General features: G+C 32.8%; 5 protein-coding genes across 5 annotated transcripts; 4 read left to right on the top strand and 1 right to left on the bottom strand.

Moving 5' to 3' along the window:
- Positions 25945-26907, top strand: LOC109344651. The gene has a single exon (XM_019583407.1). It carries the CDS (start codon positions 25945-25947, stop codon positions 26905-26907), a length of 963 nt encoding a protein of 320 aa, XP_019438952.1.
- Positions 26894-28077, top strand: LOC109344650. The gene is made up of 2 exons (XM_019583406.1): positions 26894-27140; positions 27224-28077. Exons 1-2 carry the CDS (start codon positions 27137-27139, stop codon positions 28075-28077), a joined length of 858 nt encoding a protein of 285 aa, XP_019438951.1. The 5' UTR covers positions 26894-27136.
- On the top strand, positions 29834-33146 carry LOC109346003 (eugenol synthase 1-like). Its single transcript, XM_019585341.1, has 5 exons — positions 29834-30099; positions 30277-30408; positions 31485-31713; positions 32300-32503; positions 32939-33146. Exons 1-5 carry the CDS (start codon positions 29911-29913, stop codon positions 33136-33138), a joined length of 954 nt encoding a protein of 317 aa, XP_019440886.1. The 5' UTR covers positions 29834-29910; the 3' UTR covers positions 33139-33146.
- LOC109346001 (8-amino-7-oxononanoate synthase) lies at positions 36318-43134 on the bottom strand. Its single transcript, XM_019585339.1, has 11 exons — positions 42745-43134; positions 41553-41695; positions 41317-41424; positions 40328-40566; positions 40175-40216; positions 38862-38949; positions 38495-38628; positions 38276-38364; positions 37119-37269; positions 36739-36807; positions 36318-36610 (listed from the first exon to the last, which is right to left on the bottom strand). Exons 1-11 carry the CDS (start codon positions 42992-42994, stop codon positions 36481-36483), a joined length of 1443 nt encoding a protein of 480 aa, XP_019440884.1. The 5' UTR covers positions 42995-43134; the 3' UTR covers positions 36318-36480.
- On the top strand, positions 46361-51810 carry LOC109346002 (bifunctional protein FolD 1, mitochondrial-like). Its single transcript, XM_019585340.1, has 5 exons — positions 46361-46631; positions 47277-47596; positions 48387-48623; positions 48694-48861; positions 51399-51810. The coding sequence occupies exons 1-5, from the start codon at positions 46469-46471 to the stop codon at positions 51564-51566; spliced, it is 1056 nt and encodes a 351-aa protein (XP_019440885.1). The 5' UTR covers positions 46361-46468; the 3' UTR covers positions 51567-51810.

Raw genomic sequence — 66114 nt, 5'->3', positions numbered from 1 at the left:
TAAACTACAGTTATCATGTAATCTTTTTGGCCAACCAAAAATTCCTTTCTAGAAATCCAGTTATCATGTAATCTTTTGGTCTTCTCTTTGAGAACTTAGAGTTCTCATAGGCTTCTAAGCGGATCTCATCGAGTTCACTAACTTGGAGCTTTCTTTCTTCACTAGCTTGATCAAGAGCCAAGTTACAAGTTTTCACAGCCCAGTATGTTTGATGCTCTATCTCTACAGAAAGATGACATGCTTTACCAAAGACAACCTGATAAGAGGACATCCATATGGGTTCCTTGTAAGTAGTCCTATGTGCCCAAAGAGCATCCTCAAGCCCGTTGCTCCAATCCTTTCTATTAGGTTGGACCATCTTCTCCAAAATTCTCTTTATTTCTCTGTTTGAAATCTCAGCTTGCCCATTACATTTGGGGTGATAAGGTGTGGAGACTCTATGAACAACCCCATATTTCTTTAGCATAGCTTGCATGGATCTATTGCATAAGTGGGTGCCTTGGTCACTAACAATGGCTTTGGGGTATGCCAAACCAGCAAAAAATGTGAGACCTAACAAAATCCACAACAACCCGAGCATCATTAGTCCTAGTAGCCTTAGCTTCCACCCATTTAGAAACATAATCAACAACAAGCAGAATATAGTAAAAGCCAAAAGAAACAGGAAAGGGACACATGAAATTAATACCCCAGACATCAAACACCTCACAAAATAATATAGGTTGTTAAGGTATCTCTTGTCTCCAAGAAAGAGTATCACCTGCTCTCTAACACTGCTCACAAGTGCTACAAATCATCTTTGAAGATGGTGGGACAATAAAATCCAGAGTCAAGCACCTTTCTGATGTCCTTTGGGTACCAAGATGGCCACCCACTATAAAAGAATGGAAAGACTGAAGGACTGGCTCAATCTCATGATCTAGAATGCATCTTCTAGTAACCTAGTCAGTACAAAATCTCCACAAATAGGGATCATCCCAAACATAATATTTAGTATCACTCTTAAGTTTGTCATTTTGAGTTCTAGATGAAAGTGGAGGAAAACAAGATGCAACCAAATAATTAAAAATGTTAGCAAACCAAGGGGTAGGGAAAGAAACAAAATATTCAAAAGTTGTTCATCAAGAAAATCATCTCTGATAGGTATCACATCAACAAATCCCTCAATCTTGCTCAAGTGGTCAGCCACCAAATTTTGTGCTCTACTCCTATCATGTATCTCCAAATCAAACTCTTGGAGCAAGAGCATCCATCTAATCAACATTGGTTTGGGGTCAGCTTTTTTCAACAAGAACTTCAAATTTGCATGGTCAGTGAAAATAAAAATTCGAGAACCAACCAAATAAGACCTAAACTTATCCAAAACAAATACAATAGCTAAAAGCTCTTTTTCAGTTGTGGTGTAATTTGCTTGTGCAACATCTAAAGTCCTAGAAGCATAATAAATTACCCTATCCAGTTTGTCCACTTTTTGAGCAAGGATAGCATCCAATACATAATTAGAAGCATCACACATCAGCTCAAAAGGGATTATCCAATCAGGTGCCTGGATAATAGGAGTGGTGGTCAAGGTTGTCTTGAGGCAATCAAATGTCTCCATACATCTCTCATCCAAATCAAAAACTACCCCCTTTTGCAACGGGTTAGATAGTGGAAGAGCTTTCTTGCTGAAATCTTTAATGAACCTGCGATAGAAACCTGCATGACCAAGAAAATAACGAACATCTCGCACACAAGAGGGGTAAGGTAATTGTGAAATAACATCTATCTTGGTAGGATCTATCCCAATTCCTTTATTTGAGATCACATGCCCTAAAATTATACCATGTTCTACCATGAAATAACAGTTTTTGTAATTCATAACAAGGTTAGTTTCAATGCATTTATCCAAGACTCTATCCAGACTATCCAAACATAAATCAAATTAAGATCCATAGATAGTGAAATCATCCATAAACACCTCTATCCAACTCTCTAAAAATCATTGAAAATGCTCATCATACACCGCTGGAATATATTAGGTGCGTTGCATATGCCAAAAGGCATCCTCCTATAGGAAAAAGTGCCAAAGGGACAGGTGAATGTGGTCTTCTCTTGATCCTCAAAAGCAATATGAATATGGAAAAAAAATAATGAGATTTACATGTTAAGTGCTCAAGCATCTGATCAATAAATGGCAAAGGAAAATGATTCTTTCTTGTTGATTGGTTGAGCCTCTTATAATCAATGAAGTCTCTCTAACGGTTCTGCACTCCCGTAGGAATCAGGTCATCTCTTTCATTTCTCACCACTGTAATTCATGTCTTCTTTGGAACCACCTGAACCGAGCTTACCCAATGACTATTAGAAATGGGATATATAATCTCAGCTTGTAGAAGCTTTGTGACCTCTTTCTTCGCAACCTCAGGGATGATTGGATTAAATCTCATTTGTTGTTGCCTTACTGGTTTAGCTCCATCTTCCAAGAGTATCATGTGCATGCACATGGATGGGCTAATACCAGGAATATCAGCTAATGTCCAACCAATTGCCTTCTTATGTTTCTTCAACACTTGTAACAACTTCTCCTCTTGATCAAAATCAAGGAGGTGGAAACAATAGCAGGGAGCTTCTCATCATCCTGTAAGTAAGCATACTTGAGGTTTTCATGTAAAGGTTTAGGCTCCAATATAGGTGACTGCAAAACATATGAAACCAAAGTAGTAGATATAGATTCTGCAGCCTGCACATGAACAAGTAAATCAGATTGATGTTTGATATTTGCAGCAATTGGGATATCTCAATCTGATTCTATAAGATTTGGATCAACAGAAATATGCAGAAACTCAACAATAAGAGAATTACACATTTCAGAATCAGTGCATGTTTGATAAGTGTATGAGTCTATCAATGACATAAAATCAAAATCATTAAGAAAATCAGAGAAATGTTCATTATTTAACTCATCAAGTAAATCAATATGAAACACATAATGGTCCTCATATGGATGCTTCATAGCATCAAAAATATTAAATCAGACTACAATATCACGAAACTTCATAGATAATGTTTCAGTATGGACATCTATCTTGGTTTGGGTTGTTATCAAAAATGGCTTCCCCAAAATAATAGGAATTGTGTTAAGGGAGGATCTCTCTTCCAAATCGAGAATATAAAAATCAAAAGGAAAAATAAGTTCACCAGCCCGAACCAAGACATCCTATATCAAACAAGCATGGTAGGCAGTACTCCGGTTTGCTAATTGAATCACTATCCCAGTGGGTTGCACATGTCCGAGTGAAAGAGACATGAAAATAGACATAGGCATAATATTAATCGAAGCACCTAGATCTAGCATGACATTCTCAAATTTGCTATTACCTATTATGCAAGGTACAACAAATGTACCTGGGTCCTTACATTTTTCAGGAATGTGAGGAACATTTTTACCTATTAGTGTGGAAATATTTCTTCCCAAGTTGATCCTCTCATTACCTTTGAGCCTCCTCTTGTGAGTACATAACTCCTTTAAAAAATTTGTATATCTTGGAATTTGTTTGATTGCATGAAGTAAAGGTATGTTAACCTCTACTTTTCTAAATGTGTCCAATATCTCCTTGTCTACCTCTTCCATCTTCTTACTTTGAATGGCTCTTGGAGGAAATGGAAGATGGTTGTGCAGCACTTGTGGAAGGTTTACTAGCAAGAATTTGTTCACTAGTGCTCTCAGTTTCTTGTAATACTGGTTGCTTCATTTTTTATGCAGCTGGATCAATTTCAATCTGTTTGCCTGGCCTTAGAGTGATGACACTCACATTATTCAGGTTGACCACAGTCTAGGAAGGCAACTTATCAGAATTCTGAGAGTGCAATATGTTTAATGAAGTAGCCATATGTCTCATCTACGTGGTCAAATTCTGAATGGAAGCTCTGGTCTCTTGCTATAATTGCATATTCTTCAATGTCATATGCCTCACCAATTCTTCTAATGAAGGTTCACTAGGTACAGGAGCAGAATTACTATTCACTTGTTGTTGCCTCTGCTGTTGGATTGGAGGAGGCACATATGGTCTATTTTGTACAAAATTATTATTCTGAAATGATGATCCTGGATAAGGTTGTGAAGGATTAGACCATCTAAGATTCAGATGATTCCTCCAACCAGGGTTGTATCTACTTGATGAAGGATCATAATGGTCAGTTACGGTGCAAATGCCACAAACTCGTGCTACAAGTGGAGGTTTTTGTTGATTCATGGCAAGTTGAGTAACCAAGGTGGCAAGGGAGTCTATTCTTTTCTCAAGTTTATCTTGCCTCACTGAATTTGTCCCAACATCATGGGCACCTCTGAGCACTATAGCTTCATTACTCCTTGCACTGAACTGTTGAGAGTTGGAAGACATCTTAATCAAACCTCTAGCCTCTAAAGGAGTCATATCTCCAAGTGAACCACCACTAGCAACATCAATGATATTTTTCTCCATGTTTTTCAGACCCTCATAGAAATATTGGAGGAGAAGTTGTTCAGAGATTTGATGATGGGGGCAGCTTGCATGTAGCCTCTTGAATCTCTCCCAATATTCATATAAACATTCTATATGTAGTTTTCTGATTCCAGAATTATCTTTTCTAATTGCAGTGGTTTTAGAGGCAGGAAATAATTTTTCAAGGAAGATTCTCCTCAGGTCATCACAGCTAGTAATGGAATCAGGAGCCAAGTAATACAGCCAATTTTTTGAAGCACTCTCAAGTGAATGTGGGAATGCCTTCAAATATATGTGATCCTCTTGGACATCACGAGGCTTCTTGATGGAACATACAATGTGGAACTCCTTAAGATGCTTATGAGGACATTCATTTGCACGTCCATGAAACTTAGGCAACAAAAAGATTTGTCCAGTTTTGAGCACATATGGCACATCCTCATTGGGATACTGGATACACAAGCTTTCATATATGATACTGGATACACATGGGATTTGAGGTGGTTCAGCCATATTTTTAGAGTACACAACAGAATGCACAGAAATAGCATAATATGTAACACTATCAGGTAGATTAACACTAAGATGAAAAGAATCACTATCCAAATTTAAATTCCTAACTTGTCTAACCAAACTATAAAATGTTATATCAATTTCAGGATTTATTGGATGCAAAGAGTCAGGATTTCCCCTAGTCATACATTAAATATAATAGTAACAATTATGTAGGGTAGTAAGGGAAATACATGTTAAATTTCAGTGATCAACCAAAACTTTGCATCAATAAAATCTTAATACCATAGGAAACATCCACAAAAAGTTTCAAGACAAAACTCAAAGTCTAACTAATTTAAATAAATGCAACAAAATCAAAACAATTGGAAAATAAAACTTGTAAAATAAAAAAAGGAATAGTAAAACGACTCTTTTTGGATTTTCAGGATGGGTTCTACACACATAGTATGTAGAGAAAGATTCGTTGGATTTGCCTACCCTAAATGCATATATAATATGTCAAATTCTGATTAATGGTTCCAAAGTTATGCCCAAAATAGAAAATCAATAGCAAAACTAGTCACTACTTGTTTGTATTTCACAACCAAAAGCAAGGTGATAGACTATGATGCATCCAGTATTCAATATGTGATGAAAGAAGTGTGAAAACAAAGTTTCATGCAAAAATTTCAACCCCAACTATATTAACCAACATACACCTGAATCAACCAACAGTAAATAGCTAAACAAGACAGCAAATAGCAAACAATGAACAAGAAGAGACACTTTTTTTAAACCCAAACAGAATGTTATTCTAAGACACACACTACACTATACTAAGAACCTGTGATAAGAACTGATAATCTCCGGCAACGGCGCCAAATTGGATCGAGGTCGTACCCGATGCAAATAATTTAATAATTAAGAACTGTTGTACTAGGAAGTGACTCCTAGGTTGTTTCCCAAGGATTATATTTCAAGAAAAGATTCAAACATCTTATACTCACATACACAAATGAGGGTTTTGTTGTTGGATTAGTATGAAGAATAAGCAAATTCAGAAATAGTAAATAAAAATGTGATAAAATGGCTAAATCTCTTTGGTTATTTGTTCACAACTCAATCCTCGGTTTCAAAAGATTAATTTCAGATTCCAAACATCATCTTCCTAATTTTCACAGTTTCATAACATAAGCCTTTAACTAAGCGAAATCAGCATAAGCATGGGACATTAACAAATCTACACAAACTAAGCGTTTATGCACTAGAGAGTAAATTAACTAAACGAAGATAAACTTACAAACCAATTTTCTAAATAATAGGATTAAGCAACCACATTCAGAAATAGGATAGAGAAATCAATAGTAAAGAAACTGAAAATGCATTAATAACAAAACCTCAAGAGTTGTGATACATTACCAAAAGAATTTAGTCTAAAAGTTTAGCCTTCCATGAAGTGGAAGAATCAAACTGAAAAATGAAAAAGAAGTATGAAACCCTAGCAGAGCAAAATAGGGAAAACGAAAATGTGTTTATGTTTGTGAGGAAAAGTAAAGTGTGTGTTTGGAGTGGGGAATCCGAATTTAACCTCTCCACCACACATCAAACTGAATTGGGCTTAAACAATGGGCACAAAGCTAAATTACAATAAAAATCTCCTAAAATAAAAATACAATTTTCACTTCAACATATCATTCACTTTCATAATGTCCAAAATGTCATTAGTGCCAAATATGATCTGAAAATGAAGATAGATTTAATTAGGCCAAATAATCTCAAATGAACTCATTTTAGGAATATTAGTCTAATAAAATCTAAAACACTAAATCATGTAAAACAAAGTCAATTAGGCACCAAGAATTTAAATTAAGGTTATGAATAATATGTAATATATTATTTATCAACCAGTTACATATTTAAACTTAGTTTGAGTCTTCATATAAACTTAAAAATCTTTGACTCACCACCCACAAGAGCAAACCAATCCTGCGGATGAATCTTTCTTGATGCTTTAGTTTCTTTTCTCCTCTTTTTATTTCCTTCCTACGTACCAAAAAAGATGAAATATCTCTTACCTTCATATTTGAAAATAATATATAAATTTAATTTATCCAAAACATCACGGAAAACTCTAACCATATAAAAGTCCAAAATTATCTCTTCCTGATAAAGGATAAAAGTGGGCATAATATCATTACAACACGTTTTTATCACCAAAATATACATTTGTAAAATCGATCCTTTCTTTAAAGGATTCATTCTAAAATAATATCCAAACCAACATTTGATAAAACATAAGTTAAGCAAAATAGTTGGGTTGGGTCTTATTATTTCTATCTTAACTCCAATTTATTCGAATGCCTTAACAAACAGAAAATGTTTTAACATTCATTTTTGTACAAGAAAGTTATAAGACCCATTTCATATTTGTATACTGTATTATATTGAGTTTGTTTCTTTAAAATATATTTTTTCTCAAAATGTATACATTTAAATCATTCAATATGATGAATAATTGAAATCATTATATATAATAAATATATTTAAAATTTTGTTTACATTCCTATACAGTAAACTTTAAAGTGTAATATGTATTTTTTCTTTCTTCATGTCATTTATTGTTTATTACACAAGTCATCTGTAATAAAATTGTTAGATACGACAATGGGTCTAGATGGATTGATAATTAAAGAGGTGGGTGAGTTATTATAAGCTTTCTGTTGTTTTATACTCTCATCACACCCCCACCCCATTCTCCCATTTTGAGACTCATATTTATCCAGACCTATGCAGATATCCGTTTTGTCTACTACCTGAGAGTTATTGTGTACAAAAAAGTTTTGTGGTATCTAGAAATTCAGAAAATATTAAAACATTTCAAACAACTTATACATTGGTACACACATTTTCTACAATCATTTGTGTTACTTTAGGCAATTGAAAGAACAAAAATGATAATAACAATTATAAATCATAATTAAATTACAAGTACATTAATTTAAATTGTCACTTATTTTTACTGAAATAATATAATTTAAAATAAAACAACAAAGTATATTAAATATCTACGATCTTTCCATCAACATAATATTATATCACATTTATGAGTTAATAAACATAACATCACTCCTTAACATAACATCACAATTATGATGGAAAAATATATAGTAATATTATTGTGTATCCATATATATTTAGGAATAGTGTGTCTGGGTATTGTAGATCTGGATACCTTAATACCCAGACCTAAACCTGAAAGTGGGTTTTGATATCTTCGATTCTAACTACTCACGAGTCTAAAGATACAAACCTAGACCCGACTCGTTATGGATCTTACTAATGGTACTCACAGATCCAAGTATTATTTGTCATCCCTAATTAATGTCCACATATAATGCGTAAATGTGAGCTCCTAAGTATCCCTTTACAATTTGGATTTTAGGGAGAAAAAAGTGATGAAAAAACTTAAAAGTCGTTAGATATACTTATAAAATAACATAAAATATTCTCTTATTTAATCTATCTAAAATACAACTCACAACCAAACAAAAACGTTCACAATCAAACCCTTCCATAACACTTTAATATTTTGATGCCCCACCTCATCTGATATTAATAATGATTTCACTTTTACATGTAAACCTACGACGACTCCTTCTGATAGATATTTCTATTAAATTTTAGAATAGATCCGGTGGTCCAAGCAATATTTTTGTCAATTTATAAAGATTAAGTATACATATATGATAGAAGATATTTATTTGAAAATTAAATTATATTGATACAATAATATTTAGTAAAATTATATAAAAAAAATTTACTAACACACTAATATCTCGAAGTTATATATATATATATATATTACATGTATATATACGTTTACAGATGAGATAATAACTGTAATTACATTAACCTTCCCTTAAGAAAAGTAACGTATATTATAAATTGATATTTTATTTTTAATAATTGATTTATAAGTGACATATGTCACTTTCTTGTAGATATGAAAGAATTTATAGATAAATTTGTTAGAAAAATATATCTTTACTCTTTTCATATTGGTAACAAAGGGTGGAACCAAATTGTGGAAGTGATTAAGAAAACATGCATTGTGATATGTGCATTGGCATACCCTCAAGTAAGAGCAACTCAAAACTATAGATGCTAATAAAATTGCGATTAACATGAAGTTGATGACTACAATTCCATCAATCTCTAGCACCTTTTTTAAATGATTGTTTTGGTTCATTATGTACGGTTTATATATTAATTTTTATAATTAATGATTATTTATATATAAATAATGAACTATAAAAATTAATTTTAAAACTTTTAATATAGTAATTTAATATTTTTATCAATTCCATCACATTTTGGTGGGCATTAATATAATAAATTATCATCTTGCATCAACCTAATAATATATCCAACAAAAATCAAATTTTAATTCATTAGTGTAGTCAATAACATAGCTCCAACGACAACATCATACTCTATCATAAATTATGTTCATTAATAAAATAATTATTTCTAAATCTTTCTTAAGTGTTCCCCCAATAATATTCTTGGTCTTCTTCTCCCTTTAGAAATTAAACTAATTTGCTCTTCTTACTGAGACATCCAACGATTTCCCCCACATATGTCCAAATCGTCTATGACATGTCTTTGTCATCTTTTCTATACTAAGAACTTTAGAATTTGCTTGAAATATACTATTGCTTCGGATTAGAGTGGGGGAGACAAACCAAAACTATAAAATGAATTCATGTTCATTCTCACCAATTAAAAAAAACCTATGGTCGTGGGCCAATGGTATTGGATTGTGGTACTATGATATGCATATGTACTATGTAAACCCTAATTTGATGTGTTAGTGCTTAGAATCCTAATATCTAATCATATATTGGTGGTTGTTCAACATTTACATGAAGATAAACACAATTGGTCAAACTTCATTAACATATCTTCTAGTTTTCTTGTCTTCTATGTATTTTTTTGCTCTTTATTTGATTATTTATGGCAAATATTGACAATGATCGGTTCCGTTATCTCAATAAGGAGTTGCTCCAACTTTTTTCTTAATACATTTATTTGTAATTCTATCTTATCTAGTGTGTCCAATCATCCATTATAATAATATCATATTCGTTTGTATGGAGTTGCTCCAACTTTTTTCTTAATACATTTTTTTTGTAATTCTATCTTATCTAGTATGTCCAGTCATCCATCATTATAATATCATATATGTTACATGAAATTACTCTCTTATGATATTTTACCATCCAATGTTCAGTATCATGTCTCCCTTTAGCTTGGTAAAATATATATAGCAAATGACACCTTAAGCACTATCTCACTTCATCCTTATGCTAGAATCTTATATTTATGTTTCCATCAATTTCACCATATTGTCTAAAACTCTTATAATTTCAATACATATATTATTTTATCCAAGAATTATTCATATTTAATAAAACATCACCAAACATTAAACTAGATGTGCTCTTCCTTTGTAACCAAAATGAAAACTATAAGTAACAAAATCAAAATAAATAAAAACTATATGTACTAAATTCCTATTTAATCCAATCCACCCTTTATATCTAATTTATAATATAAATTTGTAAAGACATTCATTCTCATTTAACGAAAAAAAAAATTAGATTTTACCTTCCCTTTATGGCAGGTGAATTACTTACCCCAATTTGTTTCAAATTATTTCTCATCACACATAGCCACATCCCACATGAATAAATCCACAAAAATTATTATAAGACTCCTATATATAAAATGTTAAGCCAAAAACAAGGACTAATAATGAGTCAAACCAGATTGACTACATTTTTGTCAAAAGTCGACCCATTATTTAACTCAATTAATATAATTCATTTATTTAGTCCTATGGATCACAGTCATGTAAATAACAACATTTGATAATCTTCAAAAGTTTTCTAAAACATATTAAAAGGTCTTACATCATCAATGACCAACAAAAATTCATGCTTCTTACGAAGTTCTGCAAGCTCAACCATTGGTGCCAAGTCTCCATCCATGCTAAACAAGCTGCAATAAATCAAACAAGCTATAACATACAGGGAAAATTAAATGCAAAGTATCAAGTAAATATCGTTGTCAATAAAAAATATGAAGAAACAATTAATAACAAGATGGTGTAGGAAACATTAAGCATTCATTCTTTTTTTTGATATAATGGTTCATTTAAGCGATCATCTTGTTCGAGAGACACAACTATGTGGTCCTTCCTATATGAGATGGAGGTACCCCTTTGAGCGTTATATGAAGACATTAAAAGGGCATGTGAAGAACCGATCAAGGCCAGAGGGCTGTATTGTCGAGCGATATGTTGTTGAAGAAACTCTTGATTTTTGTACCTTACCGATGGTGATTTCATGGGCACTCCAAAGCCTCGATATACAAAAAAACATTTGGTGAAGGTATTAATGGAAATGAAATATTGACTATAACAAGAACCAAATTGGAGCAAACGCACTTATATGTTTTACATAATGCCGACGAGGTTGAGCCATATGTTGAAGCACACAAGGAGATGCTAAGGAAGTGTTATCCAAGTAAGAATGAAAATTGGATTTCCAAATAGCATAATCGGTGTTTCATAAAGTGGCTAAAAAATTACATTGATAAGAAGTTGAATATAAATGCACATATGGTTTCCGAAAGATTGAAATAGGCAGCCAATGGTCCAAGCATTCATGTCTTATCCTACGCTGGTTACCTAATTAATGGGTTCACATTTTATACGAAAAACAAGATGATCAAAGTAAAATGCAAAATAGTGGTGTGACTCTTGTTGCTCGAAGTTTACACGTGTCATACTTTGGAGTGATTGAACGCATATGGGAATTGGATTACACAATGTTTCGAATGCCTATTTTTTATTGTTTGTGGATTGATAACAACAATGACTTTTGAGTTGATGAGTTAGGGTTCATGCAAGTGGATCTTAATAGGCCAGGATATAAAGATGAGTCATTTATTCTAGCATCACAAGCTCAACAAGTATTCTATGTTAGTGACCTAGCTGATATGAAAATGGTCCACTGTTCTTTTAACTAACAAAATAATCGTCAATAATATTGATGACCAAGAATATGAAGATATTGATGAAGATGGTCTTTTTTGGGACATTTCAGTCGTGTGAGAGCAGACCAACTATGGATGATAATTTATATACAAGAGATAATCACAATGAATGACATTGGGTAAATCAATATGCTCCTCCAAACAAGGATGACCCTACAAGACAAAAAAAATTAAAGAAAAGGAAAAAGTAGATGCAAGTAGTCTTTGTATAATTATAGCTTAATTTTGATTGTTTGTAATTTGTATAATATTGTTTCTTTGTAATTTGTGTAATTTTTTTATTTGTAATTATGTACTCTGTCAAAACATCATAATTAGCATGATATTCATTGTTTGTATTTTGTATTGTATTGATGTTTAATAAAACAAACTTCTAGCTTGTATTAATGTGTATGTGATGTTCAGAATGTATAAATGTTTGTGTTGTTGAGAATTTATGTTCTACTAATAAATGTATATGCAGGTATTAATTTATACAAATCAACAGGGAATTCTAGGGGAAGCTCTGGCATACGCTATTGTATAGGATAACTACAACAAATTTTTTTATAGAAAGTATTGTTGTACATTATAAATACAACAACGCTATTGTGTGATGCGTTGTTGTATTAAGGTTTTGTTTGAGAAAATTTATGAATAATACAACAGCACTTTTCTGTTATTGCGTTGTTAAATATATGAACTTCAATAGTGCAACAATAAGTGTTGTTAATAAGACCTATAAAATGCGTTGTTTATGTAAACCTATATGACAGCGCTTTGTGGACGATGCGATGTTATATTGATGCACTATATGACAACGCTTTTTGTGTGTTGCGTTGTGGTATATAATCAATAAAACAACATTTGTGAAACGTTGTTAATGATAACCATGTACTATTGCGGTCAAACTGAAAGCGCCCGAAAGCACTATTATACATCTAAAATAAGCGATGTTGAACAGCAACTCTGACGTAGTGTGAAGAAGGAAGTCGTAAGGAATGGAGAGTAGGAAGTTGTGGGTTCGAGTCTCACCATCAACAAAAAAATGAGTTATAAGGTGGTTTGATGGTTAGGGTGGAATTTCACGCACAACAAAAATATTAACATACTAGTAACTAATAGTTGCTGATAAAAACACAAGATGGTGTAGCATCCCTGTAAACAACCATAAGTAGTTCTAACTTCTATGATATAGTTCTGACTTCTATGATACCAAATAACCAAATCTGCTTTTTAGTGAGGAGGGTGTAAGTTAAGAAGAACATAAAATGTTGAGCAAATTCGAATATAGATCATCTCTCCCCAAAAATCTTGTTTCTCCTTGCCCTTATCCAATCAAACTATATTGGGTAATATAATTATGCAATTATGCATTTTCTATTTAATTGAATAATATATTTTAATTGGTTACGTGTAATGTTGTTATTATTGCTTGCAACAATTCTAAATGACATGAATTAATACTTAATGACTGAGTCATGACCAGGTCGCTCTTTTTAAGCTGTTTCATGGCACTACCCAAAATGTGCAAGCAGACTATCAACGACGCCGTCCCCGGGATAAAACAGCTAAGATCTTGTTATCGAATTCTTACTGCACTATAAGAATCGATCTCGAATACACCCACCACAATATGGCTACGAGTGTCAGTTCTCGGAATGCTGACAATATGGCTACTTGTGCCAATTCTTTTCCCACGGTACTAACTACTAGTGTCAATTCTCTAAATGTCCATAATTTGGCTACATGTGTCAATTCTTTTCCCACAATACTGGCAACTAGTGTCAGTTCTCGAACTTTCCATAATTTGGTTGTATGTGCCAATTCTTAGTGCCACAGAAAGAAAGGAGGACAAGTTTGTCGGAAATTCAACAGCGAAAAATATGAGGGAGAAAGAAAGGTTGAATGAAGGCGCACTCAACTTGAGGCAAATTGTAATGTTGGGAAGAGACCTCTATTTATAGCATGAGGCCTCCAATGGCTCCCCCATCCAATAGTGCAAAAGATCAAATGACTATATGATCCAACGGTACAAAACATTACCACCCAACAGCTCTATTACCAATGAGTCTATTTTAAATGGGTGTGTCGACTTGCTCAACACATAGTCCAAACCCAAATAGCCCAAAATAAAATAAAATAAATACATGTTTATTTAAAAAATGTTGGGCCCAAGCCCTGACGACGGTGGAGGAGGTGGTGGTGGTGCACGTGTGTGTGTGGAGGGGTTTTGTTTGTGTGAGTCCTCACCCACTCACAAAACTAATTGTACCCCTTGGGACTAGTTAGTTTTTTTCATTTCACAAACCCGAAAGTCACCAAAAATGGTCACATTAATGTGCATTAAAAACCACTTCAAAACATCATTCTTTCAACAAATCCCAACAATTCCCCACTTGAAAATAAAAAACAATTTCCGGGAATTTATGTAGTATCAATAAGATTATGCATAAACAAATGTGTCATGCAACTTGAACTTTTTCATAGTGAATAAGATCCAGATTTTACTAGAGGGACTTGTAGTCTTAGAATCTATCTTCAGCATCAAACCACGCAACATTTTCAAAAGTGTATTCTATAAAGCTCGTGTGTTGAAGGCCATGCACGTCTATCCTAGTATATTTAACACTCTAGAAATTTATGCCTCAAAATTTCATAGGAAGCGGCTCTCACTCATATTCATATTTATAAGCTCTCTGAGTTTAACTCTCTAAGAATATAACATCATAAATGATTTCATGAACAATTTTATGTATCTCATAAAACTGAGACTCTACTGATTTATGATTAGTCATCTAATACTTAAGGTACTGCTAACATCATATTTTTTTCGAGCTTCCTCAATATCATATTTCTTTCTTTCTCAATTGCATATCAAATTAATTTGACAGACTTGTATGAATTTAGTAATTATGGAGATCATTTGATAACATGTTCACAATGAAATTCTTACACAAGTAATTATTTTCATTCTAGATAGTTATTTCAATAGCTAGTTTGTTGTTTTTCTCTTTTTCAACTTTTTCCGGCAACACTAGGATAATAGTTTTTAGAACGTTAGCAATTTTTCTCATAATAGGGAAAATTTTCATCTTATGTTGCCACCATTTGAAATATGTCCTATTATACCAAAATGGTTTGTCCATGTCAAAGATGATTGGTCTAGTAATATTATCTATGAATGTCATTGCAATAGAAACATCTTAAAATTATTATTATCGTAGCTTGCAACAATTATAAATGGCACGAAGTCTCTCTCTATAAGACGTTTTGGGGCACTACCCAAAATGTGTAAGCAAACTATCAATCATGTTGTCCCTAGGATAAAACAACACAGATCTCTGTTATCGAATTTTTAGTGCACTATAAGAACCGATCTTGAATACACCCACCACAATATGACGACTACCAGTGTCAATTCTTGAAATACCCACAATATGGCTACTTGTACCAATTCTTTTCTCACAATACTGACTATCAGTGTCAGTTCTCAAAATACGCAAGATATGGCTAGCCGTACTAATTATTTTCCCTCACTATTGACTACTTGTGTCAATTCTCGAAAATCCCACAATTTGACTGTCAGTGTCAATTCTTAGTACTACAGAAAGAAATGGGAGAAGTTTGCCGGAAATGCATCGGCGAAAATCCCTCAATACTGACTACTAGTGTCAGTTCTCGAAAATCTCACAATTTGACTGTTAGTGTCAATTCTTATAACATGAGATTTTTTCCATGTTCTTCATCTCTCCAATGTGGGACTTAGAATTGTTTTTTTTTTCAAAACTCTTCTATGTGGGACTTGTGAGTTTTTTAGATTTCACATTCCCACTAATGACTTTCAACAAACCTTCCAACATATATCAATTGGAACAAAAACAAGGACATAAGATCTGTATTTAGCAAATACATGCTTGTTGCATGATGAAGCGTTGATGGATTCATCAATAAGGCACTTCAATAAATCTACTAGCTATTAATAAATAGTCATATGCCTCCCTTCTTCACTCTTCTTGCAAATAAAACACTGATTAAAACAGTAATTAGTTTAGATAATGTATAATTCGAGAAAAGTTGACTTCTATATTTCTATTTGTTAAACGGTTTTAGCTTTTCTGACTTCACCAAGGAATCATAGAAGACTTAGTCACAAATTCACAATGTATTTGTTCTTCAAGACAATGTTTTTTTATGCACAGTAAACAAAATAGTGACAATACATGTTTGTCATGTACTGTCTCTTCTCTGATAAAGTAATTAGATTTTGCCGTGAAAGTGATACTAGATATATAAACATCTTATTCACGTCATAAAATATTCAATATGAACACTTAAAAATCTAATATTTATCCATAATCATTCAATTGGTAGCTTCTATAATGTACTACATACGAACAACACTTAGCACTGATTGGAAACTAGGTGCATTGATTCTGATTCATCGGAAAAAATTGATATTCAATCAACACGACTAAACAAACGTACAATACAGTTTTCAAAATACGAGAAACTGTCCACTAGGTCTTTTAATTAAGCTTTAGGATACAGTATCAATGAATAATTTGGGATAGCATAAAACATGTATCATAATTCTATAAAGTGAGTTTATATCCAAAGTTAAAAGTAAGGTTATATTTACTAGTTACTGATTTGATCAAGTATAGAGATTCCAAGTCACAAAATAATATAAGAAATGTCTCATGTTACATGAATGAATATGTTGTTTTGTTTTGTTTTGAATAATGTAACTTTTGAATTGGAGAGTTATGAATGAAATGGTAAGACTCTTGGAAAAGTGATATGAACCTCCAGGGGATGGTTTGCTTTCTTTCCCGATTGTTCTTGCCTGAAACTCAATTAACTTGCAGAACATATATTGTTTATGAATCTTGTATATTTGTGTCACAGTTCTAAGATAGATATGGGATGAAAAGTATATGAATGTGTATGGTTTAACGTACGGCACAATCGGTATATATTTTTGTATTTTTATGTTTGGATAAAAGAAAATGGATAAGAATGAAGGGGGAAGGCGCCGCAAGCAAAGTAGCTTGATAAGCCAAGGAGGTTCGCTACACGGAAGGATCCTTGAAGAGAACAAGGTTAAGGCGCCACACCAATGGTGATAAGCCTATGAACGCCACAAGGATGGATCTTTGATAAGTTCTAAGTGTAGGAGCAAAGCTCAACTAAAGAGGAGTTGATCCAAACAAAATTCAACTCAATTCATTCATCATGAAAGGAATACATAAATAGGGAAATTCTGAATTGACTATGCCTAATTTGAAATTTGAAATTCTAATTAAAAAATGTAATTAAATGATTTTTAGTTGGAGTTTAATGGCTGATTTGATTTGGTCATGTGTTGGCTGAAATCCCCTTGATGCATTCAGCCATGTGACTATTTAAAATTGACAAATTGATTGTGCCTTATCTCTTGTTTGGCTTAATTGATTGTGACGGATTTGGTCTTAAAAAGGAAAGTTCATAATTTTTGAATTAATCTCTTGATCTTCATGTTTGGCCATGATTTTGAATTCAAACTTGAATGAAATGATTGGACTTTTATCCTTGAATTGAATGCCTTGAATGAGACATGATTACTTGCTTTTCTTGAATGATCATTGACTTGAATGCCTTGAATGAGACTTGATTACTTCCCTTTCTTGAAATAAGATTGAACCAATTTGAAATGGTCATTCATTTGCTTTCAAATCCTTCATTTATTTCTAGACTGATTGGATTGATAGAAACTTGCCTTATTAGACTCTCTTCACGCTAATTTGAAATTGGCCTATCAATGTTATTTCCTTGCTTAATTATTATAATGATTCCACATGGTCTAGTTGTGCCCTCCTAGGACTTAACAACTTGCCAGTATTGGACCATGTTACAAGTGTTAGGTATCAGTGGCAGAATACACCTAGAAGGGGGTTGAATAGGTGTGGTGAAGCTCAAGTTTCACTTTTTGGTTTTTACGCACTTGCTGAAAAATGCCCAGTTAATCGATTAAGCATTGTTCATAATCGATTAACAAGTAACAGAACCAGAATGATCAGAACAGCAACTTGCACAGTTATTAACCAACACACAAACAGATATACAACAGATACTTTTATGCAAGATTAACAAGAACATAGCAAGGAACAAGCATGCAAAATATTAGCTCCAAACTCGCATTAAAACATCTTGAAATATAAAAGAGAAAAGATAGAAAAGATTGCGCAGGCATTTTATCCTGGTTCGTTTTGTTGTCCACTGCAAAACTACATCCAGTCCTCCCCTCTGATCTGGGAGATTTTCCTTCTTCACTATAGAACACAATGTACGTTACATACACGCTTCCAAATACAAAACTTGAACGCTCCCTTCTTGGAACCCAAAGAACTTCGTCACCCTTGGTTTGACCTTTCCCAAAACCGCCTCCCAAGAAAACCTTTCTTATGCGATTCAGCCTCAGTCAAGGTATCGCTCTTTACTCCAAGACCTCCAAGTCTTTGTGTGAAGAACACCTTACCTAACCGCAGCTAGGATTTTCCCAATCCTTGAATAACAATGCTTTGAGTTATGAATGAGTACTTAATACTCGGATATTACAATAAAGATCAAAGCCTAAAAACCTAAGCAAGAACTCACAAGATGTCCTAGTCTAATAATGTTCATGCATGAGGTTTCTGAAAATATGCAATCATAAAGAACTATCTCTTTTTCTTTCAAGAAAACACAAGAATAAACAAAAGAATAATGCAAGAAAGCTTTTGAATGAAACATGCAAGATGAATGTGAAAACTAAAGCCTTAGCATGATCTAATCTTTCTCCTAATTCAACACTCTCTAAAATAGATTCTAACAATGATAATCTATCTCTTTTTTCTGTGTTTTTCTCTCTTAGTCGTTTCTGCAATTAGCCAGTATTTATACAAAACAGATTTTGCCTCTAAAAACAGTTTTTCAGTTATGCAATTGAAAACAGCAGAAAACACTCACGTTAATCGATTAAGTCATGGATTTAATCGATTAACCATTGTATGTTTAATACATGATTAAATGATAAACTATATATATGATATATGCTCATGCAATACATGATTTCCAAATATAATACCTTTAATGCATAAAATCAATGTATAAAATGCATGAGCCTAATTATCATATATTTCTAGATGATGTCTCATTTTAGTGAATTAATTACTTTATTAAGTCTTGTGAGACTCACACCTAGGTTTACCTAACCTAGACTCAATATATATCAAGCATCTTAGACTTCTAAAAAGATAATAAAGAATTATAACATAAGTCTAATAAGACACCACTTGAGCCATCGACATGTTGATTGTTAAGTTATCTTCAAGTTTTAACTAATTCCTTGTCTTCATCAAAACATAGGCAAACGTTGCTAATACAATCCTTGACGCTTTGCACTCTCAACAAGGAATTAAAATAAATTCTCAACCTCCATCTTACATGATTTTAATGAAACTAATAAAATACGTAGAAAATAATTAAAATATATCCTAAGACTATCCATGAGAATTATTAACATTTATTCATGTAATAAAATAATAACTAAAAACTATCATAATTTTCCTCCAATAATATGGGTTCCAAGTGGCTCTCCAACTTGTAAGATTGTCCTCCACAATCATAGTTTGCCCCCTTTGGTTTATATCAAAAAGAGTTTATATATAGTGTTTGATGGAAGTATTATACTCATCAGAAAAAGACTTTATACATTATCTTTATCTCTGCCCAGAAACGTTGCTCTATTAGTCATCAATAAAGGAAGAGCATAGAAATAAAGGAAAAGATATAGAAGAGTTTCTCCAAAGACGAAGAACAACACACATCAATAAAGGAGAATCGTGTCGCCATGGATAGAGATAATCCACAACCATTCATATTATGTGAAACCTATAAATTTTTAAGATCCATTTACACATGGTTTCCTTGACAAACTTACAAATAATGCAAGAGTGGACACACTCTTGATTTTTATACACAAACTTACTTTATATATTAGGTAAGATTTTTGTAATGGCAACTAAATAAATGAGCATGTGTGCTCATGTTAAATGAAGAACTAGTTAAATAGAAGAACTTTTTATGTGATAAAATGTTGAAATATATTTTAGGTTTGTTGGATTAATAATTGTATTGGGTTACTAATTAGTTTAAACTCACTTATCTTACATAAGAAACAATCATTTTAAATTTAATTTTCATTATTAAAACATGTGTAAATAGATTAGTTAGTTAACTAGGAGTTAGGTAGAGTTAAATCTCCTACATTTTTTATACAATGGGTTGATTAATTTATTTGTAATCCAATTCATTCAATATCGCACATTCAATGCTACCCATACAATGAATGAAATTCATATTCTTTTATCGCTCTTTCATTTTTAATATGGTATCAGAACAAAATAATTATGACTTCCATGATGTAAAGGAAGAGAGTTGTTCAAGGAAAGAAGTGTTGGAAGAAGAAAGTGTAATTGTTGAAAGGATGCTTATACTTCTGAGTTCAACAACTAGGTTTTAAGCCAAAATCAAACAGTCCATATTCATCTTCTTGCTCTTTTTATTTATCAACTCTTTCACATTATTCTCTTGTTATTCTTGAGAAAAAATTACTCATATTTTATCATATTCGTCTCTTGATATTCTTGAGTAAAATTATTCATATTTCATCATATTCTTCTTTTGTTATTCTTGAACATTTTCATCATATTATTTTATTGTAATTCTTGTGCAAAAGTTGCTCAAATTTTATCAAATTCTTTTGCCAAGAAACCAAAATGGTATTCTTGAGCATTATAATTCATAAACATGTATTGTTCATATTTTATCATATTCTAGGTTTCTCTCATTTTTTTGTCCAAGAAAACAATAAGGTGTTCTTAAGCAATAATATCATTTTATCTCATTTGATCTTTTTTCTATTATGTTGGTTCTTAGTAAGCAATATCATTACTTTCAATGTAAATTCATTTTCTTCTAAGAATTCTTCAATTTCTTCTCCTAGCATAATCTTTGTACTATGAAACTGTGTACTCTGATATAGAGCAGCAATGGCAAACAAGGAAGAATTGTACTTTTTCTAGATTTTGTGTGTTAGAATTTTTTGGGCTAGTATTTTTTTTGTGTAATGGGAATTTGTTGGGCGTTGTACATTATTCTGGTTTCTTTTTTCTATGAGATGATAAAACTATCAAAGTATTTTTTGCCATTTGCCATAGAGTCCCCCAATGTGCCCAATCCTCTATTTAGTGGGAATTGGACATGTGTTTAAATAAACAAATTTATACCATCAATATTTTTTTAAGTATTAAGAAGAGATATTCCCTCTCATAATTCAGTTCATTTTTTTTCTATGTTTACAACATTAATGGTCTTTTTTAAATTAGAAATCTGAATTTAATTTTTTATCTTAATTAAAAAATCTGAATAGGTATTTTTGGGTCTAATGGCCCATTAGAAAATGTCATTTTTACTCTAAAAATAGCTCAAAAAAATTATAAAACCAAAACGTTAATGTAATATCCAAAATTGAGTAAAATAATTATTTCAGGTCCATAAAAATTAAACATAGCTAAAGGACTCGTTTTGAGCAGAAATTTTATAAAACCCTTAAAGTTATTGTATTTCCTTACATCTGTCTAAATAATTGTATTATTTTTAATAAGTTGCCAAAATATCTATTTGAATGTCATCTTCCCTTTAATTTTGGGAAATTTGGATATGTGATTTTTTAAAATTGATTTCTTCCTTTAAAAGGCTAATACGTGATCATTAAGTCACTAACCCTTCTTATTTTTATTTAAAAAATAAAACGAAAATACGAGATAAAAAAGAAAAAATAATTTGATATCCTTAACTTATTCTGATTGCAACTATTATTGTATTAAAAAAATGCAACCCAATCAAATTGATATGAATTTTTTTTAGTTGATCCGTGCATATTTTCATATTACAATCCTTGATTAATTCTATTGATAAACTTTGATGAAATCAAATTTAATTTTTTTTTTATCAAAGTGATTTATTTAACCTAATCAATTTGATATGAAAATTATTGGATTTGATTTAGTTTATATATTTCCAAATTGTAATCTTTAATTTATTAATGAAAGTAAATCTCCAAATATTCAATTTTTTATCATAATATGAAAAATAATTTTTTTGTCATGAATAATTTTGAAGAAGTATTATTGGACAGAACAAAATTGAGTCACAGTTGTCCCATCTTTACTTGTTGCTTAGTAGATAGTTAGAAACTGGGGTTTGAGAGATATTATGGTAAGTAACTAGTAAAGAAATAAACAATCATTTCATCAAGGTTGAGAATATCAGCTCATTAATACTTTGGATGATGGGGAAAACCTTTAACTTGGTAAAGTAGTTCATGATTTTACTGTGATATGATGGACCGAAGACTTTTTGAAGCAGTTCTCAATTTTACTATGGTTGAGCAGGGGCATTTCCCAATTTTGTTGTGTTGAAAAAAAGATTTGTTGAAGAAATTTCAGATTTTGTTGTGTTGGAACACATATTTGTTGAAGTAGTTCCTAATTTTGATGTGGTGAGCCAGGGACTTGTGATACACTATATTAATAGAATCTAAAATATCAATAATTTTATTTATTTATTTTTAATGGTTAGAATATATATAATAATTTAACATATATTTATAAAACTTATATATATTATCTATATTATTTAATATAAACATATTTTATTTGTGTATTCAATCCTTTACTTTAGAATTGAAAGTCTTCCTTTGTGTACTATATCATCCTTCACCAATTTTGATGTGGTGAGTTAGGAATTTTGATGTATTAGATCTACTCACTAGTTCTCAATTGGATTTCCTTACTAAAATGTAGAATAAATTTTTAATTTACTCTTGAAGTAAGTGGATCATAGAACAAACTAATTTTTATTTCATCTATAATTATATAATTCTCTTTATGGAGGGTATCATGCACAAAATTTATTGTATGACACAAAAAACATTACTTTTTTCAATGAAACATATATGGCATGTGATACAATAAATTTTGTGCATGATATGCTGGACAAAGAGAATTATATAATTATAGATGAAATAAAAATTGGTTTATTTCATTATCCACCTACTTTAAGAGTAAATTAAAAACTTATTTTACATTTTACTAAGGAAATTCAATCATTTGAGAACTAATGAGTAGATGTAAATCATTACATTTCCTTAGAATAAATAATTAAGATATAAAATAAGTTTTTTTCACTTACTCTTGGACTACGTAGATCATCTCTCTCCCATTAAAACCATGCACTCCACTAGTCCACTCTGAAATCTGGCCAACTGTTGTTTCTGGAAAAGTTACATTTCTAGTATAGTTTGACTGCCTTATTACCACTCTGGTATAACTTTTTAAAATATTACGAAACTAGTATACTTTTTATTAAAATCGTGTATAGGGTACACGATTCCTGGGAAATAGCTTCTGCCCCACCAAAATCGTGTATGGGGTACACGAGATTTATTTTCTCTCTCCAAATCTCGTGCACCCCATGCACGAGGAAATTCGAAAATTTAATTAATACACTAACTATACTAAATATATTTTCAAATGCATGTAAAATTCAAATTTCGAAGTGCACATGCAATTGTCATTCAATGTTTCTTGTCATTGAATCTTCAATAGTGTGTGTCATAGCATGCATGCTTTTTTATGACACAAGAGGCATGCATTGGTCATTCAATGGGTGTAAGATTTAATATGTCATTGCATTGGAATCTGAGTGTACATGGATTAGTCATTCAAAGTGTGTCATATAATACATTTTATTGAAATTCGAATTATATTCAAAACTAATTAATGAATAGGAATTTAGGTTAGTAAGAAATTAAAATTAATGATCTTAATTAGTGAAATTCGAAAATTTAATTAATACACTAACTATACTAAATATATTTTCAAATGCATGTAAAATTCAAATTTCGAAGTGCACATGCAATTGTCATTCAATGTTTCTTGTCATTGAATCTTCAATAGTGTGTGTCATAGCATGCATGCTTTTTTATGACACAAGAGGCATGCATTGGTCATTCAATGGGTGTAAGATTTAATATGTCATTGCATTGGAATCTGAGTGTACATGGATTAGTCATTCAAAGTGTGTCATATAATACATTTTATTGAAATTCGAATTATATTCAAAACTAATTAATGAATAGGAATTTAGGTTAGTAAGAAATTAAAATTAATGATCTTAATTAGTGAAATTCGAAAATTTAATTAATACACTAACTATACTAAATATATTTTCAAATGCATGTAAAATTCAAATTTCGAAGTGCACATGCAATTGTCATTCAATGTTTCTTGTCATTGAATCTTCAATAGTGTGTGTCATAGCATGCATGCTTTTTTATGACACAAGAGGCATGCATTGGTCATTCAATGGGTGTAAGATTTAATATGTCATTGCATTGGAATCTGAGTGTACATGGATTAGTCATTCAAAGTGTGTCATATAATACATTTTATTGAAATTCGAATTATATTCAAAACTAATTAATGAATAGGAATTTAGGTTAGTAAGAAATTAAAATTAATGATCTTAATTAGTGAAATTCGAAAATTTAATTAATACACTAACTATACTAAATATATTTTCAAATGCATGTAAAATTCAAATTTCGAAGTGCACATGCAATTGTCATTCAATGTTTCTTGTCATTGAATCTTCAATAGTGTGTGTCATAGCATGCATGCTTTTTTATGACACAAGAGGCATGCATTGGTCATTCAATGGGTGTAAGATTTAATATGTCATTGCATTGGAATCTGAGTGTACATGGATTAGTCATTCAAAGTGTGTCATATAATACATTTTATTGAAATTCGAATTATATTCAAAACTAATTAATGAATAGGAATTTAGGTTAGTAAGAAATTAAAATTAATGATCTTAATTAGTGAAATTCGAAAATTTAATTAATACACTAACTATACTAAATATATTTTCAAATGCATGTAAAATTCAAATTTCGAAGTGCACATGCAATTGTCATTCAATGTTTCTTGTCATTGAATCTTCAATAGTGTGTGTCATAGCATGCATGCTTTTTTATGACACAAGAGGCATGCATTGGTCATTCAATGGGTGTAAGATTTAATATGTCATTGCATTGGAATCTGAGTGTACATGGATTAGTCATTCAAAGTGTGTCATATAATACATTTTATTGAAATTCGAATATATTCAAAACTAATTAATGAATAGGAATTTAGGTTAGTAAGAAATTAAAATTAATGATCTTAATTAGTGAAATTCGAAAATTTAATTAATACACTAACTATACTAAATATATTTTCAAATGCATGTAAAATTCAAATTTCGAAGTGCACATGCAATTGTCATTCAATGTTTCTTGTCATTGAATCTTCAATAGTGTGTGTCATAGCATGCATGCTTTTTTATGACACAAGAGGCATGCATTGGTCATTCAATGGGTGTAAGATTTAATATGTCATTGCATTGGAATCTGAGTGTACATGGATTAGTCATTCAAAGTGTGTCATATAATACATTTTATTGAAATTCGAATATATTCAAAACTAATTAATGAATAGGAATTTAGGTTAGTAAGAAATTAAAATTAATGATCTTGACCTATATAAATACCACTACCCACACCCATCAAAACACTACAACATTTTTCCTCACTTCTTTATTTTTACTTTGTCTTCATTGCTTCTTCTAAGTCATTTGTTTGTATTCCTTACTTCTTTAAGGTAAATATATTACTTCAATAACTACAACTATTATTAATGTTATAATTACCATTATAATGAAATGTCTGATATATATAATTTTTTCTTTGATGTAGATGTCTATCATAAGAGATATTGTTAGTGATTTCAGTGATGAGGATGACATTGACTTATGTGATGACGTTAATGAGGAGGATGATGATGTTAATGAGGAGGATGATGTTGAGATTAATACTAGTCAACCAGACGGTAACATAACATATATTTCTCCATCGTGTTTTTTTCATGATACTAATTCTCAGGCTGGTCGTGACTATCGACCAGGATTAACTACCTTAAGGAATGAATATGATTTATTTGTTGGGATGCAATTTGAGTCTAAAGAAGCAACAATAGATGCAATTAAACAATTTCATATTCATAACTCTTTTGACTATGTTGTTAAAATTTCAAGGCCACATATATTTGTAGCTCAATGTAAACATTTTGGAGCAGGATGTGAATGGCGAGTTCGTGCATCTTTTAGTGTAAAACGTGGTGTTTGGGAAATAAAAAAAATTGATGGAACACATACTTGTGTATCCACTATTGTTTCTCAAGATCACTCTAAACTAAACTCATCATTCATTTCAAACTGTATAATTAATTTGGTATCCGAAGATCCAGGTATACCAATTAAGGCACTTGTGAAAGAAATTGTAAGTCGTTTTGGATATACTGTAACTTATAGAAAAGCTTGGACTGCGAAGCAATTAGTCATGAGCAGAATTTCTGGTGACTGGGAGGAATCATACAATGAGTTACCACGTTGGATGAACGTTGTCCAACATTTTGCCCCGGGTACAATTGTTCGTTATGAAGCATCTCGTAACTATGTAAATGGTGTTGAAGATCCAAATGCTTTCATTCTTGACAGGGTATTTTGGGCTTTTAAGCCATGCATTGAAGGGTTTGCATTTTGCAAACCAATTCTACAAGTAGATGGGACATTTTTGACCGGAAAATACACTGGAACGTTGCTCATAGCAAGTTCACAAGATGGTAACAGACGTATCTTTCCAGTCATTTGTCATTGTTGAAGGAGAAACAAAGGAAGCATGAGAGTGGTTTTTTTACAACCTTCGAACTTTTGTTACCCCACAACCAAACATCTGTATAATATCAGATAGAGGTACAGGGTTGTTGGGTGCACTTCGTACCGAGTTGCCTAGATGGTGTAATAGTAAATCAGTTTATTGTATTCGTCATCTTGCCAGCAATTTCAACAAGGAGTTTAAAGATTCCGATCTTAAAGAGAAAGTTATTCAAATGGGTATTACATTTTTCAAATCTTTCATGTTTGGTATATATTTATACATATATTTTAACTTAATTAATTAATTAATTTTTTTGTAGGATATGAGTTAATGCGACCACGTTTTGAGCGGATGCTTAGTGCATTGCGTGAAAAAAATGCAAGGGCAGCAGAATGGTTGGATCATATCCCTAAAGAGAAATGGGCTCAATGTTACGATGAAGGGAGTTGTTACGGCCATATGACTACCAACCTTGCAGAATGCATTAATGGTGTTTTGAAAGGTTCTAGAGCTCTCCCCATCACTGCCATTGTCCGAACAACATATTACAGACTTAATTCATGGTTTGTTGATCATAGAGATGAAGCTATTAATATGATTAAGGCAGGACATACATACTGCGAAGAGTTGACAAATGTGATTAAAGAAAATCAACGTCAATCTACATGTCAACTTGTGCGCAGTTTTTCAAGGGAGACGGGGGTAGCCGAGGTTGAAGTTGCTTCTAGATCAGCTGCTAGACATTCTAGAGTCTATACAGTGAAACTAGCCGAAAATTGGTGTGATTGTGGAGAGTTTCAATCATTGAGATTGCCATGCTCTCATGCAATTGCTACTTGTTCAACACTAAATTTAGATTGTGGACAATTTATTTCACCAATGTATCAATTAGATAATATTTTGAAGGTCTATGGGATTCACTTTCAGCCAATCGGTAATGAAGAATATTGGCCTCCTTATTCAGGACCCTCATTCATTCCTAATCCTGTTATGCGTAGGAAGAGAACTGGAAGACCAAAAACGAAACGGATACATAATGAAATGGATGAAGTTCAATCTCAACGGATTAAAAAATGTGGATGGTGTAGGACTGAAGGACATAACAGAAAGAATTGTCCATTCCGAATGAGGGAAGTCGGTGAGAGTTCTAGGCAACCCGGTAATAATGAGTAGTTAATATAATATTATGAATATGTTTTAAGTCATTGTGTATGATGTGTTTTAAATTAATATGTATGAATCTGTTTGAAATCAATGTCTATGAATCTCAATAAATAACCTTATTTTACATCATACAAAATAAAAATATAGTATAAATCAAAAACCCTAATTATACAAAACTCTCATCTAAAATTCCAAAAAAACTTCACCATTTTAGATTTCAAAGTGATACTTGTAACTGAATGAATAATCTTAGTTTACATCATACAAAATAAAAAATATAATACAAATAATAATCTATAATTTTGATATAACTCATACAACTCAAAAACCAGAAAAAATTCTTAAAAACCTGGATCGGAAACACCGGTCCAAGGCAAAGAAAAAAAAAGAAAAAAAAAATTGGAAGGGGACTCGTGGATGGGGTGCACGAGATTTGGAGAGAGAAAAGAAACTATTTCCCAGGAATCGTGTAACCTATACACGATTTTAATAAAAAGTATACTAGTTCCGTAATATTTTAAAAAAGGCAATCAAACTATACTAAAAATGTAACTTTTGCGTTGTTTCTAGCATGAGACACGTTCCTTTCAAACCCACGTGCTTATGAAAGAAATGAACAAATTGGTTTTGATTTCTTTCACTTAAATGATGCATGCGCGCTCAATTTGGAGAACATGGGTACGGAATTCTATCAAGGATAGGGACACATTATGCATGTCCGTCCTTATATTATAATGTTGATAATGTTTGGAATGGATTTCAAATCCAATTTTAATTTTGAAATGCTATTATTAATTTATTTCTTCAATTGTTTCGCCTGCGATTTGTTCCTTGTTGTGTAGGTGTTGTAGAAGAAGTCATTATGTTTGCCTTTCCTACTTACGGGTATACATTGGTTTCAATTCTCACATTTACATATGAACCTACCACCATTGGTTTTGGTAGATATGTTTATTAAACTTTGGAATAAATCTGGGCAACCCAAACAATATTTTGGTCAATTGGTAAAGTTTAGGTATATACATATATGGTGAAAGATATTTAATTGAAGACCTAAATTACATTCATCTATGAGACCAGGACCGTACTAGACGGTCTGATCGGTTTGACCACTGACCGGACTTGAAAACAGCTTTGGTTTGCAGCTTTAATCGAATGAGAGTTTGACCACCTTGAACCGGGAAATTCTGGTCCGACCGTGTTAAAACTGGTTAAACCGGAATAACTCGGGAAGTAAACCGGACGGTTTACTTAAAATAAAAAATGGAATACTACTCTAATATTTTATTTTACTTTGAATCAAAAAATATTGAGAGATGTTATTTCAATATAATTATATAAAATTTTACATTTATATATAATTATATATTTATTCATAAATTTATTAATTATATATGAAATCACATTGTCCGACCGGAAGATTTGACCATTTTAAACAATTAAACCTGACCTCTTCCAATTTGATATTTGGTTCGGGTTTCACAACATTGTATAAATCATCTTTTTTATACAAATCACCTCAAATTGATATACATTATTACATATGTGCTTTTAAATATAATTACACTAACCTCCCCTAAAGTGAAGTGAATATAAATTTTAAATAGATTGATTAGAAAATATGATTAAGAGAAATATCAGAGAATATCAATTTAATTCATTCTTATTTTAATTTGGACAATACCTAATAAAATTATGGGACCCCCTATTTTTGAAGACAAATAGGGAGATACTTTATATGCTTTCCCAATGCATTGCCCATAGATATCTTGTTGGGTATCATTCTATAAATATTAGAAGCAAGGTGAGGTAAGCATTTGCAAGAGCAAGAGAAGTAACATAATGGAAAGTAAGAAAAGTAGGATTCTTGTATTTGGAGGAACTGGTTACATAGGCAAGTACATTGTAAAAGCAAGCATCACTTTAGGTCATCCAACTTTGGTGTATACACGTCCTCTTAATTCACAAACTCCTCACTCTAAGACACAAATTTGCAATGAATTCAACTCCATGGGTGTCATCCTTGTTCAGGTTTATTTCTATCTTTATATGTTTCAAAAATAGATTATGTTGTTCAAGTATTCATTTTCATGTGTAAAATGATATATTCTGCTATACCATAAGAAAAGTGATATGTTTTCACTTTCTTGTGGGTAGAAGAATTTGGAAGAAGTATATATCATTACTTTTTTCATATTGGTAACACAGGGTGAACTTGAGCATGACCAAATTGTGGAAGTGATTAAGAAAGCGGACATTGTGATATGTGCATTGGCATACCCTCAAGTGGAAGAGCAAATCAAAATCATAGATGCTATTAAAGTTACCCGAAACATAAAGGTGATCACTACAACTTCATCAATCTTTAGCACATTCCTTGTGATTTTGGTGTATTATCTTTCATTTACATATATAACTTCGAATTTTCTGGTTTTCTTTTATGCTCTTTTTTTATTGTTTATGACTAATGTTGCACAATAGTAGCTTTTGTTGTCTTAACAAGGAGTTGTTCCAACTTTTTTCTTAATACAATCATTTATAATTCTTGTGTTCACTCGTCTTTCATAACAATATCATATATATATTATGGATCTTGTAGTTGTGTGGTAAAACTTCCCCTTAAATTGAATGACATATTTCTATTACATATTATATGTAAGACACTCCGTCATTTTATTTATATCTTTATTATATTATATGATTGACCTAAAACACTTATAATGACATCATTCACATTTAACGGAAAAAAGTAATTAGTTTTTATCTTTTCTCCCAATCATCTCACTAGGAAAAACAATTCTAGCTAGGTGTGCCAGGTGAATTACTTGCCGCAATTTGTTTCAAATAATTTCACATCACACAGAGCACATATCTCCTAATAGATCCAAAAAAATTATTATAAAACTCCTATATAAAAAAGGTAAATTAAATTGACATTCAGTCAAAATTCAACTCGTTATTTAGTTCGATAAACATAATTCATGAACCAAAAAAATTAAACTTAAATTAAAAATTATGATCCATATATAAATATATATACTCGCCAAAATTGAGTCAAATACAATTTTATTCACCATACTTGAGCTAGGTTCATTACATATATACATATAAAAAACCTTTAAATTTATACATATTTTAAAAGTTACTTTATAATTAGTATATAAATATAACAATAGTATACATATTAATATTTTATACAAATAAATTTAGAGCTTCATTTCTTTTTTATATGTATAAATGTTGGTTATTGTTCGGATGAGTAGCATAAATTTAAAAAAACACATTCAAAAGTTCGTGAGCAAAAAATTTGTATTTTATCAACTCAAATCCATCGTTAATAAAAGTTCTGAATTTTATAACACTATACTAAAGTCATGTATTGTGGAACTATTTATTGATTTATATATTGTTTGTAGAGATTCCTTCCGTCAGATTTTGGTGTAGAAGAAGATAGAATAAACCCTCTTCCTCCATTTCAAGAATTCCTCGATAAGAAAAGAAAAATTAGAAGGGAAATTGAAGCCTCAGGAATCCCATACAATTTCATCTCTGCAAATTGTTATGGTGCATACTTTGTCAACTTTTTGCTTCATCCACATGAGAAAGTGAAGAACATTGTTGTGTATGGCAATGGCGAAACTAAAGGTATGTTAGAAAATAAATATGTTGATACAGTATTAACTTATTTATCATTTAGTTAATTTCATTTTTTTTAATTTATCTATAAAATATATTTATTTTATTCATTGTTAGTGGAGTAGTTATCTTATCATTTATAATGGTTTTTTCATATATAATAAATTATTTGGAGGATTAACTCATATCATTTGAAGTAGTTATCTTATCATTATGAGTTGAGTTTTGGATAAGATAAAAGGGAAAGTGAAGACTTAAGAGACATCTCACTAAGTTAACCTACATAACTTAAGGTATGTTTTCGAGTTGAGTTTTGAAGGGAATAAAAAGGATAATGAAGACTTAATAGATATCTCATCAATATATTTTCTGACTCAAATTTTTCATTTGTTGCCCTCAAAAACTCAATTTTCAAATAAACACTTTTGTGATTCCAATCAAAATGTATATGTACAAGTTGATGTTCCCCTTCAAGCCAAATATAACGTTTTTGAGCTGCTAGTATTTCACAATATGAGACTTTATGCCTAATTAACAATTATTATAGAAATGAAGTCATGTTTAAACAATTTCATTTATTTTTTGTATTCATTAGCGATACTAAATTATGAAGAAGATATTGCCATGTATAGTATCAAAGTGGCAAATGATCCAAGGACATGCAATCGCATTGTTCTTTATCGACCCTCCAAGAATATCATAACACAAAATGAGTTGATATCATTATGGGAGCAAAAAAGTGGCCAGAAATTCCATAAAGATTTTGTTCCAGAGGAAGAGATTGTCAAGTTATCAAAGAGTAAGTACATTATCCTAACTTTTATTTTAATTGACATGAAAGTTTTTATTAATATTGTATAAATAATGTTTACATATTTTTCATAATTGGATTACTCTATAAATATAAATTTTAAACTACCACATTTAATTTAATGGTCAATTTCAATTAACACCTTGCAAAATGGATTCTGGAGGGGAATAAATATAAAAAGAAAACTCCAGAGTTGTCTCGTAAGGCAATTTCGTTTGCAAGTTGAGTTTTAAAGGGGGAAGAAATAGAAAATGAAAATATCACATCATTTCACAAGTGTATTATATGACTTACGAATCTTTCATTTCTCTCTATTACTCTTCAAAAATCAACTAGAAAATAGACGAGTAATACTTATCTAATAGTGCAGTCCACCATATTAAATCACACTTTTTATGTTGAACTTTTTCCATTATGATGCAGCCTTACCTCCTCCACAGGATATACCAATTTCAATTATTCATAGTATATTTGTTAGAGGGGACCTTGTGAACTTTGAGATTGGAGAAGATGACCTTGAAGCTTCACAACTATATCCTGATTATAACTATACATCCATTGATCAACTTCTTGATATATTTCTTGTTGATCCTCCAGCCCCTGCAGTTGCTGCTTTTGAATGAAGATATTTGACACCTAGCTCAATTGACCAGCTACAAGTAAATAAGTAATAATGTATGTGATATTCCTAGTATCAATGAATAATTTGGGATATCATAAAATATTTATCACACTTTTCTCTAAAGTGAGTTTATATCCAATGTGAAAAGTAAGATTATATTTACTTGATTTGATCAAATATAGAGATCCCAAGTCACTAAATAATGCAAGAGTGGACACACTCTTGATTTTTAAACGCAAACTCACTTTATAGTACACAATATTAGGTAAGATATTATTCCTATGTACAACATTGGCAACTAAATAAGTTAGCATGTGTGTGTTACATGAAGAACTATGAAATAGAAGAACTTATTATGTGATAAGAAACTGTTATTTGTATTATATATGCACCAAAACTCTATGGTGAGATGCAACTATACCTATTGCCCTATTGGGAGGACCGGTTCTCACATTTCATAGGCTGGGGAAATGAGGACTCTTATTTACCATAAAAAATAAATAAAATTTATATGTGAAAATTTTAATGAAAATGAGATTCAAAGCAAATCATAAGGGTAAAATGAGTGTTCATTATTTCTAAAAAAATAATTATTTAAAATAATTTACACTAATATTGTTTTATGAACAATTCTCATGGAAATCATGAGTAGATGTGATATATTTTCTTTTTTTTTTTCTCATTTACTATTGTTACACATTGAAAACTTGAATCCAACATATTTTTTTTAATTTTTTATTATATTTTCAGTGGACCTTGAACAGTTTCATACTTGGTCTGTCTAGAGTGACCCCTACATTTAATTATCATATAATATAATAATTAACAAAATATTTAACAAACTCATACCTAATGTAATAAGTGTAATAAGTAATAAATGCAAGACTATACATAATTCTGAATAAGTGAGATTTTTTTATAAGAAAAAAAGCTGTGGAAAATGAAAATTATTTGTGTACAAAAATTGGGCACTTATTAGTCATGGGCCATGTGCAATGCACTTACTGCACATGTGCACGGGTTAGCCCTGCCTTTTGGTACATCGTTGTCATACGTGTGTAATAGCATTTCTGTATGCTAGTTTTGTTTTGTAGGAGGAATTAATAAATGATTTTAGAAAGAATCTTCATTATTTGGGAGTAGAGGAAAAGAGAGAAATATTTTTTAAGGTTTTGTGGAGCCCTTTAATATCTTCTGCATGCCCAACACCTCTTAAGTCGGTTAAGGAGAAAAATCGAGCACCTCTTAAGTCCATATTTGGTTGAGATTTTTTTGTTTATTTTTTACTTATATGCTTTTTCTTATAATCTATAAACTTGTTTGAGTAAAAGTTTAGTTTATAAAAACACTTATAAACAAAGAAAACCTGTTTAACTTTAGTGTGACTTGGTTTATTTTCTTAATTTTAGAATCTCATATTATAATCATAAAGTTTTTAATTTTAATTTAAAAAGATAGACATCTACCAAACACATTTAATATTTTAATGAAATATGCTAGGATGTCAAGCAATTATATACACTTTTATCCTTTAAATATAATTATATGACACTTATCTTTTATGGTAAGTGTAAAAACAAGAACTTATCTCTCCATTATTGGAGAGGATCCTAGTTAAAATATACAGATATAAACAGGTATTTTAGTAAAACTTGAGTCTTCTCATCCTCAATTTTTTGTTTCTTTTGGAGAAAATCATAGTCTAGCTAATAGTCAAATCAACTAACTTTTGTGCTCACTATATTGTTCTTTAATAAGTTTTTAGCATAATTTTTAAGAACACATGTTATAAGAACGAGTAATGCTACACAAGGAAAAGGCAAAAATTGGTCAAGATTTCAAAAGGGTTGTTAATAATAAAAATGGGAAAGACTAATCACAAAAATTGATTCAGTAGTTCAAAATTCTCTGATTACTAAGGGTCTAAACTGTTCCAGTTTAAACCGCGAAACTGATGGAACTGAATTGAACCAAACCATAAAATGTGCTTCGGTTCGGTTTTGCAGTTCGCTTCAGTTATTTTTTTAAGAAATCGTTTATGTTCGGTTCGGTTTATGGTTTTTGAAATTTAGGAACCGTTGGAACCGAACCGAACCGCATATTAAAGAAATATATACTAGGGATTAAGGAATAATGTTTTATTATTTTTTAAAATTCTTCAACCAATTTTCTAGCTTAAATTATCAATTTTTGTGTGAATTATAGGGTTATATATGTTACTAAATTGTTATTAAGTTAGTATTATATATGTTATTAGTTACTAAATTGTTTCCTAGTTTCTTATGATTTGGAACATATTGTCCAATTTTTATGATATTGAGTTTGAAACTAACATATATCATATATTGTTATACATGTATTGTTACATGTGTTACTAATTATGAATTGTAAGATTACAAATATAACTATTATATATTTTACTAATTAATATATATGTTACTAATCATGAATAGTATTGTTATATATGTTACTAATTGTGGACTGTATTATTATATGTGATAATTCGCTTTTTTTCATCATCAATTATATAATTGTTATACATATTTATATATGATTCACAATTTTTTTAACATTTATATATGATTCATAATTTTTTATAATAATAATAGTAATGTTTATCCTTTTATAGATAAACAATATCTCTTGTAATACATTTTAAATTTTCAATTGATAGAATATTTTTTTATAAAAAGGTAAATAGATAAACTGTGGAACCGAACCAAACCACTCAAGAGCGGTCCAGTTCTTATAGCTAAATTTGCGGTTAATTGAGCGGAACCAAACCCTATGTTTTTTATCGGTTCGGTCACTAAAATGCACAAAAAAACCGTACCAAACCGAATTTTTACACCCTACTGATTACTAATGTAGCAAATGTACCTCTCTCTATATATAATATTAAACTGTTATCCTTCCCCAAAGTGACACAAAAAAACATGACTTTTTCAAGTAGTAGGAGTAATCAACTTCTTTAACAATGATATGCACCTTCAAATGACAATAGTTGAAAAAAGGAAAAGAATTTCTTGAATTTAGGAGCATTATTTATTTAAATGTTGGTGACCATGAATGAGGTCATTAATTCAAATCCTGAAAACAGCTTCTCTGCTTATATGGTAAAGCTGCGTATATCTACCTACCACCCTACTAAATAGGAGTCTCATACATTAAAGTTAACATTTTTTTTATTTAAATGTTGACAAAATAGCTTGCCATTTTTATATACCACAAAGGAAGAAGCAACCATTCTAAATGGAATGTAATTAACTTTGAACTTCTGATATACATACTAATGGTTTTACTTATTTCCAGTAAACTCACAAGCTATTAATGCAACCAGAAGCTACAGTCTTGCATAGCCATTGAAGTCATCATAGATGCGAGTATCTTGGAAATTGATACAACGGGAGAGCGCAGCGGTCAAGTTTTCCATATCTTCCCGAGTATGGACCGCGCATAGAGCCACTCGAAGCCTAAACAACAGGGGTGAAAAGAAAAATAAGATCTGAACATGGAAATAATATACAATCAAATAGTGGTATGTGAGTTTCAACTTTCAACTCTAATCATGGAGATGGTAATTGAAGTAAATATAGGATACCTGCATGAGTTAGGAGGCACAGTGGGTGGTCTAATTGCAGTCACGTGGAATCCAGATTGCAGCAAATGCCTGTTCCACAAATGCACAGTTAGTTCATTAAGCAGTGAGATATGATGTACGACTCAAGCATTAATCCCACTAAGTGGGATTGTCAACAGAGATCGAACGACACATGATGTTCTATCGTAAGTCATGAAAGGGCGACGCAGTGCATGAGACTCCCAATCAGTAGGGTCTCTGGAGGGTAGATGTAGCAACCTTACCTCAAACGGATAAATATTTTTAGGATTTGATTTTGTGACCTCTCGGTCACTAAGCAATAACTCTACAATAAGACTTGCCCGGACATGATATGATGCGAGTGAGGGAGGGAAATTTACCTGCTTGCTTGCAATGCTTTGTCTTCACTTCCAACGATTAGAGATATAATGGGACTTGTAACAGGGATTCCTGTGAGCAAATGAAAGTCTTTCACCCTGTTCCAAATAGCCTTTCTACGCCATGACTCGTGTTTTGCCACTTCAACAGCAGCTGAAACATTGCATCATGTTTTTAACAAATTAATAGTTCCTAAAAGACATGGAGAGCTAAAGAGTAGTAAAATAAATGATGGCACATTAGTTTCTAATATGAGTCTGGACAAATATTCCAAGAAAGGTATAAGAGATATACAAAGCTGCATCATATCAGTGTTTTAAATTGCACTCCGCAACTATAATTGAGGCCACAATATTGCAGTTTTGGGAGTCTCTGTAACAGCATCGCAATCATGACCGCAATTTAAAACAATGTATCATATTAACACTAGTCATCTACCCCTCTCCATACCCTATTAGGTGGGAAACTCGTGCACTAGACCGCCCTTTTTTCTTATTAAAATTAGTAACTAAATAAATGATGATTGTCTTTACAAACATGCATACTGTATAGATTGCTTCATCTAATTCAGGTGATCCCAATTTAACTTGTAAAGTAAATATTAATATCAATGATATACAGTTGAGCAATATTGGGAATAAGAGTTCATGTAAATAGCATTACTTCACTAAATTATAAGATGATGTCTGAAGTAGAACGGCAGATAAATCTTGCACAAGATTACACTACACAAGGCTATAATAACCTGATAAAGACAAGCCTAAGTGGTAAATATTTAAGTAGATGATATAATAATAATTAGAGTAAATACCTATTTTAGTCCCTCAAATTTTTCACGTGTACCAATTTGATCCCTCAAAAATCAAAAAACCAAAATGGTCCCAAAAATATCAAATGTAGGTCAAGTTAGTCTTGTTTAGCATGTTTTATAACACCTGATAGAGATTAATTTGACCAACATTCAATATTTTTAGAACCATTTTCGATTTTTCAATTCTTGAAGGACCAAACTGGTACACTTAAAAAATTTGAGAGACCAAAATAGGTGTTTACTCTAATAAATACAATGCAAATGGAAGTTTTGTTTCATTTCAATTGTTATATTTTTGGAAAATCTCATATTAGAGTATATCAATGGAAGTTAAACACCGGATCTCACCATGAGCAGCAGCAACAACTGGGACTGGTATAGCAGTTGAAAATATAAATGAACGGCCTCTTGACTGTATTAATAGCTTCCACCTTTTGCTGTAATTATTCATAGAGTAGCAGAAGTAATTGGTGAAGTATGCATTAAAGATAATGTGTTATGCCAATGCTGTCAAGAAACATAAGAAATATGTGAAATCAATCTTCATTAGTGTACTAAAATTGATACCTGCATGCTATAAATCCTCCATGGCAACCTGCAGCTTTACTTAGTGTACCAATGCATATGTCAACATCCTTCTCACAGTTAAACTCCTCAGCTACACCGCCACCATTTTTGCCGCAAACAAATGTTCCATGAGCCTGGATATACTTAAGTTTTTATTATGATACTCAGGAAGACAATATATGGTAGAATGAGTGAGTAACTCCTTTTAAATAAAACATTAATATTGTGCTACAATGTTCAATGATTATTATCTTAAGCTCTTCTTAAATCTTAAGTATTATTAACATTAGTCCAAGGATCAGAGTCATGTAAATAACAGCATTTGATAATCTTCGAAAGTTTTCTAAAACATATTAACAGGTCTTACATCATCAATGACTAACAAAAATCCATGCTTCTTGCGAAGGTCTGCAAGCTCAACCATTGGTGCGAAGTCTCCATCCATGCTAAACAAGCTGCAATAAATCAAACAAACTATGACATACATGGAAAATTAAGTGCAAAGAGGTATTGAGTAAATATTGTTGTCATAAAAAATATGAAGAAACAATTAATAACAAGATGGTGAAGCATCCCTGTAAACAGCCAGAAGTAGTTCTGACTTCTATGATCTAGATACCAAATTACCAAAGCTGCTCTTGAGCGAGGAGGGTGTAAATTAAGAAGAAATATAAAATACTGAGGAAATACATGCTTGTAGCATGATGAAGCATTCATTGATGGATTCATCAATAAGGCATATCAATAGATCTACTAGCTATTAATAAATAGTCATATGCCTCCCTTCTTTACTCTTTTTGCAAATAAAAACTGATCAAAACAGTAATTACTTTAGATAATGTATAATTTTGGTAAAAATTGACTTCTATATTTCTATTTGTTAAACAGATTTGACTTTTCTGATTGGAAACTAGGTGTACTGATTCTGATTCATTAGGAAAATTGATATTCAATCAACACGACTAAACTATCGTACAATACAGTTTTCAAAATACAAGAAACTGTCAACTGCTTTTTACAGTAGCTATTGTTATTCCAAAATTTCCATTTACATAAATTTGACATGTAAGAGGAATAAAAGGGTCTTTAATTCAGCTTTAGAATAGTGGATGTCATGTTTAATGTAAGATTATTCAGTTTGGTAAAATAATCAAGTATTATGGCATTCACATTCGCAATCATGACCGCTATGTGTTTATGTGTGTCACACACAGACAAATACACACGTCAATTAACCAAAGCTTACTACCTGGATATACAAAGTTTAAAACTGAAACATTGCCGACGACCAATGCCTAATGAGCAATGACTGTGAACAAATTCTTTTGGAAATCGAATCATATACAATTAAGTCACCCTTCTGTTTATAGATGTTTTCAAGGAAATCTTTCTACATTAATCATTATAAACTAATTGCTGTATAAGAGCAGGCATAAAAAGCAACTTCCGTAATAATTCAACACGAAGCGTATAAACCATAAAGTTATAAACATGTGATTTGCTAATTCTTTATATACTTTTAATATTTTGCCAAAGGAGAAATCCGTACAGTCTACTCTAGAATATGCGAAGAGTGCTTAGGCTGTGGCATCAGGAAATATATGCACATAACACTGCAGTAATTTTAAACCATAAACAATTTTTCAACAGTTTGCTTTTGAAAGTAGTAAAGTGACTAACCCATCAGTCACCACAACTTTCTTCCTCATTCTGCAATGCGATCTGTAAAACCATAGATGTCACAACAATGTCAACATGTTGAGAAACTGTACCAGAAAGGAAAAAGAGAATCGACAGAAGAATTTGTGAATTTCAGGAAAAGGTTAAACCTACAAGAGCTTATTGAGGTGGGTCATGTCACAGTGTCTATATATGAACACCTTAACGCTTTTTTGCCGTTCAGCAAGACGAAGACCATCAATTATAGATGCATGGTTTAATGCATCAGAAAAGACAGCAATCGTTTCATCCTCTGAAGGTATGCTATTCCCAGCTAATAGAGAACCAATACTTCCTATTGCTGTCATCAAGGCCATATTGGCGGCAAACCCTGTGGGACAAAGAAGGCAATCCTATAGCACGGATTTTAAACAAAAAATGGGTCAGCAATTCCTACAGTCCAGACTTATTATCATATATGGGCCCTTTCTTCAATTCATTATATAATAAGTGGATCTTAGAAGGAATTAAACTGATTATAAGTTCCTTAGTATCAAAATATGGTGAACAAAGAAAAAATACGTGACTCCAGTGGGGTTGATATACTTAGCAACTCATAAGTAGAGTTTACCATGACCATTACAAACATCATTATAAATAATTAAAAATGGTATCAAAATAAAGTTACTAATTACCTAAAACTAGATTAATCAATAGTCAGCGACATCGAGAAAATAATAGCATTTGCACTGACAAGTACTAATTACCTAAAACTAGATTAATCAATAGTCAGGGACATTGAGAAAATAATAGCATTTGCACTGACACAACCAGTTCAGTGAAACTTTTGTAGAACTGCTTTCCTCATCAATAGAATTTATGATTCCAACATGAGTTTCCCCCTCAAAATCTTTACTCAGAAGTAAGAATTAAGTAATGCTCAATTATAAGAAAAAGGATGATAAGTCATATCATGTATTCATGAATGCAACAAGTTGTCTCCTGAGCATCATTTCACAGTGTTAAATTGTACCAAATAATTTCATATGATTCTAGATTCAAAAGTTTAGTCATAAGTAACAATTCTTCACTGAGAGGCTACAAAGCAGAACTAAAGAACAGCACCATAACAATTTAAGAAGTTCTTTTGTGGCAGTCCTTACCTCTTTCTTCTTCAAATCTGCCAAGCTTGATTCTAGAAGCCTATGATAATTGGTATATCCACAAATAAGAGCCGAACCCCTTGGTCCCATTCCATGTTGTTGGGCTGCCTGATTTAGAACAATGACCAAATTACCAATGACCGTAAACTAGAAAAACTGAAGAAACACAGACCAATAGAGACTGAAACTCAGAAGAAAATAAAGAGGATAAATAATCGTTCAACTTATAATCACACCATTGCAGCAGCCCTTCCAATTGTCGGATGGGAACTCAAGCCTAGATAATCATTTCCAGAAAACAAAGTTAATTTTTTAAACTTCTCATCATATGCCACAGGTTCATCTTCACCAGAAACTGCAGTATAAACAAACTCATCACCTGTAACCGCAAAAAAAAAATCAACATTAACATCAGTACTCACAACAAAAGACAATACATTCATTCGATACATTTCAGAAAATCATGGCAAACCTCATTTATCCAAATGACAAAAATGAAGCTGGAACCTAAGACTGAATATAAATAACAAAAAAGAAAAAAGACTAACAAGTTAACATTACAAGTACCTCTTTGGTTTCCACTAAAAGTGCAATACCAACTCTAGCAACACACCCTTCATACTCTATTTAACTCACTCTTAAAAACAACAGAACACAAATATTTTATACCCATTAGTATTGTATCACTCTAGTTCATTAAAAACAAGTTAACAAAATTCCATTGGTGACAAAGGAAGTGATACAATATTAGTCTTACTATTGTGCCAAGCTCACCCTCTAGGTCAGTGTCAGTCTAACATTTTGTAGGCCCAGTGCGAGAAAAAAATATGACCTCCCTAATTTAATTCTACAAAGCTTGAATATCAAAGTTCGAATAAAATTAAGAATTTAAAACAAATCGCGGGAACAAAATAAAAATTCGAATAAAATTTAGAACTTAAAGCAAATTATGATAAAAAATAAAAAATGAATGTTCATTGTATATCAAATAATTTAATTACGTGATAGTTTTACAATAAGATATATTAAATTGTGAGAACATAAGATATACATTCTTTTCGGATTCTATTATTTACTTGTGACTTGAGTCTAGTATACTTTGATGGAACCACATTGTCTAATATATTTTGACGGGACCACATTTCTAATGATCTCATACTTAATGAGTATTAAATATTCTCGCACCCTTATTTCAATTATACATCAACTATATGATAATATAAAATAATAATTATTAAATGTAAGCGTAGATTAATAATAATTGGCAAAGCAACAAATTTTAAAAGAATAAAAATAATAGTGATAAAATTAGTTGTAAATGTAAAAAATACTTAGGGCATGTATTGGGCACATGCGGCTTTGGCCATGCTCTAGTGTGGCCATCAACCTTGACAGAAAAAAAAACACAAAGTTATAAATAAAGGGTACCAGAACTTGGGGTGTCATGCATCCATCGATGAAACGTGGTTTGGGCAATCTCCACTTCCACAGAGGACCTATCCCATGGCTGCATTTCATCAAACACCTTGAATGCAGCAGCTTCATCAGACACATTCTCATTCTTTTGGGTGCGCAGAGAAATGGGTCTGAGAGATCTTAGAACTTTGAGGGAATCAAGGGTGGAAAGTGCTTCTCCAACCCAATTATCCCAATGTGATGCACCATTTGGAGACTCCATTGGGAATGGGTTTGTTCTTTGAGGGTAGGTTTGATGTGAGTGTGTGATATGAATAAGTAATCAATTTGGTAGTTTGGTAGTTTTGATTTGGTGTTGGGGCGGCTACTCATAATGTCACATCATTTCACACCAAATCCTCCTCTCCCTCCCCCATTTATTTGCTACTAGCAAATATATTATTTCACATTTTGTTAGTAAGAAACTGATATTTTTTATGTTTTGTACTTATCCCTTCCAATAAGTGAGTGTTTTTTAGAATCGAACATTCGATATTAAAATCTTAGACACCAGATCAATGTCTTTTTTTGTTCTCTCTCTACCCTTTATGCTACTATGATAATTTTTTAAGTTATTTGACTATATTTTGAACAAGTTGATAAGGTAAAAAATGTGGTATAATTAATCAAAAATGTAAAATATAATAAATGTTTAATTTTTAAAACAAATATGTCATTTGATATGATATAGAATTTGAGACAACAAATTTTTATTCATATATAAGATTCATCATATGATTATGATGTATAGATGTAGACAATCTTAGAAAATTTAAAAAGCCCTCCCTCCATTTTTTAAGGAAAAGGCAAAAATGGGAGAAGAACATTTTAAAGTCATTATTTCCCTCTTTCCACTAGCCTTCCCTCTAGGCTCTAGCCACCTTCAACTAAAAACATCCCAAGTGGGGCTACTATTTGTAAGTCATATCATGTCACATCTCCCTTCAACTCTATACTCACCTAATCTGTTTTTTTAAATGATTCTCCAAATCTATTCTAAAAATGAATAGAAAGTTAATTATCAATCTATATAATAAATTATATTTTAGATTATTTAACCTATTCATATCTAACCTCTTTTCTTTTCTATCACCTATGAATATATTTTAATAGATTATATGGATATTTAAGATGTTTGATTTATTCAATTGAGACTAAAAATATTTTTAAAGAAAATTATTTTTTCATAAATCGAATTTTAATAAAAGCCTTTTTTTTAAAACCACTTTAAAAAAGTGTTTTCTAATATATTTTTGAAGAAATACTTTTTTAAAAATATTTTTTCCAACATTCTATAAGATATTTAAGGCTCTACAAATAGTTTTTAACTTATATTTATATATGTTGTGTATTTTAGAATAAACTTTTAATATTAATTATATCTATATGTCATACTAATAAGAGAGAGAAAAATGTATGTATTGAAAGTGTAAGAGTTTTATACAATGTCTATCTATTATTTACCATTCATTTTTAATTATCATTTACTCTTTAAAAAAGTAATAAAAATGCATGATAAATGATATATTAACTGTATATAAATTTTTACTCTAACGATGTATAAATATTATACTCTACTAAGAATATAAACAAATATGACTCAAAGTGAGATTGAGATGCACTTAGTAAAGTTGAGATAATAAAGAAAATTGAAATTACACATTCATGAATATTTATGGAATATAATAAATGAATTTGAATTTATCTATTTTAAAGCTATTAACTTTAATAAATGAATTTAATTTTTCTTATATTTGGATTGATCATGCATTATGGAAAATTTTATCACATCCATGAATATGTATAGAATATAATAAATGAATTTGAACTCATCTATTTTAAATCTATTAACTTTAATAAATGAATTTAATTTTCTTATATTTGGATTGATCATATATTACGAAAATTTTTATCAGCTATAAAGGTAAATTTTAAATTCAATTTAAATTAACATAATAAATAAAGAATATTATATGATTTTATTTCAAATTCTTATTAAATAATGACTCTGATTAAAGAATTATTGTTCTAATTCTTATTATGTGATTATTATACCACTTTACTTAGTATTGTATACATAATTAACTCTATTTGGGTTATATTATTTTTCTCAAATAAAAAAAGACCTATAAATTTATATTTTAACATAAATCCACAAAGGAGAATGAGGCAAAAAAAATTATTGCACCCTCTTAATTTTACAAATTCTTTTTTAGTTCGGAATTAAATTTGTAGCATGAAAAACAAAAAATTTACACTCAAACTTAGTTCTTTATCTTCTTCTTTTCCCTACACATTTTCCCCTATTTCATAAAACTCTTATGGTCTTTTTGGGAGTTATGAAAAAAATGGAAGAGAGATCAAGGATGGGGAAGGGAAATAGAAAGGAAGTCAAACTCCTTATTGTTTAGAAGTGTGAAATTAAATAGGAGGACACTAAAATAATAATAATACAAGAATAGTTTTTTATTATTCTTTTAAAAATATAATTAACAATAGAAAATATACAAAATACAATTATAATATTTTACTAAAATCATTTAGTTACTTTGATATGTTTGTCTCCAAAAAAACTCAAATTGAATAACCATAAAAATTGAAAGATATAAAGTTTTAAAGGATCTAAAATATCTACAAAGTTCTTCTATCTCTTCCCTGAACTCCCAAAAGAGAAGACTCTTCCCAGAATCTATCTTTTTTATTCACTCCCGAAAACAATACTACAAAGCAAAGCCTTAGTGTGAAACTAATCACAATCAAAATACCAATTTAATGACATGATATGTTTCACTCTTTTATAATATAGAAATAGAAGTAGCACTAATAGAATAAGATTATAAAGCATGATTGCATCAAAATGTTAGAGTTACTAGAGATTTTGCACCCAAGGTTTTGATGATGACTAAACCATTATCATTATCAATGACTAGAAAGAATTTGTAACTAAATCTACTATTTGATTTTTCAAATAAATATTTCAGATAAGAAAATTTGTAAATTTAAGACTTAGAAGATGTGTTTGGAAGTTAGGAGTAAAAAAATATAAAATTATTAGGAAATATAAAATTTAAATAAAAAGATACTAAAATAATGATAATAAAATATATATTCTTTTTACTTTTCCTTTGAAAATGTGACATATATAAAAATATAATTATAAATTTTTACATAAAACCTCAAATTGGGTGACTATGTTAAAGTCTTTTGGAAAGCCTCCAAAATATTTCATCCTTTTTCCCCAACTGCCATGTAAGATAGAGTATTTCTAAAGTCTTCAATTTCCTTCCCTTATTGCCATCTGAACAAGATTCCCAAACAAGAGATATCAAAATATTATTCTTAAACAATGGTTTATTGTGAATCTAATAGTTCTTTTGTAATTTAAGTTTTAGAGGAAACAAGAATCTTCAGAGTCCTCATGAAATGCACATGTATGTCTTTCTTTTCCATTCATTCCCCTTCAAAAAACCAACTTGTAAACTGACTCCAAGAGTGTATTTACGAGTTTAGTTTTGGAGTAGAATGGAAAAAATAAATTTATACTGAACACGTGTTGATCAACTTAAAAGCTGTACTTCCAGAAATCCCATATACAAGAGTAAAACAAACTCATTCGGCAACAATGTTGTCTTTGTTTTCCTCAAACTGAACCTCACAATCACACACCATATTCATTGTTTTTTTCTTCTTTTCAAAGATGAGAACTTGCACCACTTCTAGTGTGGTAGCTTTGCACACAGCTTTGAAAAAAGCACTGCATTCTTTTTCTGCTTCTTGTGATCTTCTTGGTCCTAACCTTCCTGATGTATGGGTACCACCATACAACACTTCTCATTCCCATATTCTACAAACTAAACCATGTAAGTTCTATCTCGTGTTTTAAATTATGGTTGTGTTTACCGTAATTGCGGGAAAGTGTAAGGAATGCAGCTGCAATTATTTTCAGGCAGTGATATTTAAAACATTAGTTCTATCACATAATTGTTTCTTTATGCTTATTTTTTTCTGTAAAAGATATGCATGATTATGCTGTGATTGCTGTCATTTATGTACTTTTGTTAGGCTTTACTAGAAACATTTATCTTGAATAAATAAAAAGGTGCAATTCATCTCAGGAGCTGAAAAAATGAACTTCCCAAAAAAGTTTTCTACCAAAAAAGGCCCATGGAGAAATACTAAATCGATTTTGTTGGGTTAACTAATCTTTTACTTTTAATAGTTTTACTGGACTTTTTAACAGGTCCTTATACTTTCAAAGTTTTTTAATCTAAGTTTTATACTTTAATGTTTTTAAATTATTAGTTCTACACTAAAATAAGATTTTAATTGAATCTTCACTAATTGTAGAGTTTTGTAACTAAGTCCCTAATACTTGTGTTAGTAAGGTCCTTAAATTTGTTTAAGTCATAGGGAGTTTTTAAAGTAAAGAAAAATCAATGAAAGTGTATGGAGTAAGTAAATTAAGATGGTTTTGTGTTGCTTTTTTGTTGATTCTTATGCTTTAGGGTCTATTGGGAATAATGCTGCAATATTTGAAGGTAAAGCAATTGCCAAACACATAAAATCTAAAGTAGCTGATGAGATAAGCATGATGAAAAGTGGCATTGGGAAATGTCCTAGATTGGCTGTGGTTTTGGTAGGTGATAGAAGAGATTCTCATACTTTCATCCAATTTAAGTTGAAAGCTTGTGATCAAGTTGGTATTGAAACAATGGTTGCTCAGTTGCCTGATAAGTGTTCTGAGAATGAATTGCTTCATGTTGTTGCTGGTTTCAATGATGACCCGGGTGTACATGGCATAATTGTGCAACTTCCTTTGCCTCAAGTAATCCATTCAACTTTTTTCATTGCTTATGATTGAATGTTCTTATAAATCCAAACCAATTTTTTGACTTGCGAGTTATAGTCGTGATTGTTGTTACGGTTGTAGTTACTATGATTGTGGATGCAGATTGTGGCTGTTGCAGTGCGAACTTTTTTGTGATTAAATATTTTTGAATTTGATGCAGACCGATACAGTCCGATGTGGCCTAGTGCGGTTCGATGCAACCTTATGTGGTCTGATGCAATTGAGTTGTGGGTCGATGCGGCCACATTATTGTGATTTGGTTTCATGATGTGGTTGCGGTGTCAGTGTGTCACCACAACAGCAATATTGTGGCCGCGCCAGCTGATCGGACCGCAATTTGAAACAATAATGTAAACTGTTAAAATGGTATTAGTCATGGACAAATCTTTTTGATGAACAAGAAAGATGAGAAGAAGAAAATATCATTCATTGAATATTGAGTAGATGGAAAAACAAAATTACATTGAATCCTTTATAATAAAGGATAGAAAAATTAACTATCCTAACTAAACTAACTAACCAACTAACAAAAGCTCAACTATTTTAACATAAACCTGGAGATCTTAATTGATATATGAGTGTAAAGTCTTAATTCATTGAATACAATAAATTTTGAATTTGGTTCTCAACGATTCATTTTTCTAGAGATTTAAGAAACGTAGCATGAAAGTTTTAATCATAATATTGTTGCCATAATTTTGAGGCTTGACCTTGTATGGTGGATGAAGATATTACTACCTTAGTTCTTCTAAAACATTTGATGCAGCATTTGGATGAGGAAAAGATTATCAATATTGTTAGCCCAAAAAAGGATGTGGATGGATTTCATCCCTTGAATATGGGAAACCTTGCCAAAAGAGGAAGAAAACCATTTTTTATCCCTTGTGCCCCCAAGGCCTGCATTGCATTGCTACTTAGAAATGGTGTTGAAATCAAGGGAAAAAGAGCAGTTATAATCGGAAGAAGTAAAATCGCGGGGTTGCCTACTGCATTGTTATTGCAGGTAACATCAATGTTGTTGTTGAGCAGAATGTTTCAATTGCTAAATGGTTGATTTTTCATCTTTTGAGTAGAGGCACCATGCAACAGTCAGTGTGTTACATGCATACACAAAGAAACCTGAACAAATAACTTCTGAAGCTGATATTGTGGTAGCTGATGTTGGAATCCCCAACATGGTTCGTCACAATTGGTTGAAGCAAGGAGCAGTGGTGATAGACATGGGAACAAATCAAGTTAAGGTAATGATTTTTTCTTCTTCAATATTTTAGGTGTGCCGAGGATCAATCTCGGTGCAACAGTAAGGTTGTTTGCCTTGTAACCTGGAGGTCATAGGTTCAAATCTTGGATACAGCCTCTCGTTTTAATTAGAGAAAATGTGATTATTTTCTCTCATTTCTTTTCAGTTGGTATTATATAAGGATATTTCATATAACTATCCCCATATTCTTTTGATTCATGGTGCTCATTTGTGAAATTTAACTAATTTCACTTAGCTTGGTTTCTGTACTGTCATGGTTTCACTAATTCCATTAACAAAAGTTTATAACTTTTGTGATGTGTCCTTGTCATGCTTTTCTTATTGGATTTAGTGAGAAATGGATGCACCAAACTTTAGATAGTTATAAACCACCTAGAATGACATTCAGATAATTGATCAACATAGACACTACTAAGTACTGATTATGAGTGTATTTTTATATCTTCGTAAACAAAGATGCTATGGTAAAATTTTGGTGCTTTTATGCTCTGATCAATTGGTTGTAAACACACTATACGATCATTATAGCATAAAAGATGTCCTTGTGGCAGTAATTGCATGCAAAGATGCACTAGTAAACCTGGAGATCTTAATTGATATATGAGTGTAAAGTCTTAATTCATTGAATACAATAAATTTTGAATTTGGTTCTCAACGATTCATTTTTCTAGAGATTTAAGAAACGTAGCATGAAAGTTTTAATCATAATATTGTTGCCATAATTTTGAGGCTTGACCTTGTATGGTGGATGAAGATATTACTACCTTAGTTCTTCTAAAACATTTGATGCAGCATTTGGATGAGGAAAAGATTATCAATATTGTTAGCCCAAAAAAGGATGTGGATGGATTTCATCCCTTGAATATGGGAAACCTTGCCAAAAGAGGAAGAAAACCATTTTTTATCCCTTGTGCCCCCAAGGCCTGCATTGCATTGCTACTTAGAAATGGTGTTGAAATCAAGGGAAAAAGAGCAGTTATAATCGGAAGAAGTAAAATCGCGGGGTTGCCTACTGCATTGTTATTGCAGGTAACATCAATGTTGTTGTTGAGCAGAATGTTTCAATTGCTAAATGGTTGATTTTTCATCTTTTGAGTAGAGGCACCATGCAACAGTCAGTGTGTTACATGCATACACAAAGAAACCTGAACAAATAACTTCTGAAGCTGATATTGTGGTAGCTGATGTTGGAATCCCCAACATGGTTCGTCACAATTGGTTGAAGCAAGGAGCAGTGGTGATAGACATGGGAACAAATCAAGTTAAGGTAATGATTTTTTCTTCTTCAATATTTTAGGTGTGCCGAGGATCAATCTCGGTGCAACAGTAAGGTTGTTTGCCTTGTAACCTGGAGGTCATAGGTTCAAATCTTGGATACAGCCTCTCGTTTTAATTAGAGAAAATGTGATTATTTTCTCTCATTTCTTTTCAGTTGGTATTATATAAGGATATTTCATATAACTATCCCCATATTCTTTTGATTCATGGTGCTCATTTGTGAAATTTAACTAATTTCACTTAGCTTGGTTTCTGTACTGTCATGGTTTCACTAATTCCATTAACAAAAGTTTATAACTTTTGTGATGTGTCCTTGTCATGCTTTTCTTATTGGATTTAGTGAGAAATGGATGCACCAAACTTTAGATAGTTATAAACCACCTAGAATGACATTCAGATAATTGATCAACATAGACACTACTAAGTACTGATTATGAGTGTATTTTTATATCTTCGTAAACAAAGATGCTATGGTAAAATTTTGGTGCTTTTATGCTCTGATCAATTGGTTGTAAACACACTATACGATCATTATAGCATAAAAGATGTCCTTGTGGCAGTAATTGCATGCAAAGATGCACTAGTTCTCACTAAATAGCTTCTGTGTGCAGCCTTTATTTTGTATCAAACACAAAAGTTTGGTGCAGTTGAATGATAAGTCGAATACATGATAACAAAGTAATGAAATTTTTGCATCCAGCTGCTTATACAAAAAAGCTAAACTATATTTTTGAGTACAAGCTGAAAGTGATAAGTTTTCTAGACAAAGTTTGCTCTGCAGAAGTGAGTCACAGTTGAATAGGTTTAACTGAAAGCGGAATTTTCAAGGACAAGTTACATCTTAAAGTACCAAGTCTCACATGGCTTAAGAATATGAGCCAAGAATCATTTATAATAATTTAAGCAATCCTCCCCCTATGATCTAGCCTTTGGGTGGAGTAAATAATTGAATATTTCACTGAACTTCTTAACCCCAAGACTTTTATTCAGTATCATTACCATATTAGTGTTTCATTCATATTAATTCTTCTCTAATCACTTTAGTCTTTAATTGCTTATTATACTCAGAATTACCCCTTTAGTTCTTTTCACTTGCACTATCCTGGAAACAAGCTCGTGAGGGCAAGACTGTGTACATCTATCCTCCCTGACCACACTAAGTGAGAGCCTGGTGCGGGGGACTAGTTAGTCACGAACATATTATTATTATGATATGATTGTAGTAAATATAATCTGCAGGATCCCATCAGCCAAAGCTTCCACGTCACGGGAGATGTTTGCTTTAAAGAGGCAGTCAAAGTAGCATCAGCCATTACCCCTGTTCCTGGAGGTGTTGGGCCAGTTACAATATCAATGCTCCTCTCCAATACCCTTGATTCTGCTAAACATGCGTTCGGGTTGATTTGAATGAATTGATTGTTTTTCCATGGTAAGTTCTATATCGGGCTAGACATTTGCCTTTGTATATGAAACTGAGTTTGTTCATTGCAATGCTATATAAATTAATCAATATCATCTCAATGACTCTTGAAAAGCCAAATTTTCTTTCATGGAACAACAAGAAGGATATCTGAATATTGATGTTGGTCTAAGCATAATTTTGTAAAGGCCAAAGTACTGTAAGATTTATAACATTGTAAGGATCTGTGTCCACCACCACATAGGGTTTACAAATTGGCTCCTATTTGGTTAATTACTTTGCAAACTTTTGTTTGACCATGATCCTTGTTCTAATTTGATAATGAGATTAACATATTCTTTTCAACACTCTTTTCAATTTATGAGTATGTTAAAGAGAGAGTTGAAAAAACTGTGTTGCAGATGTGGTAATCTACATATAAAATGGAAGATGGAGTCTGCATTGTGCGTGTAATCCAACTGCTGTATGCTATTTGGAAAGGAAATAAGACAATTAAGATTAGGCGTGGATGAATAACATGATATTTGTTTGTTTTCATAGTAAAGAAACTCACTTAAGAGAGTCTTTATTCTTTTAATCACAACAAGTACTATATTATACAGATTGGATAAAGTTTTATATTGACTATCGACTGCATAACACATAACCTTCGCCTTTTATCCAGACTTAGAACTTGCTATGTATAGCATCAATCACACGTAGACAGAGTCAAGACCAGTGTGAAAACACAAGACAGGTCTCAGAAGACTTTCCTATTACCATAGGACTATATCAAAAGTTAACATTGAACCCCTACATGTTTACATTGGTCTTGGATGTCTTTACTGAGCATATCCAAGAACAATGTCACAATGCATGCTCTTTGCGGATGATAATGTCTTAGTGGGAGGTTCGAGAGACGAATTAACAAGGAAGCTAGAAATGTGGAAACAAACTTTAGAAGTACATTCATATATGTTGAAGTAAGACGAATTATATGTTGTGTAACTTTAGCAAGAGGTGAACAAACTCTATCGTAGAGGTAAAGATTAGGCATCATATCATATCACAAGTCACTATATTTAGGTATTTTAGATAATCATACAAGATGATGGGGAATTTGACAGAGATGTGAACCATAAGATTCAAGGGGGTTGGATGAAATGGCGGAGTGTTTCAAGCATAGTCACATGATACGCGGTTCTCTTCGGTACGGGTACGAATACGTAGTACGCGGTACGTTACTCTATCAAAGTATCGGTACGTTATATGTATATTTAGTTAATATGTTCGATATCTTTATACTTATACTATGGTTGACTATTAATTAATAATATATTTAAAATATTTTAATTTCATTTATTTAATTTGAATAATTTATGATTTAATAAATTGGTTATTTTCAATTAAGTGTATTTTGTTTAATGAAAAATAAATAAATGAATTAAATTAAAATTTGAGAAACAAATTATTGAAGATTTTTTTAAAGAAATAATTTTATTAAAATTGAGAAGTAAAATATTTTGGATTATCCAAATAAGCCCAATACTCTAATACCCAATACTATCAAAATCTAATTTCATTCCAAACCTATTTTTTATCCCGCCTCTATCTTCATACGACGGTTTGAAGTTCATGGATGAAGAAAATGACATCTTCAATGGTGGTTTGCTTAAAAATATCGTGAATCGGAACCGATTCGCGGTTCTCCAACCAAACCAGCGAATTTGGTTTCTATGGTTTTAGGTGTCATTTGTAATAAAAATGTATCACTCAAGCTTTAAGGGGAAGTTTTACATGACGATAAGACCCACAATGTTATATAAGATTGAATGTTAGATAATAAAATGACATGTAACAAAGATGAGAATGTTACGTTGGATGAGTGGACATACTAGGTAAAATATGATTAGAAATGAATACATTAGAGAGAAAGTTGGAGTTTCTCCTATTGTAAAAAATATGGTAGAATTATACCTTAGCTGGTTTGTACATGTGTGGAGGAGACCGAAAAAAGCCTTCATAACGATAGTAGATCAAATGGAAGGTAGTCAATTTCCTAGAGGAAGAGAGAGACTAAGAAAAATCATAGAGAAAATGATTAAGAGAGATTTAGAAATGAATGTTTTATCAATTAACATAATTTATGATAGAGCATTATCCTTCGATCAATATAGTCAACCCACAATGCAACAAGCAATTGGAAGGTGCTGTGACTTCTATGGAATGTGTTGTGACTTCTACTATGGAAAGTGGAAACTGCTTTTGCCAAAGATATCTGGTGACACAAACCAGAACCCAATGCAAATGAATTTTTTTTATGACTGTATTTTACACGTGTAATCAAACTCAACCGAAAAACATGATTCAACTAATTATTTGTTTAAGATTGTTTCGAGCTTCGATTTTCGGTTGCACGACTTTGTTTAGAGTTGCCATTATATTTTATAGTTAAAAATGTAGAAAAATATTTTAAGCCCAATTACCTTGGGCTTTTGGATTTTTTATATACAGGTTCGGGAGTCGGTTACAAGGTAGAGAAGGTATTAGCACCCTACCCATCCGTCTTAAGCGGTACCCTTCATTAAAATATATGCCTTTATTGTTATTATTATTATTATTTTATTAAATTATTTGATTAATTAACTAATTATTATGAAGAAAAAAATTATTTATTTTTATTATTGAGCCTGACAATATTGACTTTGATCCTACGTACCCTTATTAAGGGGATCAAGGCTTATGTAGTTCTTTAAGGGTGTGTTTGGGAGTACCATTTTGGAGGGGGATGGAAGGAAATGGAAGGTTTAGGAGAGGGATTCTCTTGTTTGGGAGTTTAGTGGAGGAGAGGGGAGGGATTTGAAGGATTTTTCAAACCCCCTCAAACCCTCCAAATGCCAAAATACTTAGTTCCCCCAAATTGGGGTGTTTTGGGAGGAAAATAAGTCAAATTACCTAACTACCCTTACTAATATTATTCTATAACATATAATACATAACATACTATTGATTTTTTAAAGGAGGAAGAGGGGTCAAATAGTATTTTTGTATTACATTAACCCTCCATCCCCTCATATCTAAATTCCACGCTCCCAAACAAGGGAGGAGTTTAGTTGGATTTGCCTTCCCTTCTCCTTCCTTTCCTCCCCCCTCTTTACCCTCACATCCCTCTCCTTTCCTTTCCCTCCTAACTCCCAAACAAAGCCTAAGTAGAAAATGGTTTATTGGTTGAGTGTATTTTAATTAAAGAAAATATATTTTTAGTCAAAAATATATATTTTGAAAGTTTTGTTTATTATTGAAAATAAAGTTTTTATTTGGTTATTTAAAAATGGAATAAATTGATTTTGAGATTTAATTGATTTAAAAGAAGCGGCGTAGCGCGATCATTCGAAGATGATTTGAGAAGAAAGAAACCTCAAAGACAACCTTCTCTCAATCTTTGATTAAATCTCAAAATTAATTTACTCTTTTTGAACTATTATATTATTATTATTGTTTTATGTCAAGAAACATAATGACGTTCAAAATTTTATTAATTACAATAAAAGTAATCCTTAGAAGTTGTCAATTGATAAGTATATAAAAGTAATTTTAGTTTTGCTATTTTGACCATATTAGAATGTGCCTTATTAAATCAAATAAATTTTATTGATAATTATTAATCAGTAATAGTATTTGATGATATAACATAAATTATTTATAAAATGATAAAGTTTGATACAATTGTAATGACCATTTAATCAAAACAACGTAGACTTTCTTCACATTTAATGCTTGTCTTGTTCCAAAAAAAGACTGTTATTTAATTTTTATGCAATATTCTTTACCCAAAACAAAATCATATACTTCTTATAATGGTTAGAAACCTGTTAAATTAAAGTTAAATGAGTAAATAATAAAAGGGATTAACATTAAATGCCTTAATAATAAAACAGATTAACATTAAATGCCTTAAATGCATAATTAAATATTAACAACATGAATAGTAAAAAATGGGATTGAAACCACTTGAGTGCAAACCTGGTTGCAAAGGGACGCGTGTGGCAAGCCGTGATTGGGAGGCGTTGGAGGTGAAGGAGCGCATTGACACGTGTCGAAACACGTTTGGCTGGAAAGGCGGATGCACGGTACACAGCGTAGACTTGCGTGCACGTGATTCCTTCCTCCCACGGGATGTAGAATCGAGTGTGGTTGGGTAAAGCGTAGCCAGACTATGTTTCGCTCCCTGATTGGTGGATCTCCAGTCAACGGGAAAAGAAGATCTGGTATGTTGATCAGACGACCACTGTTTGAGCAACGAATGAGTGCACATTGGGACTACGTGGACCAGACCGCACTGGATTATTCTGCCTTTAGAATTTTCCTCTCTCTCACGCAGGCACTGTTTCTTATGCAGTGTTCTAATTATAAAAAAATTTGGGACCCTTTAACCTCTCACAAACCCACCTATTTATAATAAAATGGCTTAACCCTAATCCCTAAAATCTTGTTAACTAAATCCTAATTTTGTTGGGCCACTATCACTATTTTTAAGAGATTTAACTCACCCACCAAGTCAGATTTGACTTGGTGTTTGTATTATTTTAAAAAAAAATCTAATTTAAAACATAATTCAATATATTTTTATATTCTATAAATTCCGAAAAAAAATAAATAAATAATTACCTGAACATTGCTTTAATTTTATAAAATTATATTTTTTTGGAAAATACAAATATGAAAATAATTTTTTGTTTATTTGGTATTTAAAAGTGATTTTTTAGAACATTCCTCTTATTCTTATTTTAAAATTCGAATTTAATTACAGAAAAATAAAACAAATTTTTTATTAATTATTCCTTGTTTATAAAAATCGAAAAAATGGATAAAATAATGATACAAGATTATTTTTATCCCTTTTCTCTTAGAAAAATGATAGTGAGCCTTTTAGGGTCCCTTTTAATTTAATTCTTTTTAGTTATTTTTATTTATTTATTTTGGATTTTAGGTTAACCTAATTACTTAGATATAAGAACCTTATTAAAATTATTTAATACTATTATATTTCTTCCCTACCTGACTGTAATCCTTATTATTTATTGAAATTAAGCATTTTGGGCTTTATCCGGGCTGGACAAAAATTAAGTGTTCACAGATGCCCCTCTTTACTTGTACTTACCTGATAGCGAATAGACCAAGGTTTGAAAAATATCATGGTAAGTAACCAGTAAAGAAATGAACGCTATTTTTGTTAAGGTTCGGAAAAAGGCCATTGTGAAGGTATCGAATCTTGATGAAGCCTATCAATGTTTTGCTGGTGAGCTAGGGATTTATTGAGGCAATTCTCGTGCTTGCCGTGATGTATTAGGGATTTGCTGAGGCACCCGTGTTGCCGAACGATTCAGGGATTTGCTGAGGCACCCGTGCTGCCAAACGATTCAGGGATTGGCTAAGGCACCTATGCTGCCAAACGATTCAGGGATTTGCTGAGGCACCCGTGCTGCCAAACGATTCAGGGATTGGCTAAGGCACCTATGCTGCCAAACGATTCAGGGATTTGCTGAGGCACCCGTGCTGCCAAACGATTCAGGGATTTGCTGAGTTACCCGTGCTGCCAAACATTCAGGGAGTGGCTGAGGCACCCATGCTGCCAAACGATTCAGGGATTTGCTGATGCACCCGTGTTGCCAAACGATTTAGGGATTTGCTGAGGCACTCGTGCTGCCAAACAATTCAGGGTTTTGTTGAGGCACCCGTGCTGCCAAATGATTCACGGATTGGCTGAGGCACCCGTGCTGCCAAACGATTCAGGGGTTGGCTGAGGCACCCGTGCTGCCAAACGATTTAGGGATTTGTTGAGGCACCCGTGCTGCCAAACGATTCACTTTTGTGATGTTATATAACCAGCTAGGAGGTTCTAGGGTGGTTGCCTAAGCAATTAAGATGCAGAAAATGCACAATATTTTTGTAAAAGGGTTATATGCGATGGTTGGTTTGTGAAGCATGAGGTTTATGTTGGAGTTTATATATATATATATATGATTGTGCTTTGAATGATATGATTATGCATGCTTGTTTATGCTTATTGGAAAGCCTTATAATGCTTCTACAACACCCCTAAACATTATATCCGCTGACATTTGGTAAGAGATCAGATCTTGTTTTTTGTCGAGGTTCGTGCTTGTGTCCCCCTTTTATGCCTTTTAGGCACCATGCATGAGGATGGACTGAAAAAATGTGATCAACCTTTTTGTAAATTGTATATTTTTGTTTATTAGAAAGTGATTTTCACACTAAAAGATACAAAAGCATATACATATATATAAAAAAACCAAATTTATTCGTCTCCTTTTAGCTTTCTGAAAATGAAGGTCATACTAGCTCGTCTTAAGCCAAAAGCCTGACCCAAACCTTATAAATATTTCTGAATTTTCCCCAATTTGGGGGAATATATTTCTTTAGAACCGAATCTGCTCTAGTTTCTGGTCTTATTACTGATTCTTCTGGAAGAGATTGATGCTCTTTGACGGATTTCTTGAGCCATTCATAATTTGCCCCAACTCTCTAACTCTGATGTTGAATTCTTCAAAGGGGATTGTGTTACCTGATGCATTCTCTTGAACCAACCAAAATTCTGCCCTAGTTTCTGGCGATGTTTGATTGACATACTATGCTTTGAGGTACTTCCTTTTCTTTTAGTGTCCCTAATTTTTGCATAAGTCGCCCTTTCGGGTTTTCAACTTAATGGGCCCTTGAAACATTTTGTTATTTTTTTATTTTATTCATGCGAGGATCACATTATGTAAAAGTTTTGAAAAAGATATGCACCAACTTATTTGGAGTCAGTTTATTTTATGCTCTGATGTGTACCTCAGACGTTCGACTCTTAACAAGGACTTTTAGAGCTTGTAACGTGGCTTGACTAGTGGCTAACAAAGAATAGATATATGGCTCAAATAATGTGTTTCCCATCCCACATTCCTCCATAACCTCCATAATCCTATTTCCGATCCTTCTCTAGAGCCTAACTTTGGGTATGATGTTTATTCATACTATCTTCATGAATTAACTTTCCGTAGGATTTCTCTTTTGAGTTTTTGTTTGTACATACCCTAACTTTTGCTTAGGACTTTATTGAAATTCCTAGTGGGCTTTTCTTTTTAGAGTATCATCCTTTCTTTTGGGCTCTGTGAATGTTTATTGGAAAACTACCCTTTCCCCGGGTTCACAATATTTTAAAGGTGTTTCTTTCTCGAATGAACTTCTTTCATATCGTCTTGGCTCAAAGGCGTGACTAGGGATATCTTCTTAGTGTTTTGGAATATCAAGAATGCCTTGTGTCATGAAGACGACCTGTCTGAGGTCTACACCATATGAGTTTTGTTTACATCATTCTCCCTCGTGCAAAACAATAAATAAAAATATTGCAATCGATGCATAAATGTTCTTTTTTTGTTTTGTTTTGGAAGTACCCTCTAGGCATAATATTTCTTTACTGCATCTGAACTTATGGTGAGATGCAGATCTTCCCCATCCATGTCTGCTAGGATTAGGGCCCCACCAGAAAAAGTTTTCTTGATTACGTAGGGACCCTCATAATTTGGAGCCCACTTTCCTCGGCTGTCCTTCTAGATTAGCAAGATATTCTTTAACACCAAATCTCCTTCCCTGAACTGGCATGGTCAGACCTTCTTTGCATATGCCATCATCATTCTTTTTTGGTACAACTATCCATGACAAATTGTAGTTAGTCTTCGACCATCTATCATATTCAATTGATCTTGTCTAGCTTGAACCCATTCTGATTCCTTTAGACCAGCCTCCGCTAAGACTCTTAGAGACGGGATCTCTACCTCAAGTGGAAGAACAGCCTCCATACCATAAACCAAGGAATATGGAGTAGCCCCCGTAGAAGTGCGGACTGAAGTACAATAACCATGTAGGGCGAATGGTAGCATCTTGTGCCAGTCTTTGTAAGTCACAACCATCTTCTGGACTATCTTCTTGATATTCTTATTGGCTGCTTCCACTGCTCCATTCATTTTGGGTCTGTATGGCGAGGATGTATGATGTTTTATTTTGAATTTCTCGCACATCTCGGTCATCATCTTGTTGTTCAGGTTGGTCGCATTATCAGTGATGATCTGGTCTGGTAACCCATATCGACATACTAAATCTCTTTTAATGAACCTGAGTACTAATTTACGGGTCACACTAGCATAAGAGTTTGCTTCTACCCATCTGGTGAAGTAATCTATGGCGACTAGGATGAATCGATGTCCATTAGAAGCTTTCGGTTCTATAGGACCGATGACATCCATTCCCCACATAGAAAATGACCAAGGTGACGTTAAGACATTCAAAGGATTTGGAGGCGCCTTGATGTTATCCGCATATATCTGGCACTTGTGGCATTTCTTAACATGATTGCAACAGTCAGTCTCCATTGTCAACCAGGAATAACCCGCTCTCATGATTTTCTTAGCCATAGCATGTCCATTCGCATGGGTTACGGAAGTTCCCTCATGCATTTCTTCCACCATTTTTTGAGCTTCCTTGGCTTCCAGACATCGGAGAAATACCATATCATGATTCCTTTTGTAAACGACATTCCCACTCAAAAAGAAGTTTGTGGCTAGTCTTCTGAGTGTTCTTTTGTCATTTTCTGAAACATTGGGGACAAAGTTGCCAATGCATCGGCCAACCTATAGTCTTCTTTAGGATTGTGATAGAAATCTACTTGGTCGAACTGGTTAACCAACTCCAGGATGTAGTCTCTATAGGGCACCAATTTGTTGTCCTGAGTTTCCCATTCTCCTTTTATCTGATGGATTACTAGAGCGAAATCCCCAAATACTTCTAGGACCTTGGCTTTTGAGTCAATAGCGATCTTTAGTGCCAAAATGCATGTCTTATATTCTGCCACATTGTTAGTACAGTCGAAACATAGTCTTGCAGTAAAAGGAAGGAACTTCCCTATTGGTGACACCAAAACAGCCCCTACTACATGTCCAAATGCATTGGAGGCCCCATCAAAGACTAGGGTCCATTTTTCTTTTTCTCTTGATTCATCGGATAAGGCCATGATATCTTCATCTGGAAATTCATACCCCAAATGCCCCAGTTTATTTAAGGGTTGGTTGGCCAAGTAGTTAGCAATAACACTTCCCTTTATCGCCTTTTGTGTCACATAGGCGATGTCATATTCAGATAATTATACCTGCCATTTAGCAATTCTTCTTGTGAGTACAGGCTTCTCGAAAATATACTTGATAGGGTCCATTTTCGATATCAACCTAGTGATGTGACTCAACATGTACTGTCTTAGTCGGCGAGAGGCCCAAACTAAAGCGAAACAAGTTCGTTCTAACAAGGAGTATTTTATCTCGCAAGTTGTGAATTTCTTGCTAAGGTATTATATGGTCTGTTCCTTTCTTCCACTATCATCATGTTGCCCCAAGACGTAACCCATTGATTCGTCAAGTATAGTGAGGTATAGAATCAAGGGTCGCCTTGGAATTGGAGGCATCAGTACCGGAGGTTCTGCCAAGTATTGCTTTATTTTTCAAATGCTAATTGACAGTCATCGTTCCACTTCACCGCGTGATCCTTTCTTAGGAGCTTGAATATAGGTTCACATGTAGAAGTTAGTTGGAAAATGAACCTAGAGATGTAATTCAATCTCCCCAAGAATCCCCTGACTTCTTTTTCTGTTCGAGGTGCTGGCATCTCAATTATGGCCTTCACCTTTTCTGGATCCACCTCGATACCCTTCTAGCTAACTATGAAACCCAAGACTCGACCTGATTTTACACCAAAGTTGTAAGACTCGGCCTTATTTCACCCAAAGCTACACTTGGTTGGATTCAACTTAAGTTGATACTTTCGTAGTCTCTCAAATAGACGCCTCAAGTTACTTACATGTTCTCCTTCTGTCTTGGATTTACAGATAATGTCATCCACGTAGACCTTTATCTCCTTGTGCATTATGTCATGAAAAAGAGTAACCATGGCTCTTTGATATGTAGCCATGACATTCTTTAATCCAAACGACATGACTTGGTAGCAAAAGGTACCCCATGGGGTAATAAACGTGGTCTTGATTACATCTTCTGGCGCCATTTTGATCTGATGATACCCCGAATACCCATCCATGAACGAGAAAAGGGCATGGTTGGTAGTGCTATCAACCAAAACATCTATGTGTGGCACCGGAAAATCATCCTTTAGGCTAGCTTTCTTTAGATCCCTGTAGTCAACACATATTCTCAACTTTCCTCCTTTCTTTGGTACAGCTACCACGTTGGCTACCCAATCTGGATATTCAGCAACTTTAACGAACCCAGTAGTTAACCATTTTTCTACCTTCTCTTTGACCTTTAGGGAGATCTCTGGCTTGATTCTTCACAATTTATGCTTTACTGGCCTAGAGTTTTGCATTAACGGTAGTTTGTGCTCTACTATACTTCGATCTAGCCCTGGCGTTTCTTCATACGACCATGCAAAGACGTCCTTGAATTCATGTAGAAGTCGAACTAGGCATTCTCGCTCCTTACCATCCATTATGGTGCCCACCCTCACTTCTTTCTTGTCTTCCTCAGATCCTAGGTTGACAAGCTCGACAGGCTCTTGGTGTGGTTGAATCTCTCTAGCTTCTTGTTCTACCAATCTGAGCAGTTCGGGGGAGGCCTCCCATTCATCATCATCACTATTGTTTTCTACTTGGTGAATCGGTTGGTCAGGGCTAGGTGAGGGCACACTAGCATGGCCCTCAGTTTCAGAGTCGCTATTAGATCTGCAATATGAGGATGACTAGGTCAGATCCCCATGGATTTGGTTTTTTATTTTATTTATTTTGTGTCTTGTCTTACTCTGATCTTTTAACATGTAATAGAGAGAAAAAATTGCAAAAGAGACACATGAATCTGATCGAAAAAATTGATCTTTATTGATTTAGATAGAAATAATAAAATAAATGAGTACTTGTAATCGAAAAGAACATAAAATGAAAAATGTCTAACAGCCTTGGACATGGCTAATAATAAAACTACATAAAGTTATTACTTCAATTCTAAAGTAATTGATGCATATGACTCTTCATGCCAGTTTAACTACACGAACTCCGATTCTTCTTCCCTTACTTCTTCCTCCATGATGGCCACCATTCCAGAGGGTCCGGTACCGCCACTCACAAAGCATTGACTGATGTGTGGTATTGGAATCCTTACCATGTTCCTAGGTCCAAACTGCCCCAACCGAGCCAGATGCTCACCTTTTCTTGCTTCTATGATTCGGAGCTTGTCCTCCTTGGTAGGTCTATACCCCAAGCCATATTTTCCTTTATTAGCCTTCGGTATAATGATCTCCTTACTGCCTTGACCATACTTTCCCAATCCACTCCCAGGTTGATAGCCTCCGCGGATCATCACTTTTGTCATCATGAGAGAAACATCTGACGAATATGGTTTTAATAACGGTGCCCCTTCTATCATAACTGTAGTGTTTTCAATTTCAAGGCCTTGGAAAGATGTTTCCAATGCATCCTCGGTCACTTCTATGTAGCAGGCATCAAATGGTTGGGACACCATGACATCTTCTTCCCCTTAAATTGTTATCAGCCTTCCATCTACTATGAATTTCACTTTTTGATGCAAGGTGGAGGGTATTGCCCCTGAAGAATGAATCCAAGGACGTCCCAACAAGCAGCTATATGTTGGATTGATGTCCATTACATGAAACAATATATTGAATGTGCATGGGCCTATCTTGATTGGAAAATCCATTTTTCCCATCACGTCTCTACGAGATCCATCAAAACCCTTGAAAATCATAGAGCTAGCTCTCAAGTATGAAGTATCAACTAGCAATATGGAGAAAGTTCTCTTCGCCATAACATTCAGTGACGACCCATTGTCTAGGAGGACTTTTCCAATCACGCAGTCATTGCACCTAACTGAAATATGCAGGGGGCGAACATGACTGGTACCTTCAGTGGGTAAATCTTCATCACGAAAGGATATGTAGTTATCTGCCACTATGTTGTTGACTACCCCACCTAACTTGTCAGTCGTGATGTCGTGGCTGACATTGGCTTGATTCAACACTTTTAATAACACATTCCTGTGAGCCTCAGAGCTAATAAGTAAGGACAATAGGGATATCCTTGCCGGAGTTTTATTCAGCTGATCCACTACTATGTACTCACTTTGCTTGATAAATTTGAGGAACTCACACGCTTCGTCGTTCGATACCCCTTCAGGTAAGGCCACTTCAATATCTTCTTCTATGTGCTCTAGAACTTTTTCTTTGCCTTTAGGTGCCCTAGATGGACCCCTCTCTACCTCTGGCGGAACATAGATGCGCCTAGTCCTTGTAATTCTACTATTTTCTGCAATGTTTGTAACCATATAAGGACTCATAGTCGGCTCCTCTTTGTAGATCCAAGGAACTGCTTTGTCATATTCATAAGGAAACGGGCTTCCCTCACTTGTTATTACACTGCCGAATGAATGACTCCCATTGACGTTGAGAAAAATATGTTTGAACACCCCCAGGTGGATTTATAACGGGTTCATACATGCGTATGAATACGGGTGTCTCTTCTTCGCCCTTCTTTATGACATTTATCTCGGGGCATGGAGAATTTCCCCATATGGCAATAAATTTCAAGTCTATCATTTTCTGAAGAAGTAACTTGAAATCCTGACAGTCTTCCAAGCTACGGCCCGCACATCCGTGCATCTCGCAACTCTTCGTTTCATTACGGTGTGTCTCAGGTGTAATAACTTCGACCAAACCTTGCCTACACATTTCCCGAAAGATGAACCCTATGGGCATCTTCACATCCTCAACTTTGCCGATGACTGCGACCTCATCCCTTGCCTCTATAGCATTTACCTCCTGATTCTCATGGTTGAATAGAGGATTTCCTGTGATGTTGGGTCTGGTTTCTCTGAAATCAATTCGCTTGGCGTTGATGCGATCTTGAACCTTGAATTTGAAGGCCCTGCAGTCTTCCACCAGATGCCCTGACGCTCCAGAATGATAAGCACAAGTGACGTTTTCATTATACTATGGTCCAGGATTTTCAGGGATTTTTCCTAGTACTGGTGTGATCATCCCTTGCCTTTGAAGATAGGCAAAAAGGTCTGTGTGTGTCATCGGAATCTGGTCAAACACAGGTGCTCTCCTCTCCTGTTGGTAGTAGTTATTATTTCTTAGTTGTTGTGTATAGCCTTGTCTTGGCTGGTACGCATTATTATTTTGATTTGGTGGGTTATGGATTGGTGTTTGGTTTTATGTTGGGTTGTGATTTTGTGCAAAACGAGAGGGTGCACGATAATTATTTTGGTTATTGTGTCGGGGTTGGAACCTCTTTGGTTCCGCAGCAATGAAATGGGTCTTTGTGTCTTTCTTCTTCATGAAGGCAGGCTTCTTTACGGAACCTGAACCTTCTTCAGCATTCTTTCCACTATTGATTCCACCTTCGAACTTTTCTCCTACTTTAATAAGAACATTAAAGTTGGTCGTCACGTTCCCTATGAGTCGCTCATAATATGGGCTTTGCAGGGTATCTTTGAAGATCGACAATTGTTCCTCTTCATCCAACCGCGGGAGGACCTGGGATGCTAATCCCCGCCACCTCTGAACATATTCCCTCAGACTTTCTGATGGTTTCTTAGCCATGTTCTGTAATTGAGTCCTGTCCGGTGCAGCGTCCTCATTGAATTTGTACTGTTTGACGAAGGCATTTGACAGGTCCAAAAATGTTCTGATCTGGGTTTTCTCTAGCCGGATGTACCAGCACATAGCAGCCCCCGCCAAACTATCTTGAAAGTAGTGGATCAAGAGCTTATCATTTTCATGATACGCTAACATCTTCCTAGAGTACATGTGCATATGACTTTTGGGGCAAGTTGTCCCGTTAAACTTTTCAAATTCTGGCACCTTGAACTCGGGTGGAAGTACCACATTGAGCACTAAACACATTTCAAAAGCATTCTTCAAATCTGTACAACTGGCTCCTTCAATAGCCCTCAATCTCTCTTCAAGGGAGCTTAATTTCTCCGCTTCTTTCTCTGTGTGTGGTGTATTACCTCCTGGCGGAGCCCTTTGGGAATCATCATCTAGTGGAGCTTTCTGCTTTTTTTTGGTGTCATGTCCGTCTTGGGGTTGGCTAGCACCGAACCCTTCTTTTATTTCTCGCTTTGGAGGGCTTTTAGATATGAAACATCTCCGCCATCTGTTCTTTCATAGTAGCCAATTCAGTTATGGTGTCCAGGTTGGAGTTTGTAGATTCAGCCATCTTTCGAGCTCGGAGTCGTGTGTTATAGGGGTGTTGGTAAGCAATGCTGACCTAAAAATAAATGCAAGTTGTTTTTCAAAAGAATGATTTGTAATAAATTGTAAAGTGTATGCGACCATTTAGATTAATGTGTGGTTGATGAAGTCTTTAGAGTGAATAAGTTTTTTCAGTTCAGGAATGCCTCTTTAATTCTAGAGGCATAAAGTCCATTGTAAAGTTAAAAGAAACTCGTATACTAATAACTAAGGAGCGTAGTCTCTTAGCTCATC

This window comes from Lupinus angustifolius, chromosome LG04, assembly GCF_001865875.1.
Source record: "Lupinus angustifolius cultivar Tanjil chromosome LG04, LupAngTanjil_v1.0, whole genome shotgun sequence".
NCBI lineage: Eukaryota > Viridiplantae > Streptophyta > Magnoliopsida > Fabales > Fabaceae > Lupinus > Lupinus angustifolius.
The sequence above is the reverse complement of the archived record's forward strand: the minus strand, read 5'-3'. Positions and strand labels throughout refer to the sequence as shown.

What these genes read in the sequence shown, in the direction of transcription:
- LOC109344651 (XM_019583407.1), top strand. Translation starts at nt 25,945, where the DNA reads ATGTCTATCATAAGAGATATTGTTAGTGATTTCAGTGATGAGGATGAC.
- LOC109346003 (XM_019585341.1), top strand. Translation starts at nt 29,911, where the DNA reads ATGGAAAGTAAGAAAAGTAGGATTCTTGTATTTGGAGGAACTGGTTAC. An exon ending in AAGTTACCCGAAACATAAAG is followed by an intron (nt 30,409 to 31,484) that starts GTGATCACTACA and finishes TATTGTTTGTAG; the next exon opens with AGATTCCTTCCGTCAGATTT. An exon ending in GATTGTCAAGTTATCAAAGA is followed by an intron (nt 32,504 to 32,938) that starts GTAAGTACATTA and finishes ATTATGATGCAG; the next exon opens with CCTTACCTCCTCCACAGGAT.
- LOC109346001 (XM_019585339.1), bottom strand. Translation starts at nt 42,994, where the DNA reads ATGGAGTCTCCAAATGGTGCATCACATTGGGATAATTGGGTTGGAGAA. An exon ending in TTTTGTTAGTCATTGATGAT is followed by an intron (nt 38,629 to 38,861) that starts GTAAGACCTGTT and finishes AAGTATATCCAG; the next exon opens with GCTCATGGAACATTTGTTTG. An exon ending in AAAGCATTGCAAGCAAGCAG is followed by an intron (nt 36,808 to 37,118) that starts GTAAATTTCCCT and finishes TTTGTGGAACAG; the next exon opens with GCATTTGCTGCAATCTGGAT.
- LOC109346002 (XM_019585340.1), top strand. Translation starts at nt 46,469, where the DNA reads ATGAGAACTTGCACCACTTCTAGTGTGGTAGCTTTGCACACAGCTTTG. An exon ending in TGCAACTTCCTTTGCCTCAA is followed by an intron (nt 47,597 to 48,386) that starts GTAATCCATTCA and finishes CATTTGATGCAG; the next exon opens with CATTTGGATGAGGAAAAGAT. An exon ending in CTACTGCATTGTTATTGCAG is followed by an intron (nt 48,624 to 48,693) that starts GTAACATCAATG and finishes TCTTTTGAGTAG; the next exon opens with AGGCACCATGCAACAGTCAG.